This window comes from Cygnus olor (assembly GCF_009769625.2).
Source record: "Cygnus olor isolate bCygOlo1 chromosome 31 unlocalized genomic scaffold, bCygOlo1.pri.v2 SUPER_31A, whole genome shotgun sequence".
In the NCBI taxonomy this organism is placed as follows: domain Eukaryota; kingdom Metazoa; phylum Chordata; class Aves; order Anseriformes; family Anatidae; genus Cygnus; species Cygnus olor.
Genome location: NW_024429052.1, coordinates 165,057 through 234,642, shown reverse-complemented (window position 1 = coordinate 234,642; position 69,586 = coordinate 165,057). Strand labels below are relative to the sequence as shown.

The window sequence follows — 69,586 nt, the reverse complement described above, 5'->3', positions numbered from 1 at the left end:
AAAGGGCAGAGAGGTGGGGAGAGGTGGGCAGGGGCTGGACTGGGCTGGGCAGTGCCCAGCAGAGGGCAACAGCAACGTAAGGGAGCGGTGGGTGCATGCAGGGGAGGACTCCCAGCAGGGCTTGGTGCTGCAGAGCCAGGGCTGCGCGAAGGGAGCCCAGAGCTGCAGGGGCAGGGGAGAGGAGGCCACTCTGGGCCCTTGCTGGCCTGGGCAGAGCAGGAAGGGGGCCCAGGGCATTCGTACCCTCACTGCAGCCTGCCAGGACCTGCAAGGCGGTCATGGAGTGTCCAGGGCCAGGCTCTGACCCGTGGCCACAAGGCTTGCCTGCCCTCCTCCTGCCACGCTCCATGCGGTGGCTGCAGCAGAGGGGACCTCCAGCCAGCCCCTGCATGGGGCTCTGCCAACCACCTAACCCCAGCCCTCTCCAGCGCCCTCCTTGCTGCTCTCTGATGCACACCAGGACCTCCCAGTGCGTGCTGGCCAGCACATCTGCTGAGGCCCAGTGCAGCTGCTGCAGGGGCAGGGAGCACAGCATGGTCCTTGCAGCCCCCTGCCCTGCGCCTGCCTCTCCCTTTGCCCTCGGACCCAGCCTTGTCTCTGCTGGCAGGAGCGCTCTTGGCATGCGCTTCCTGGCCTCCCCTTGTCTCTGGACTGCTGCTGCCCACTCAGGCTGCTGGCACAAACGTGTGCTCACAAGCAGCACCACCCCTTGGGCTGCTTCTCCTGGCCTCCCCCACCCACTGCCTTGACTCCTTGTCTCTGCTGGGCCCCACCTTCCACACCCACGTGTCCCTTGGCTGTCAGCTCCCTCTCCCCTGCCCCACAGGATGACAATGATGGAGTGGGATCTATTACCGTTATGTGTGGAAGTGTTTTTGTAATCTGCATTGGTGATGGCACAAAAAGACAGTTCCTTCACCAGTGATCTACATCCTTCTTCAGGTGAATTTTCAGGATCTATATTCATCACAGGAGGAGAAATACTGATGTTCACCTGTACTTGCATTGTCATCGCTTTGGCCATCATGGTGTACTCCCTCATCTTCCAGGTACTTCCACCCATCTCGAATAAACAATCCCTGTTGAATGTCCCCTTTCCAGCTGCCTGTCTGGACCTATGCACTTCCCATGGTTCTCCTGGTTTGCCCTCCCCTTACTCTTTGATCATTCAGACCGCTCTGACTGACCCAGTTGCTGCTTTGAGCTTCATTGAGTTCAGGCTTGCCCATCTATTATCAGTCTGCCTAATTGTTTCTGTAGCAATCTCCTCATCATTTATCATTGAGTTAAGATCATATGGAATAATACTAATCTTAATACTTAAAATTTCCTATCAATCCGTATAAAATACTTAATTTACAGTCATCCTTTTGGGAAGGGTAACCTCATTGGAGACATACAAGATGAGGAGATTGCTTTGCTGTTTGGAAAATTGCTGCATGTTTTCCTGTTGTTTCTTGTAAAATAAGGAAAAATGCTTTTGTGCCTGTGTGCAGCCAGGTCTCTAAGGAAAGCAGGTGGGAGCAGGTGTAAAGGGGCTGTAACATCCAGCTGCAGATTTCAGTGCAGAAGGCTGGTGTAAGGGAAAGTGATGCAAGTACCAGGTGGCCAATGAGAGAAATGTCAGGGTTGGGGTGGTGAGGAGCAAGGTTGTCCATGCACTGTCAGACCTCAAGAGTCTGCTTTTCCTCCCTGTGGACGTCTCCATAGGAGAAGCCCTGGATTAATATCAATTGAAGAAAGATGCTCAAAACTGAAATGCAACAAAATCCACACTTTAAAATGAGAAAAGATATTTATTAGGTGCTTTTTGCAATCTTCCTCCTTAACTACACCATGAAAGCTCTCCAATTAGCTGTCCAAGTCTTGAAGACCTGAATAAAACTATGGAAGACATATGGTTCCTTAGTTGTTTCTGCATTTTAATGAATTCCATGGTGGATTTTGGTGCTCAGTCTGTGAACCTCAGGTACTGAGAGGAGAATGATGCAATTGCTTGAGAAAGTAAAGTCAGAAGGAAAAGTTGAAGTGACTTGGGGTATTAATGGGCCCCACTGAGGGCCGTTACCAAGAGATTCTCCTCAGGGACTTGTTAGGGCAGATAATTGGAGGCCATGATTACAGATAGGCAAAGCACTGTGCTGAGAAATCTCTGGGTTTGTTGTGGTGAAGTAGAAGGGCCAAGGCCTGACCCCAGCCTGGAGGAGAGATCCTGCACCTCCTTATCTCACTCAGGGCTCTTGCCTGGGGCTGTGGGGTAGGAGTTGACTCCCATAGTATCATGTGAAGGACAATGGTATGACACCTCCCAGCATGTGCACACAATTGAACGGAGAATACATGGTCCCAGGGCCATGAGTATAATTTGTCTCCTCATAAGCCATGGCTGCGGGGACAAAGATGTCAGTGCTGCTGCGGCCTTCCATTCTTGTCAGAGCCCTCTGCCTTCTCCTCTGCAGGCTTTCCTATGCTGTCCCACACTTCTCTGAAGGCTGCAGACAGCCACTTCTCTTCCCCACCTTGCTCTCATGCTGCTATTCCCATGATTTCACTGATGCCTCTCCATTCTCGCCAGTTGTTCCTTCAAACACAAGGACATGGGCTGATCCAAACTCCCTGTGGGTGACCTCTGGACCCACAACACCAGTTCCAGTGCCTCACCTCCAAGTCAAGAACTTCATCTGAATATCTAATCTAAATCTACCCTCTTTAAGTTTAAAAGCATTCCCCTTCTCCTATCACTGCACACTCTGAGAAAAAGTCTCTCCCCAGCTTTCCTGTTGGCCCCCTTTAAGTACTGGGTGGATTCTATAAGGTCTCCTCAGAGCATTCTGTTCTCCAGGCTGAACAACCCCAACTCCCTCAGCCTGTTTTAATAAGTGAGGTGCTCTAGCCTCTTGATCATCTTTGCAGTCCTCGTATAGACTCACTCTAATAGCTTCATGTCATTCTTATATTGGAAGCCCCAGAGCTGAACGCAGTACTCCAGATGGGGTCTTGGGAGAGCAGAATAGAGGGGGAGAATCACCTCACCCATTCTCCTTCCAGCCTGTATTTGTGCTTGGGATTGCCCTGACCCAGGTGCAGGACCAGATGATGGTTGGACCAGATGATCACAGAATCATCTGAGTTGGAAGAGACCTCCAAGATCACCTAGTCCAACCTATGTCCTAGCACTAACAAGTCCTCCACTAAACCATATCACTAAGCTCAACATCTAAACATCTCTTGAAGACCTCCAGGGATGGTGACTCAACCACTTCCCTGGGCAGCCTATTCCAATGCCTAACAACCCTTTCAGTAAAAAAGTTCTTCCTAATATCCAACCTAAACCTCTCCTGGCAAAACTTTCGCTCATTTCCCCTCATCCTGTCACCAGGCACGTGGGAGAATAGACCAACCACCACCTCACTACAGCCTCCTTTAAGGTACCTGTAGAGAGCAATAAGGTCGCCCCTGAGCCTCCTCTTCTCCAGACTGAACAACCCCAGCTCCCTCAGCCGCTCCTCATAACACTTGTTCTCCAGAACCCTCAACAGCTTCGTTGCCCTTCTCTGGACTCGCTCGAGCAGCTCCATGTCCTTCCTGTAGCGAGGGGCCCAAAACTGAACACAGTACTCGAGGTGCAGCCTCACCAGAGCCGAGTACAGGGGGACAATCACTTCCCTAGCCCTGCTGGCCACGCTGCTTCTTATACAAGCCAGGATGCTGTTGGCCTTCTTGGCCACCTGAGCACACTGCTGGCTCATATTCAGCCAACTATCAACCAGTACCCCCAGGTCCTTCTCTGCCAGGCAGCTTTCCAACCACCCATCTCCCAGCCTGTAGCTCTGCTGGGGTTGTTGTGCCCCAAGTGCAGGACCCGGCACTTGGCCTTGTTGAACTTCTCAAGTCTGTCTGGGTCCTTCTGTCCAAGAAGGAACATGACAAACTTTAGCCAGGCCTTCTTCCTGTAAGGGTCCTACTGGGTATGTAGGCAGAGGGGATCTCACAGTCAGAATGCCAACCAGGTGTCTGCTTGTACTGGGTCTGTCTGGGATGGAGTTAACTTTCCCTGCAGCAGCCCTTATAGTGTTGTGCTCTGCACAAGGTGAAGTTGCTCAAGGACTCAACCTAGCTTAGCATCAGCCACAAATGAGTTGAAAATGTGCTCCATGTCATAATAAAGGGAGATAGCAAAGAGGGTCAACAGTGTTGGCCCAAGTGCCCATCACTGAGGGATGCTCCTGGTAACTGGCTGGCAGGAAGACTTTGTAGCACTAATGTCCAGCCACCTTCCCCCAACCCCCCCACCCTCCAACATCACCCACTTCTTCAGTCTAAATATAACCAATCTGGCTAAAGGGAGACTCCAGGAGACCATGGCAAAGGACTTGCAAAAGTCCAGATTCACCACATTGCCTTCTTTCACCTCCTCTACTGCGTCAGCAATTTCTTTGTTTTCCTCCAAGTACCTGAAGATGGCTGTGGCAGGACTTTCCCCATCATGTCACCAGGAGCAGAGATGACAATTGCAAATCTCCCCGTCCTTTTTCTTGTCCCTCCTGAAGATGCATTTGTTGCCTTCCTTTTCCAAGTAACCAGAAATCTCGCTGATCCAAACCTTTGATGGCCCAGTCCAGAAAGGCAGGGTAGTGTGACATAGCAGAGAGGGGCATCTGCAATGAGCCTGTGCAAGGGGCATGACAGAAATCTCACAGGGACACTGGGGGTTGTTTCTGGAGTCACACAGGGCAGTGTCAGGGTCTGTGAGGTGTCTATGTCTGAGCTGGCCTCCTGCACTCCTCATACATGCAGGGCTGTTGAGAGACACAAGTCCCTGTCTTGCACACCCACAGGCAGTGCACTGCAGCACTTGCAGGGTCCCTCTGGCTCCTACAGGTGCCAGATGGGAGGCACCTCAGCCCTGCAATGCCTCACCCTGCTCTGCCATCCTCTGAGATGCCCCAAGACATGAGGAATGGGCACAGGGATCTTGTTTCAAGGAAGCACATCCCAGAGCTGCATTCAGGTGGCTTCCCAGACACACAGACACAGACACAGGGGACATTACTTGGCCTCGTGACACTATCTGCGCCACTGGCCTTCATGAGGCTTGTAGGCTGATGGCCTTTGTGCTCACTCATGTTCATTTCTCCACGTGCATACGATGTGCCTGCTGGCACCAGCAGCAAACAGTTTCTCTTCGCATATCTGCCCTGCACACAAACAGGGAGTTGCTCTTGTCCTGAGACATACGATCTCCCAGGGAGCAATTCCCAGGTGAACACGTCTATACTGGCCTGGACAGCCACAGCTGCACCCCTTCCCCATGCAACTCTCATTCCATACAGCCCCGAGCTGGTGCTGCTGCCCTGCAGAGTATTAAAAATGTCCCAAATCCTGCCAGAACAGACCTTGTGCCTGAAATGTATTACATTATAAGTCATATCTGGAAGATGAAGGGCATTTTCTTGATTTTGAAACATATTAATGCATCAGTTTCCTTAAGACATCCTTGAGCTCCTGGTTCCTCATGCTGTAGATGATTGGGTTCACTGTTGGAGGCACCACTGAGTACAGAAATGAAATCACCAGGTCCAGGGATGGGGAAGTGATCGAGGGGGGCTTAAGATGGGCAAACATGACAGTGCTGAGAAACAGAGAGACCACGGCCAGGTGAGGGAGGCACGTGGAAAAGGCTTTGTGCCTTCCTTGCTCCGAGGGCATCCTCAGCACTGCCCTGAAGATTTGCACATAGGACACCACAATGAAAACAAAACAACCAATGGTTAAACAGGCACTAAACATGATAAGACGACCTTCCCTGAGGTAGGCATCTGAGCAGGAGAGCTTGAGGATCTGGGGAATTTCACAGAAGAACTGGTCCAGGGTATTGCCTTGGCAGAGGGGGAGGGAAAAGGTATTGGCCGTGTGCAGCACAGCATTGAGAAAACCACTGCCCCAGGCAGCTTCTGCCATCTGGGCACAAGCTCTGCTGCCCAGGAGGCTCCCGTAGTGCAGGGGTTTGCAGATGGCAATATAGCGGTCATAGGCCATGATGGTGAGGAGGGAATACTCAGCTACAACCAAGAAAGCAAAGAGAAAGAGTTGGGCAGCACATCCTTGATAGGAAATGGCCCTGGTGTCCCAGAGGGAATTGGCCATGGCTTTGGGGAGAGTGGTGGAGATGGAGCCCAGGTTGAGGAGGGCGAGGTTGAGGAGGAAGAAGTACATGGGGGTGTGGAGGCGGTGGTCGCAGGCTACGGCTGTGAGGATGAGGCCGTTGCCCAGGAGGGCAGCCAGGTAGATGCCCAGGAAGAGCCCGAAGAGCAGGAGCTGCAGCTTGCGTGTATCTGCGAATGGCAGCAGGCGGAACTCGGTGGGGAAGCTGCTGTTGAACATTTGCTGCCTCATGGCATGGTTGGCTGTCCGTGGGGGAATAGACAGTGACAAGTTAGAGAGACTTTTCTGAGCAAAACCTAAACCATATTTCACAGAAACCTCCTCACCAAGACTGCATCCTCACTGCATCTTCATCTCAAGAAGACTTGCTCCTGCCTGGAGCTCTGGGTTTCTCTTCCTAAGGGTGCCACAGAGACCATACAGACTCTCTGTAGGCTCAGCAGGATTCAATACAGCCGTATTGTATATGGTAAAGAGCACCAGGGATGGATCTCAGGCGTCCACTGGCCAGAGGCATCTCCCTACTTAAAGGTGCTGAGAAAAAGTTCCAACAATCCCACAAGAAACAATGAAGGTGGTGTTGGTGCTGTCTGTAGGCTAAAGACTGTGGAGCGAAATTGTGAGGTTCCTCAAAGACCTACAGATCTCTTTCATTGTAATACCCTGTGAGTTTCAGTCCCTTCTACAAACCTGACCACCATTATCATCCCGACTGCCCTCCAAAAGCAGGAAGATTAAAGCAGAGACCTCAGAGAGTGCCTTCCCTTCAGGTACAAGAGGTGTTGTTCTTGCCTTTCAAGAATCTCCCACAAAGATGCCCTGGGGGTGCTGTGGAGCTGTGAGCAGCCTGCCCCAGGCAGTAGCATCTGGGCACCAGCAGGACCCTGCCCTGCCCTGCCCTGTTGGGGGGCTCCTTCCACCCGCAGCTTCTCCCCGCATCTCCCTAGGCAGCTCCCCGGGCAGGCTGAGTGCTGAGCCTGGCAGGCGGCAGAGGCCCTGTCCCGGCACACAGCCCCTGGGGCACAGCAGGGACCCTGCTCTGCACCACAGCCCTGGCCGCCCATGCCTGCACCCCAGCTGCACAGCCCGCAGCCAGCCTCATGAGAAGGAACAATCATGTTCTGTCCCTCTGACAGCTTTCGCAGTTAATCCCTGCTCTGGAGGTTTTCACTCCCCTCTTATACATAGAAACTCTGAGGATTCTTCTGAAAAATCCCATAGGCTGTGGGATTTGCCAGCAAATCTGGAGATGGCACCAGGAACAACAGCTGCACTGCCCTGCAGCCAGACACTTACCCTGTTCAGGGCTGGGAAGATTTCTCCCGCAGTGAGCTCTCAGCATCCCCCCTCCACACTGCCTTTAACATCTCCCTCCCTTCTCTCAGCTGCCCTTGTCCCCTGCAGGCAGTGCCCCCAGCCCTGCTGCGCTGTGCAGAGGAGCTGCTCGTGGGCAGAGCTGTCTCTCTGCAGCGCTGCCTGCTTGCCAGAAGGTCCCCTTGGGCCCAGGAGCCCGGCCCAGCTCAGGATCACAGGGAGCTCTTGACAAGTCCCTGGGCCTCCAGGGGAATCGACTTTGAAACTTTCTGAAGCAATCACTGATGCTCCTTCCCTCTACTTGGGAAGGAAACTCTTTTTCGGCACTGGCATTCCTAATACAGATAAAGTAAGAGGTCCAAGAATCACCCTTCTGTGCCCTGGTTTTAGGCAGGACACCCAGGCAAGGACAGGGATCTCCCTTCCCCCCGCTGAGGGAAGGGTTTCAGCTGAATCAGCCAAGGCATCTCCTTGTATGTTTGCAGTCCAGAGGCTAGAAGTAGGCTTTGCTCCCTCCCATACCTCACAGAAGCCCACAGGATTTGGGATTCCTCTTGCCTTGGTTCAGGTGGGCACAAACCAGGCTTCTACATGACAGCTGCTTGTCTCAGCTCCCAGCACACTGAATGAAGACTGAGGCCAGGAGGGAGCTGTTCAGATATGCACAGCTGGTGACATTGGAGGTTCCAGAGTGACATTTGAGAGACATCTGAGGTGCCAGATTTTTCTGGGTCATAAACAGGGATTATATGAGAAAATTGATAACATCTCTATCCGTTGCTTCACAGCAAAGAAATAAAAAGAAATAAAAGCAGGATCTATCCAAAGAAATAAAAGTAGGATCTATCCAAACTCTCAAGACTTTATTGCTCCCAGTTCCATTTAGATATCAAATTTAGATGTGAAATATAAAGATGTCTTTGGAACGCATTTTCTGTCTTCCAAGTGCCAGGAGGACATGCATTTTTGGAAATGTCTGCATGAACTTATATTTTCATAGAGGGAAAGTGTCATCATCTAGCTGATCCATGTCCCAAACCTATGAAAAAAAATCATGAGAATTTGTAGAAAAACTTCAAAATTGTGAAAATGAAGACTTTTTACACTCAGATCACACCACTGTATTTTTTTTTGTTTAGTTTACCATACATTTCAACTTTTTCCTATTGTCTTCATGCATGAGTTGATTCAGTTTTCCACACAGAGGTGGCCACTGCCTCCAAGATACCCTGTTGTTTAACAGATATCTTTTTGGCATACCTTTCAACCTTTGCCCAACATCTTCATACAGAGCTTGATTCCATTGCCCACCCAGAGAGAGACACTGCCCTCCTCGGGCAGCTGAAGCCCTCCAATTGAGCTGGGGAATGTGACCTGTGTTGTACAGGCTCCTTTTTGGAGCAGGAAGTGGTGCAGAAGCAGGGTGGGACAAGGCATCTCAGTTGAGATAACCAATGTCTCTCCTTTGACTAGAAAGAGAAGTCTAGACATTTGAATGAAAGGTGTAGGATTGTTCATGCTGATCCTTGATGGCATTGGAGTCAAATATAATGTGCTGTGCAGGAAAAGAAAACTGTGTGGGTCTAGGTGCTGCAGAGTCTTGCTGAAGACTTTCCTGTAACCCATGTACATGCTGGGATTAGTGCAGACTTGGCTATTGCAAAAAAGGTATCTAATTCACTTTCTCTAATTTCTTCATTCCCTGAATCGAGGGAGCTCACATCTTTAGCATGTGACTTGCTATGTGCCAAGAGTGAATATCAACATAGAGAGTCCAGGGCAGTGGGTGTTTTGGTGAACAGAGAAGGACTGGTGGGAGATGTGGTGGTCGGAAACCATCTTGGACAGAGTGACCACGAAATGGTAGAGTTCTCTATTGTTGGCGAGGCCAGGAAGGGGACCAGTAAAACTGCTGTATTGGACTTCTGGAGGGCTGACTTTGAGCTGCTCAGGACGCTGGTTGGCCGAGTCCCTTGGGAGGCGGTTCTGAAGGGCAGAGGAGTCCAGGAAGGCTGGGCGCTCCTCAAGAAGGAAATCTTAACGGCACAGGAGCGGTCCGTCCCCACGTGCCCAAAGACGAGCCGGCGTGGAAGAAGACCGGCCTGGCTCAACAGAGAGTTGCGGCTTGTGCTTAGCAGGAAAAAGAGGGTTTATAATCTTTGGAAAAAAGGGCAGGCCACTGAGGAGGACTACAAGGATGTAGCGAGGCTGTGCAGGGAGAAAATTAGAAAGGCCAAAGCTCATCTGGAGCTCAACCTGGCTACTGCCATTAAAGACAACAAAAAATCCTTTTACAAATATATCAATGCGAAACGGAGGACTAAGGAGAATCTCCATCCTTTACTGGATGCGAGGGGAAACCTGGTTACTAAGGATGAGGAAAAGGCTGAGGTGCTTAATGCCGCCTTTGCCTTAGTCTTTAGCGGCAATACCGGTTGTTCTCTGGATACCCAGTGCCCTGAGCTGGCGGAAGGGGATGGGGAGCAGGATGTGGCCTTCGCTATTCATGAGGAAATGGTTGGCGACCTGCTAAGGAGCTTGGATGTGCGCAAGTCGATGGGGCCCAATGGGATGCACCCGAGGGTACTGAAAGAACTGGCAGAGGAGCTGGCCGAGCCGCTTTCCATCATTTATCATCATTCCTGGCTATCAGGGGAGGTCCCAGTTGACTGGCGGCTAGCCAATGTGACACCCATCTATAAGAAGGGCCGGAGGGCAGACCCGGGGAACTATAGGCCTGTCAGTTTGACCTCAGTGCCAGGAAAGCTCATGGAGCAGATTATCTTGAGGGTCATCACGCGGCACTTGCAGGGCAAGCAGGCGATCAGGCCCAGTCAGCATGGGTTTATGAAAGGCAGGTCCTGCTTGACGAACCTGATCTCCTTCTATGACAAAGTGACGCGCTTGGTGGATGAGGGAAGGGCTGTGGATGTGGTTTACCTTGACCTCAGTAAGGCTTTTGACACCGTTCCCCACAACATTCTCCTCAAGAAACTGGCTGCGCGGGGCTTGGACTGGCGTACGCTTCGCTGGGTTAGAAACTGGCTGGATAGCCGGGCCCAGAGAGTTGTGGTGAATGGAGTCAAATCTGGTTGGAGGCTGGTCACAAGTGGTGTCCCCCAGGGCTCGGTACTGGGGCCGGTTCCTCTTTAATATCTTTATCGATGATCTGGATGAGGGCGTCCAGTGCACCCTCAGTAAGTTTGCAGATGACACCAAGCTAAGTGCGTGTGTCGATCTGCTTGAGGGCAGGAAGGCTCTGCAGGAGGATCTGGATAGGCTGGAGTGATGGGCTGAGGTCAACTGTATGAAGTTCAACAAGGCCAAGTGCCGGGTCCTGCACCTGGGGCGCAACAACCCCAAGCAGAGTTACAGGCAGTTAGATGAGTGGTTGGAAAGCTGCCTGGCAGAGAAGGACCTGGGAGTATTGGTTGATAGTCGGCTGAATATGAGCCAGCAGTGTGCTCAGGTGGCCAAGAAGGCCAACAGCATCCTGGCCTGTATAAGAAGCAGTGTGGCCAGCAGGTCTAGGGAAGTGATTGTGCCCCTGTACTCGGCTCTGGTGAGGCCGCACCTCGAGTACTGTGTTCAGTTTTGGGCCCCTCGCTACAAGAAGGACATGGACGTGCTCGAGCGAGTCCAGAGAAGGGCGACCGAGCTGGTGAGGGGTCTGGAGAACAAGTCTTACGAGGAACGGCTGAGGGAGCTGGGCTTGTTCAGCCTGGAGAAGAGGAGGCTCAGGGGCGACCTTATCGCTCTCTACAGTTACCTTAAAGGAGGCTGTAGTGAGGTGGGGATTGGTCTATTCTCCCACGTGCCTGGTGACAGGACGAGGGGGAATGGGCGAAAGTTGCGACAGGGGAGTTTTAGGTTGGATGTTAGGAAGTACTTCTTTACCGAAAGGGTTATTAAGCATTGGAACGGGCTGCCCAGGGAGGTGGTGGAGTCACCATCCCTGGAGGTCTTTAAAAGACGTTTAGATGTAGAGCTTAGCGATATGGTTTAGTGGAGTGCTTAGTGTTAGGTCGGAGGTTGGACTCGATGATCTTGAGGTCTCTTCCAACCTAGAAATCTGTGTCTGTGTCTGTGTCTGTGTTCTTGGGGTCTGTGCTTGAAACAGAAAGATCTTTTCCATTGCTTGAATGTTTTCTACTTTGGAAAGTGGCCTTCAGTGGAGGTAGTGTGACCTTCATGTACTGTAAGCTAAAGCATGCTCCCCTCTCCCCAGCACCCTGCCCTCCTTACTGAGCTGTGTGAGAAACTCTGCCAACCAGTTCTGGGCTCACAGGCATGTCAGGGAACTTGTGTCACACTGCAGCCAGTGCTGTCCTGCCAGCTCAGGGTTGGAGCCTCCACTTGAGTCCAGATCATCTCAATTCACTCTACCTCCAGCTTCCCTCGGACACTGGCTATTGTGTGACACAACTGTCCTGGCTCTCCAGGCAGCATGGGCAACAGTTTGATGCTTGAACTGGAACTTTTCCCCTTGCTGGGAATGTGAATGCAGCAAGCTCAAGCCAGGAGGTCCAAAAAAAAAAAAAAAAAAAAAAAAAAAAAAAAAAAAACCAAAACCAAAAACAAAACACCATACAAACAAACAAAAAGCCCAGCTTCACATGTGGCCACTTAACAAATACATCCCATAGGCTGTGGGACTTTCTTTTACTAACAGAGAAGTTGTGACTCCAGACAATAGTGGTTTACCTATTTCTCCCCCTCTCTTTTTCTTCTTGATGATGTGGAATTAAACCTCTTTAATTTCCTCCCTGACATTAATACTTAAAGCACAACAAGGAATTCATTCACTACTTCCAATTTGCAGGCAGATTTTCAGCCATTTCCAGGAAAGCAGCACCCATCACATGTAATGACTTCTTGGGAAGACAAACACCATTACTCTGAACATGCGCCCCCCCTCCTTCTTTCCCCACAGCTTTAATTGCTGAGCATGACATCCTAGGGCACGGAATATCCCTGTGGTCAGTTCAGGTCAGCTGTCCTCGTTGGGTCCTCTCCCAGCTCCATGTGCACCCTCAGCCTCCTCTCTGGCAGGGCAGCATGTGAAACGTTCCGCTTGAAATCTCTCACGGGGAAAGGATGTATCACATTGGAGACCAAGAACAGCGTGGCAAAGGAATCTGAGTTTGACTAGGAGTCAACCTCTTTCTCTTAAAGATAGAGCAGGTGGAAAAAAAGGTTCTGGAGTAGCTTTTCCCCAGCTGAGCTATGGTTCAGAATTACCTCCTGTCACATCAGTCCTCCATTAAGCAACAGTTATAATAGGTGAGTGTGAACAGGCACTACCTGATCGCATCTCGGACCCTGCAGCCCAGGCTCTGGGGAGTACCAGAAGTGTACATTCTGGGAGGTACCAGAAGAGCAGGCGTGGTGGAAAATACCAAAATTGCCTTATCAGAACCATGGCCAGGATGGAAAAATACTAATGAACAGTCAATCATCTTGCTGTCCTAAAAACAGTAGTCCTCAGTGAAGAGCCCCTTGAGCTCTCCAGGGACTGCAGTGGGCTGCACCCTCGATCTGCCCCCGAGCTGGGGGAACTGCATCTCAGGGCTGACACCTCAAGGAACAAGCTCATCTGTGGACAAATGCCGATGAGGAAGTAAGGTGAATAATTCACTCTAGGGGGTAATGTGTATGCATGCAACTGGATTTGGAGACCCCCAGGACCCGTCAGTAAGTCTCAGGTGAACCTTGCCATTCTCAAACCTTTAACTAAGTCACTGTTTCTATTGTCACAGATTCTGTTGGAATCATTCTGTTACATTGGTTGATGATTAAATGTTGATTCAGTGCAGTTAAAAACTTTACAGTCTAACCTTGCTATTTACCCTCAAGGTATAAAATAAATCCTAAACATCTGCTGCATTCAAGTTATGTAAACTCGAATTTGTGACACCTGCCCAGGAGCTAGAGACACCCCGTTGGGCGCAGGCCTGGGGTGCTCCTTCTGTAAGGAACACTCCATTCCCTGGCGGTTTGGCTGATCAGAGGAAGTCACCCAAAGACTTGACTTTAGGAGGCCTTGCGGTCCTCTCCTGCTCAGCACATCTCTTTCCAACAGGTTGGCAGCTGGTCCCAAGACATCAGGAAACAGCCTTTCCTGCCTTGGTCCTTTGCAGAGCCAGCTTCCCCAGCAATGGTGATGGCCTGTGCTCCCACAGGAGGGGGCAGCTTGTGACTTTTGCACATGGAAGGCTTCTCCATTTTAGTGCAGCTCTCCACTCCATGGACCCCAGAGCATCAGACTGCTTCGAGGCTTCGTTCTGTGGGCCCAGCTGAGCCATAGATGCTTGGAAAAGACAGCATAAGACACGCCTTTGCTGACTGCCCCCTGGCATGCAGCAGCCAAGATGACATCAGACTCATCTTCTTGGCAGCTCCCCACTGTCCCCATTGCACCAACACCCTCTGGATTGCTCCAGAACCTGTGGGGAAGTGGTGGCAAGGCCTACTTCTTCCTGGTGGTGTCTTTGGCTCTTCTCAGCTCACCAAGGGCTTGTGTCCATTCCCCAGAGATGGAAGCAGGCTTCCAGTTCTGGTGGGAGCCCATCTTCTAGTCCCAGTGTGGTTCTGAGCAGGAGGAAGGCCCTGGAGGCTCTTTACCCCAACAGGGCAAGAGAGGCTGCAGAGCAGCCCCATTCAAAGGCACCTGGGGCTTTTGCTCCACCACAAGTTGCACCAGAGTCGACTGTTCTGAACCCTGCCATCAGAGTGGTTCCAAAGAAAGTATATCAATATGGTAATAGGCACTTGTATATATGTATATATATGTATATACACATCTATAAATATTTGTTGTGTTTTTTTATGACGTTCTCTGCCCTTGTTCTCTGGACACCCTGGCAGATACTGCCCCAGGGCAGTGGTCCCAGAGCAGCCCCTTGCAACGACCATTCCCAGCACTGGGTGGTGCGGTTGACATGCTGGAGGGAAGGGATATTATCTAGAGGGATCTTGACAAGCTTGAGAGGTGGGCCCGTGCAAACCTCATGAAGTTCAACAAGACTAACTGCAAGGTCTTGCACCTGGCTCAGGGCAATCCCATACATTAGTACTGAGTAGGCAATGAGTGGACTGACAGCAGCCCTATGGAGAAGTGCTTGGGAGTACTAGTAGGTGAAAAGCTTGACAGGAGCTGGCAATGTGCACTTACAGCCCAGAAAGCCAGCCATATCCTGGGCTGCATCAAAAGCAGCGTAACCAGCAGGTTGAGGGATGTGAATCTCTCCCTCTACTCTGCTCTCAGGAGACCCCACCTGGAGTACTGCATCCAGCTGTGGCTCAAGCACAACAGACTCATTAGACTTAGGACCTAGGACTTCAACTGGGTCCAGAGGACAGCCACAGAAATGATCAGAGAGCTGGAACAATGCTCCCATGAAGAGAGGCTGAGAGAATCGGGCTTGTCTGGCCTAGAGTAGAGAGTCATAGAAGTCATCACAGAGTCACCAAGGTTGGAAAAGACCTCCAAGATCATCTGGTCCAGCCATCTCCCTACCACCAATATTACCCACTAAACTATGTCCCTAAGTACCGCATCCAACACCTTCTTAAACGCCCCCAGGGATGGTGATTCCACCACCTCCCTGGGCAACCAGTTCCAATGCCTAACCACTCTGTCTGAGAAGAAATGTTTCCTAATTTCCATCTTGAACCTCTCATGGCGCAACTTGAGGCCATTCCCTCTTGTCCTATTGCTAGCTATCTGCAAGAAGAGACTGACCCCCAGCTCCCTACAACTTCCTTTCAGGTAGTGGTTGAGAGCAGTAAGGTCTCCCCTGAGCTTCCTCTTCTCCAGACTAAACACCCCCAGTTCCCTCAGCTGCTCCTCATAGCACTTGTGTTCCAGGCCCTTCACCAGCTTTGTAGCCCAAGATTCTGCAGGAAACCATACTCTGGTTTTCCAATAAGGGGGCTTACAAGAAACATGGGGAGAGGATTTCGAACTCCAACTAATTTGTGATTCAGTCATTCTGGAATGTCTTACAGTGTTTCTGAGAACTTTTCTGTAGTATTCCCTGCCCCTGCTGTACTACAGCTTCCCATGGGGAAGAGTCTCATTTTGAGAATTACCCTGCTTACCAGGTAACCTTGGTGACCAGGGATTGCAAAGACCAGGCTCAAAGGCCTCAAAACACAGGATTGTCTCACACTCTGACTGCGCAGTCCAGCCCCTTTTTTCTTGACTCAGAAGGGACCTCTGGAGGTGTCCACTACCATCATCTTCTATGAGCAGTAACAGCTTTAAAGGTAGATCACATTACTCAGCGCTTTCTCCAGCTGGGTTTTGAAAATCTCTGAGACCATGACCCAGTGCTGATCCACTGTCTTGGTGGCTGTTCCCCCATTATAGACACCGATGCCAGCAGAAGGATGGAGCTGGTCAAACTTCAAAGATCAGCTCCCCTTGGGCAGTGGGGAATGGCCATCCCCGTGTTCCGCACATGTGGTCCCCAAGCTGGTGCTGCTGCTTTGCAGAGCAAATGAGCTGCAGTGCTGTGGGGTGAATCTGCATGGCCGTGCTGGTCAGGGTGGGAAGCAGACTCAGCCAGGTCCGGATCACTGGGCTTGGACCAGGCAGAGATACTTCACGAAGGGGGAAATGGATCACTCCCCAGCTTCCCTTCCCTCTGCCTGCTGGCTGCCACTCTCTTCTCTGAGACTGCAGAGTCACAGGTTCCCTGTGAATACCTGGCTTTAGTTCTTTCCCTGTGGCTGAGCCCGCAGTGGGAGATCTCTCACTTTCAGAGGGGCTTTTCTGAGTAATTTTTTTGAGTAATTTTTTGGGCCTCTTCTTCGCACTGGTTTGGGAAAGAAATCCCAGCCTTCAGGTATTGCACTGGGGTGATGTCATTTTATTACAGAGATGCTATGAGAGAGTCTTCACTGACTCACTGGCAGTGTTAGATGCAGATTTATATAGCCTCCATATGGGACAGAGCACGTTTATTCATTCATAGCAGTAGGGGGAATACAAATATTTATGTAGGAATGCAAGTACCACAAGCTGTCATAATGTTAATAAGAAAATAATAATAATTATAACGAAAACAACCAAAACACAAGCTTGGAAGGGGATGTACTGGGATTCATTATTGGAGAGTAAAGGGATCCTTACGAGTACTGAGAAATATTCCCCAAATCAGTTTCCACACTGCATCCTTGAGCTCCTTGTTCCTCATGCTGTAGATGAAGGGGTTCATTGCTGGAGGTACCACTGAGTACAGAATTGCCAGCAAAAGATTCAGGGAGGAGGAGAACATGGAGGGGGGCTTTAAGTAAGCTAAAAAGGCAGTGCTGATAAACAGGGAGACCACGGCCAGGTGAGGGAGGCATGTGGAAAAGGCTTTGTGCCGTCCAGGCTCAGCTGAGATCCTCAGCACAGCCCTGAAGATCTGCACATAGGACAGCATAAGGAAAACAAAACAAGCAAAGAGGAAACATGCAGTAACCACAAGAAACCCAACTTCCCTGAGGTAGGCATCTGAGCAAGACAGCTTGACATTCAGGGGAACTTCACAGAAGTACTGGTCCAGGGCATTGCCTTTGCAGAGAGGGAGGGAAAAGGTATTGGCAGCGTGTACCATGGCATTGAGAGCACCACTGCCCAAGGCAGCTGCTGCCATTTTGACACAATTTATAAGGGTCCCATAGTGCAGGGGTTTGCAGATGGCAACACAGCGGTCATAGGCCATGACAATGAGAAGTAAATACTCTCCTCCAATCAAAAAAACAAGTAGGAAGACCTGTGCAGCACATCCCAAGTAGGAGATGGTCCTGGTGTCCCAGAGGGAATTGGCCATGGCTTTGGGAACAGTGGTGGAGACTGAGCCCAGGTCGAGGAGGGCGAGGTTGAGGAGGAAGAAGTACATGGGGGTGTGGAGGCGGTGGCCGCAGGCTACGGCTGTGAGGATGAGGCCGTTGCCCAGGAGAGCAGCCAGGTAGATGCCCAGGAAGAGCCCGAAGTGCAGGAGCTGCAGCTTGGGTGTGTCTGCGAATGGCAGGAGGAGGAACTCATTGGGGAAGCTGCTGTTGGCCATTTTCTGCCGGTGGGCCCTGATGACTGTCCCAGGAGGAAAAGACAGGGAAAAGTTAGAACAGACTTCTCTGCAGAAAAAGTCATAGCCATTCTTCATAGACTCCCCCTCACAACACTCTGATCCTTAGTCCTTTTTGGCAGGACCTTGATGCAGCTCCCTCCCTGGATTTCTGCTTTCTGAAGACTGAGTGTGCCAAGAGGAGCAGGGCCTCTGCCCATAGACTCTCCAGGTGTTGGTCATGCTCTAATTCTGCAGTACCTGGGAGCAGGGGGGATGCAGAGGTCAGATCTGATATTCAGAGTCTCCCAGGTGAAATCCCTCTGAACACAGAAGGGTTTGTCAGCATCTGCACCCCCAATTCTAAGACACTTGGATGCAGAAGGAGGGGGATTACAGACCTGTGTCTCCCTAAGAAGAAACCAAACACCTCTGACATCCACAGGCATCCACTGCAGATGACTGAGTGCCTCACCCTGCCTCCAGGTACCTGAGCAAGGTCTCAGCACCCCACTGCTAGCCAAGGAGTTCCTTTCACCACCCCAACAGCCTTTCCCTGTCCATAGCATTTCGGCACTTCTCCATCAGATAAAGCAGAGCTGCTATGGGAGGGATTGCAGTCTGGAGGGCAGCTCACAACTTGGAAGGACATCTCAAGGACTCAGTCAGGTGTCCTAATGAGGGTATATCTGGTGAAGGGAGAGTCAGATCTTTTCCCACCCGCATTAACTGCATTGCCAAAGTCCTACAGGTTGGAGGAATGCTGGGATACCACAGCCCCATGGACACATCCATGGGGTGGAGCCACAAGGTTAGTGTCTGACTCTGCAGCTGAAACTGCCATCCCCAGAGGGTCAGACAACAATGCCAAGAGCAGCACAGGCAGGTGGAGAAACAAGAAGAAATACAATGATGATGTAGGGGAGAGAGGTAAAGAGATGATAGCTGGGCACTCGGCCAACGCTTCCCCTTTCCTAGCTGGATTGGGGAGGAGAGGTGAGGGGGGTTGCTCAGAGGAAGGGATCTGCACTGCACGACGTGGCAGGAGGTGCCCATATTGCCCTGACACGGGTTTCTGGTTAAATATTTCCTCTTAGTGCCTGCCCCTGTCTCTGCTGCTTGTAGCTGTCCCTGCAGGGAGCTGCTTCTCTGTCCCCAAGTCTGTGCCCTGCCATGGCTCACAGACCCCGTGCCCTGTGCTGTGTGCTCACCTCTGCCCTGCAGACACCTCCAGGCAGCCCAGGGGCATCGCCACCTGTTGTGGTTTAGCCCTGCAGGCAGCTCAGCACCATGCAGCCATTCCCGCACTTCCCTACAGTCAGATGGGGGAAGGAATCACAGAAAAAAAAAAAGAAAAGAAAAGAAAAAAAACAACTGTTTTTAGTGCTGATCATGATGTGATACGGTATGCAATATCCCTTTGTCCAGTTTGCGTCAGCTGTCCTGCTTCTGTCCCCTCACAGCTTCTTGGGCACCCCTGGCCTGCTCACTAGCAGGGCAGCAGGAGAAGTTGAAAAGTCCTTGTGTTTGTGTAAACACTGCTCAGCACAGTGTGTTATCAGCATTCTTCTCATCCTAAATCCAAAGCACAGCACCATAACAGATCCTAGGAAGGAAATTAACTCTATCGAGCTAAGACCAGAACATTATGCTTGCAGTCATCTCACTCATACCACGATGAAACAAGGAAGGTAACATTGGTCTTACCTGCAGGCTGATGGGTGCCGAGGTTCCTCCAAAACTTCAGTGTGATGCTTTGGGAATCTGAGCCCTTTCTCTAAACCTGAAATCTGTATTATCATTCCTATCAGCATGACCAAACAAAAAATCAGAAAAGAAAGCTCCAGAAAAATACAGACTTGAGCTGGAAACATCTGACTTGGTCATATACATGAACAGTCCTCTCCAGAGATACTGGGGCTGTGTTGTGGAGCTGTGAGAAGCCTGCCCCAGGCAAAAGCCTCTGGGCACCAGCAGAACACTGCCCTTCTGTGGGGGCTCCTTCCACGCGCAGCTTCTCCCTGCAGTACCCTGGGCAGCTCCCTGGGCAGGCTGAGTGCTGAGCCTGGCAGTCGACAGAGGCTCTGCCCCGGCACACAGCCCCTGGGGCACAGCAGGGATCCTGCTCTGCACCACAGCCCTGGCCACTCCTGCCTGCACCCCGCCTGCACAGCCTGCAGCCAGCCCTGTGAGAAGAAACCCTCATGTCTTGTCCCTCTTCTGTTTATGGAAGAGAATCTCTGCTTTGGACCTTGTTGTTCCCCTCTTATCCAAAGAAACTCTGAGAGTCCTCCTGAAAGATCCCAGAGGCTGGGGGATTTGCCAGCAAATCTGGAGATGGCACCAGGAACAACAGCTGCGTTGCCCTGCAGCCAGAGACTTACCCTGTTCAGGGCTGTGAATATTTCTCCCGCAATGAGCTCTCAGCATCCCCCCTCCACACTGCCTTTAACATCTCCCTCCCTTCTCCCAGCCGCCCTTGTCCCCTGCAGGCAGTGCCCCCAGCCCTGCTGCGCTGTGCAGAGGAGCTGCTCGTGGGCAGAGCTGTCTCTCTGCAGCGCTGCCCACTTGCCAGGAGCTCCCCTTGGGCCCAGGAGCCTGGCCCAGCTCAGGATCACAGGGAGCTCTTGACAAGTCCCTGGGCCTCCAGGGGAATCAGCTTTGAAACAGACTGAAGCAATCACTGTTTCTTCTTCTCTCAGCTGGGGATGGACACTTACTTCCAGTGCTCTCTTTTTGCCTAATTCAAAAGAAGAGTTTGGCGTGATAATTATCTTTTCTTGTCCCATTGTGAGACTGGATACCCACAAAGTGACAGGCAGGCTGCATCTCATCTCTTCCAAGCACTTGTTGTTTTTCAGGGGGAGGAAACATTTTCACAGAAATTGAAATCCCTCTGTCTACACAAGCTACACAACCAATTTGGGGCCTGCAGTATCATAGAACTATAGAATGGCATGAGTTGGAGGGGACCTTAAAGACCATTTTGTTCCAGCCCCACTGCCATGGTCAGAGGCACCTTCCACAAAACCAGGTTGCTCAAGGTCCCATCCACCCTGGCCTTGTACACTACTAGGGAGCGGGGTACTACTTCTCCGAAGAACCTTTCCCCATGCCTCACCAACCTCATAGTGAAGATTTTCTTCTTTAGATTTCATGTTAATTTTCTCTATTTTATTTTAAAAAGGTTGCATCTTGGAAGGGTATGGGATCTCCTGCAGATGGCAGCAGCGGAGACACTGCCTCTGACTTCCACTTCTCCATTTGCTGCCTTGGGGCCGGCCCAGCCTGGGCTGCTCTGCTGGGCTGGACTGGGCTGGGCTGGGCTTGGCTGGGCTGGGCTGGGCTGGGCTGGGCTGGGTGGAGGAGAGGGAGGTGTGGAGAACTGGGGAGGGTCTGGGCTGGGCTGGCCTCCTGGGAGAGAGAGGGAGGACTGTCAGAGCAGGGGCTGGGCTGGGCCCTTGTTCTCTAAAGGCTGCATGAGGAAACGTGAGTCCAGATATGTAGGAGACCTTCTGAAGCATGAGCTGGTTGGCAGGCAGAGTACCTGAGGGATTGTGCAGGGCATCCCCTGTACTCACTGCTCCTGGGGGGGCTGGGAAAAGGCCTCCTGAGCAAAACAGCTCCCTGTAGCCCTGTGCTGGCTGTGAGGTCACTTCTGTCCCAGCCCCTGATTGAGCCCCCCCCTAATTGATGCTGGACAATTAAAACATCAGCATGTTATCAGCGCTCTTCTCATTCTAATCCAAAACATAGCACCCTGCCAGCTACTAGGAGGAAAATTAACTCTGTCCTACCTGAAACCAGGACATCTATGTATATATGTATATATATACATAAATATATATATGCATATATATATATATACATATGTATATATGTATATATATATGACATCTATGAGAATCTATGACTGTATGAGCCTGCAGGCCAACAACTGGTGATGCAGTTGGTGTAGACAGAAGGATTTCAGTTGCTGTGAAAATCTTTCTTCCCCGTGCATAACAAGTGCTTGGAAGAGATGGGATGCAGCCTGCCTGGCAATTTGTGGGGGTCCTCTCTAACAGCACAGGAAAAGATGATTCTCATAACAAACTCTTTCTTTGAACTAGGAGGAAAGATAGCACTGGAAGTAGGTGTCTCTCTCTAGCTGACAAAAGGACAATTTTAGTCTGTTTCAGTCGATTCCCTTGGAGGCCCAGGGACTTGTCAAGAGCTCCCTGTGATCCTGAGCTGGGCCAGGCTCCTGGGCCCAAGGGGAGCCCCTGACAAGCAGGAAGTGCTGCAGAGAGACAGCTCTGCCCACGAGCAGCTCCTCTGCACAGCGCAGCAGGGCTGGGGGCACTGCCTGCAGGGGACAAGGGCGGCTGAGAGAAGGGAGGGAGATGTTAAAGGCAGTGTGGAGGGGGGATGCTGAGAGCTCACTGCGGGAGAAATCTTCCCAGCCCTGAACAGGGTAAGTCTCTGGCTGCAGGGCAGCACAGCTGTTGTTCCTGGTGCCATCTCCAGATTTGCTGGCAAATCCCACAGCCTCTGGGATCTTTCAGGAGGACTCTCAGAGTTTCTTTGGATAAGAGGAGAATGACAAGGTTCAGAGCAAGGATTACCTGCCAAAGCTCTCTTTGTCTCTCAAAGGAGAGACAAAGCTCTCCCAAAGCTCTCAAAGTCTCTCGAAGGACTCTGCTTTCTCTACTGTAGAGAAGAATGAAAACCTCCAGAGCAGGGATTATCTGCTAAAGTTGTCAGAGGGACAGGACATGAGGGTTCCTTCTCATGGGGCCAGCTGCAGACTGTGCAGCTGGGGTGCATGCAGGGGTGGCCAAGGCTGTGGTGCAGAGCAGGGTCCCTGCTGTGCCCCACGGGCTGTGTACCAGGGCAGAGCCTCTGTCGACTGCCAGGCTCAGCACTCAGCCTGCCCGGGGAGCCGCCCAGGTCACTGTGGGGAGAAGCTGTGGGTGGAAGGATCCCCCCCATCAGGGCAGGGCAGGGCAGGGTCCTGCTGATGCCCAGAGGCTGCTGCCTGGTGTAGGCAGCTCACAGCTCCACAGCACCCACAAGATAAGTCTGGGTGTGATTCTTTACAGATAAGGCCAACTCCTGCATTACCTGCAGGGAAGGCACCATCTGGGGTCTCTGCTTTCACTTTCCTGCCCTGAAGAGCGGTCAGGGGAATGCTAATGGAGTTGTCAGGTTGTGTCAGTCACTGAGGCTGTTAGACCATTACACTCAACGGGATCTGTAGGTCTGTGAGGAACCTCACATTTTTACTCTACGCTCTTTAGCCTGCATACAACACCAACAACACCTTCATTGTTTCCTGAAGGTTTGTTGGATGTCCTGCTCAGCACCTAAAATAGGCAGATGCCTCTGGCCAGTGAGCACCTGAGATCTATCCCCAGTGGCATTTAGCAGCTGGTCTAAGGCAGTACTGACTCTGGATGAGCCCAGAGAAGACCTGTCTGGTCCCTATGTACCCTTAGGAAGTAAAACTGAAAACTCGAGGCAAAAGAACGTCTTCCTCAAAGGGAAGTAGCAGTCTGTCTTGCTGAGGAGGTTTTGATAAAACAGAATATATATTGGTTTAGCTCAGAGATGTCTCTCTAACTTTTCCCTGTCTTTTCCACCATTGACAGCCAACCATGCCCTGAGGAAGCAAATGTCCAACAGCACCTTCCCCAGTGAGTTCCTCCTCCTGCCATTCGCAGACACACCCAAGCTGCAGCTCCTGCACTTCAGGCTCTTCCTGGGCATCTACCTGGCTGCCCTCCTGGGCAACGGCCTCATCCTCACAGCCGTAGCCTGCGACCACCGCCTCCACACCCCCATGTACTTCTTCCTCCTCAACCTCGCCCTCCTCGACCTGGGCTCAGTCTCCACCACTGTCCCCAAAGCCATGGCCAATTCCTTCTGGGACACCACAGCCATCTCCTATGCAGGTTGCACTACCCAGGTCTTCTTCTTTGTTATGTTTGTAGCAGCAGAGTTTTATATTCTCACCATCATGGCCTATGACCGCTACATTGCCATCTGCAAACCCCTGCACTATGGGACAATAATGGCCAGCAGAACTTGCGTCAACATGGCAGCATCTGCTTGGGGTAGTGGGTTTCTCCATGCTGTGCTGCACACTGCCAATACCTTTTCCCTCCCACTCTGCCAAGGCAATGCCCTGGACCAGTTCTTCTGTGAAATTCCACAGATCCTCAAGCTCTCCTGCTCAGATGCCTACCTCAGAGAAGTTGGGCTTCTTGTGGTTAGTGCTGTTTTAGCATCTGGGTGTTTTGTTTTCCTTGTGCTCTCCTATGTGCAGATCTTCAGGACCGTGCTGAGGATCCCCTCCCAGCATGGCCGGCACAAAACCTTTTCCACATGCCTCCCTCACCCGGCCGTGGTCTCTCTGTTCATCATCACTGACATATTTTCCCACCTGAAGCCTCCCTCCATGTCCTCCTCATCCCTGAATATTTTGCTGGCAGTTATGTACTCAGTGATACCTCCAGCAGTGAACCCCCTCATCTACAGCATGAGGAATCAGGAGCTAAAAGATTCAGTGTGGAAATTGATGACTGGATGATTTTCAGAACAAATAGATTGCGTATTATCTTCTGCATATTAATCATAATGTAACTCATTATAGATCCACATTTTTATTTTTTTATTTTTGGGGTGTGTGTGTATTTCTTCTTTATTTTCTTTACTTCCAGTAGTGTTTTCTCCAAAGTATGTTTTTTCTTCATCCCCTTCTATTTAAATATTTTCCTGTTTTGTTTGACTCAGAGGCTTGGTGTAAATGAAGAACCAGGCTCTCTTTGTATTTAAATATAAGAAAGACCCCTGCAGTGACTTGCTTCCCTGAGATTCTTCCTCAGAGACCTGTGGTAGAGCTGCAGGGGCTCTTGCCTGTGTGCAGAGGTGGAGGGAAAAAGAATCCTGGCACAGCAGCAATGCCAGGGAGCCCCAGGGCTTGGTCTTTCCCGAGCTGCTCTCCGTTTCACTTCCCATGTTCTCCTTCAGAGCCCTTGTGTTGCTGTGAGGACTGATTGCTCTTGTCACTTGCTCACCGTGCTGCTGTGGGGCAGTCCTGTGTCCACAGGCAGGGACAGGCCAGGGGCACTTCTCTAACACAGCTCGCTATGTACCAGCATCTGCAGCATAAAAGGGGATGTGCTGAGGGCAGTGCCTGAAGGCTCAGCTCTTCTCCCAAAGCTGCTCTCACAGATATTGCAAAGGGATGGGCTCAAAGGAGGCTCCTTGCTTTGTTTGTTTCTCTGTGGGCTCATGGGGATGAGATCAGAGTCCCAGGATCAGGATTTAGTCAGGGAGGGTTGATTCTGGAATTGCCTGCTGTTGCCCTGCACCCATGGATATCGCAACTTCACCAGCCTGTGTCCACAGCATGCAACTGGGCTGATGGCAGACGGGCTTCTTTCTGGAAGGAAGCAGGAGCTGTCAGGAGAGCCCAGGGGATTGGCAGGGACAGCGTGTGCCAGACAGTCAGCAGGGCATGGAGCACACCCACAGTGCACGAGCATGTCCAAGGTGGAGCAACCTGGAGATCAAGTACTAAATCTGGCTGGGAAAAGGCAAAGGAGAGCTCTACAACTCCAAGAAAAACACAAGGCATCGGGAAAGCAGTCTTCTGAAGCAGTTATTACACCTCTGGTGAAATTTCATAAACTCTCGAGTGAATCACCCCAAAACATCTCCTGACATTGGAAATAAATTTGACTCAATGAGCCCTGGGTGTCCCTTCCACAAGGAGCAGGTGCAGAGGTGAGGCAATTTGCAGATGGCAGCAGCAGAGACACTGCCACTGACCTCCACTCCTTCACTTCTCCATTTGCTGCTTTGGGGCCATCCCAGCCTGGGCTGCTCTGCTGGGCTGGGCTGGGTTGGTGAGAAGACAGGGAGATGTGGAGAGCTGGGGAGGGTCTGGGCTGGGCTGGCCTCCTGGGAGAGGCTGGGGAGAACCACAGAGCAGTCTGGGCTGGGCTCTTGTTCACTGGATATGGATATGACCAATGCTAGTCATCATGACTTTCACAGCAACTCCTTCTCTGCAGAGTTCTCAATATTTTCCTAAAATATATATTCGGTTCTTAATTCACTTTTCCACAGAGCAGTGGGCATTTCCTTCAGGATGCCCTGGAGTTGATAAAGGCTGCATGGGGAACATGAGTCAGGACGTGTGGGAGACCTTCTGAAGCATGAGCTGGTTGACAGGTAGAGTACCTGAGGGATTGTGCAGGGCATCCCCTGCACCCACTGCTCCTGGGGGGGCTGGGAAGAGGCCTTCTGAGTACAACAGCTCCTTGTAGCCCTGTGGATGCTGGCTGTGAGGTCACTTCTGTCCCAGCAGCTGGCCGGCCAACAGCAGGGAGGCAGAACCTCTGAGGTCATAAAGGCCATCAGAAAGCTGCCCCCAACGTGGTGACACATTAGGGGAGGCCAGGGGGAAGCTGGGTGAACAACGGTGAGAGATTTGGGACAGAGAAGAGGGGCTTTGCTAAGAGAAAGAAAAGATTAGGAGGAGGTGAGAGAGGTTCAGGTAAGGCTGATGCTTCTTCAACGCTCACTGGGAAAATATTCATGTTATGTCCTGGTAATATTTCTAACCAATAACCTTAAAACCTACAGCTACTCTAAATACTATCCCTCACCCTGCAAGGAATCCATTGCTCTAATCCCCATCCTCAAATCCTACCTTGAAGTCAAACCCCAGACATGTTACCTGTAACCGTTAGTCTTAACCCTCACTAATCCCTAGCCTTTAATCACTAACATTAGATTGCCAGCCTTAACACCAGCCCTTACCCAGTAAAACACCATAAAAACAAATAAACAAAAAAAAGGTAACCAAAAATCTAGCCCTTACACTAAACACTGACTGGCCACCCAAAGCAGAACACGAAAGCCTCCCTCCAATACTCTGTCTGATCTCTAAACATGGAATGCAAAAGGAACTCCTAATCCTCAAATCCCTCATTCCTGCACTCTTATCACAAAACTGAAGTGGCTTGACCCCATGAGGCTGAGAAGGGCTTGAGAGGTCCTGCGGCAGTCACTTGCTCTTGGAGGAGGCAGGTGAGGTGAAATGGATCTGGTCAGGTCATAAGGCTCAAGGAGGAGATGGGTGGGGATGCTTTGCTGAGGTCAGCTGTGCCTCAGGATCTCAGGAGGCAGCAGGAGGCCCATGGCTGTGCAGGTGGGTGTCAGGGCACTTCTGCCTGAGGGCCTGATAGGCCCCCTTCAGGCACATGGCTGGTATATGCGTGTGTCATTTTAGTAGTGCAGAAGGAACTGATAGCGCACTGACATGAAGATGGCATGATTATTTATTTTGAGGTCATTTCTGCTCTACTACCAAACAGAGGTTGCAGAACGCTCTCTCCTGCCCATCAGAGAAGCTGAAAGGCCATCAGGAGGTGCATGGCCTTGTAGGATGACAACAATTAAAAAAACAAAACAAAAAAACCAACAACAAAAAAAAAACAACTGCTTTTATCTGGTGGGTGTTGGGCGTCAAGGAGGCTGCCCGGTAGGTACGTTCCTATAAGGTGTCGATTGTGCATAAGAAACTGTGAATCGAGTAGGAAAGATATGGTTTTGGTGGGGACTGTGAGGTAACTTCTGCCTCTGGAGCTGAGAGGCCAGCAGCAGGAGCATGGCTGGGCAAGGCACTGGGAGGTCCCATCTTTTGGAAGTAGCTGCCAGGTCATCCCTCACCTGCTGGCTGGCAGATGGGCTTTTAGGCTCACATCTCCCAGCATCTCTCACAGGCCAGCAGAAGGCACCTGTCTGGCATGGTGCTTGTGTGATGCCCTCTGCCTAAGTACCTGAAAGGCCCATGCAGTAGCAGCCTTGGCTGTGGGTTGTCAAGTGTCTTGTGCCTGAGTACATGAGTGGGGAACAGCAGGCGTGTGGCTTAGTTGTGTCTTTCTGAAGAGCTGAAAGGCCAGCAGGAAGGCCACATGGCTTGGAAGATCATGGTGAAGTTCCTTCTGTCTAGTCAGATGACAGGAAACAAGAAGGATGATTTAGCATGCCTCTGTGAAGGGTAGTTTGAAAGATGATGGAGCTTTTCTTGTTAGTTGGAAACAGCATGTGAGAGAAACACTAGCAATGGTAGAGATATCAATGAAGCTATGGAAACACCAAGCTTAGAGCAAGGTAGGAAAGCAAAATGGATGTTTGCAGCCTGCAGGGAAACAGGGACAGGTGTGGGACAGCATAGGACAGCCAGCAGTGGAGATGGACAAGGGCACTGGCAAGGAGAGAGTTAGCCAAGAAAACAAAGGTCTTGTCCCTTTGGCTACAGCAGCTCTCTGCCACCAAGGCCGGTGAGGAGACGTTGTACTGTAACAAGACAGTACAACTGGGGCCTCATCTCCTCTTTGCACCTCGTGACCGAGGCCAGATATCAAACCATTGTCTTTCAGTTGGCACTGCATACCCCACATCCCACTGCCCGAGGAAGAGCCCAGAGCCCCATATGAGGACAGGAGCTCTCTGCCCAGGCCTGGCAGCAGGACTTCACCTTTCTGCTTGATGAAAGAAACCCAAGATTTTCTTAGCCTCAGAACCACCTGCACAGGGCCTTGGCCTACCTGTAATCATGGCCTCCAATTACCTGCTCTAAGGAGTCCATGGGGCTTTGTCAGTAATACCCTCAGTAGGACCAATCAGTGCTTTAAAGAACTTTGGACTTTGGCTTCTGACTTGGCTTTTCTGAGAGATTTCATCGGTCTGCTCTCAGGAGCTGAAGGTGATAAACTTGTCACCAACTACACCTTGGGGCTTATTAAGACACAGAAAGCCCTAAGAGTCTCTCAAGGAGGTCTGGACAGGTAGGAGAAGTTTGACACTGTACAGACAACCTTGCTCCTCACTTCCCAACCTCACACCATTTCTCTCATTGATCCCCTAGGACTTGCATCATTTCTCCTGACACCAGACTTCTCCAAACTTGTCCTGTCACTATGGGCCCTCATTAAAAAAAAAACAAAACAAAACAAAAAACAAACAAACAAAAAAACTGTCATTCTCATAAGCTCCCTTGAAATACTGAAAGGAATCAATAAGTCTGTCTGAAGCCTTCTCTTCTCCAGATTGAACAATTGCATCACTCACAGCCTTTTTTTGTAGGAGAGCTATTTCTTCCCTCTGATCATTGCCCTCCACTGTAGCCACCCTAAAGGTCTATGTCTTTCTTGCACTGGGGGCCCCAGAACAGGATGCAGCAAGGCAGGTGGGGTCTCACAAGAGCAGAGTTGAGGGGGGATCACCTGCCTCGACCTGCTGTTCCCTCTTCTTTTCTTGCAGCCCAAGATATGTTTGGCTTTCTGGGCTGCAAGCGCACCCTGCCAGCTCATGTCCAAGTGTTCAAACACCAATACACCCATGTCCTTCTCAGCACGGCTGTTCTCAGTCCATTCATCCCCCAAACCATAATGATAGTTTTTATTTCCCTGACCCAGGTGCAGCGCCTTGCACTCCTCCTTGTTGAACTTTGGGAGGTTGACACAGGCCCACCTCTCCAGTCTTTCCAGGTTCTTCTGAATGACATCCCCTCCCACTGGCATACCAACTGCACCACTCAGCTTGGTGTCATCAGCAAGCTAGCTTAGGGTGTACTTACACTTACTCTCCACTTTGTTAATGAAGATATTAATGTATAGGTCTCAACACAGACACTCCTTACTGATTTCCACTTGCACCATAAGCTGTTGACTGCAACTCGTTGGATGTTTCCATCTTTTGTCCAAATAACAGTAAATCCTTCAAAACCACGTTCCTCAGGGAAGTGGTAGGAATGTTGCAGGAAACCACATCAAAGGCTTTACAGAAGCCCAGGTAGATGACATTAGTAGCTCTTCCCTTGTGTGATGAGGAATATCAAAGAACAGAACATGACAAATGAAGTCCGTTATGTGTATAAAAAGAACAACAACAACTAAAATTATAGTTATAAAAGTCTATTAAAAGGTTTGTAGTTATATATATATTGCATGCTATCATGTCAAGGCCTCTAAAGAATATATATAACAAATTTCTCTATATTTCTAGTATATTGAAGAGTATCATATACCCTTGGTGTAACCTATCAAACAACATTCTCACATTGAAGGAATAAATTGGCACCATGAATGAGTACCTTAATCAAAGCAATTAAGTGAAATGAAATCTCCAGGGGTGATTAAATAAAGCTTTTAATCCTTTTTGTACCCCAGGTTTCTGAGGCTTCCTTACAAAGATTCTGGTTTGCTCAGTGCCAGCTGGCGACATCCCTCCTCAACACAGGAGAGGAGAATTGAAACACAGGGCAGCTTTAGTTCACCAGGGATCACACTTATGGGACTGTCTGCTTCCCAAATTCCAGCAAACACAACCTATGCAGATCTTTGCTGCATGAAATTTTTGACTGATGGGGATACTTCTCTGAAGGTTTCTGGAGAGTCAAATTTTTCTGAAGGCGCTAGCTCATCAGCTGATATTTTCTCCAGATGAGACAGCCTTGTGGGAGGCAAGAAGAGGGAAGGAACTTCTGTCCATCCTCACTCACCATGGACACGGCCCAGGTGCAATGTTGTAGCGGGTTTACGTAGCAAGGTTTTGGTAGCAGTGGGCCATAGGGGTGGCTTCTGTGAGAAGGATCTAGAAGCTGCCCCATGTTTGGTAAGGTCCCCACTGCTGACCAGAGCTGAGCCAATAAGTGATGTTGTTTTGTGCCTCTGTGAGAGCATATTTAAGACAGCGGAAAAAAAAAAAAAAAACACTGTGCCACACAGCAGCTGGGAGAGTGAGAGGAGTGAGGAACAGCCTTGCAGGTGCCAAGGTCAGTGAAGAAGGAGGGGGAGAGGTGCTCCAGGCGCCGGAGCAGAAGTCCCCTGTGGCCTGTGGTGAGGACCATGGTGAAGCAGGCTGTCCCCCTGCAGTCCATGGACTACCACGGTGGAGCAAGGTTCCACCCTGCAGCCCGTGGAGGAGACCAAGGTGGAGCAGGTGGACCTGCACCGATGGAGACTGCAGCCTGTGGAAGACCCCTGCCGGAGCAGATTCCAGGCCGGACCTGCTGCCTGTGGAGAGGAGACCACGCAGGAGCAGGTGACCTGGCAGGAGCTGCTGCCCGTGGGGGATCCAGGTTGGAGCAGTTTGCTCCTGATGAATGGACCCCGTGGTACAGACCCATACCTGGAGCAGTTCTTGAAGAGCTGCTGCCTGTGGGCAGCCCACGCCGGATCAGTTCAGCAAGGACTGCATCCCATGGAAGAGACCCCACAGCACAGGGGACGAGAGTGACCGAGAAGGAACAGCGGAGAAGAAGCGCTATAGACTGACCATAACCCCCATTCCCCTGTTCCCCTTCGCTGCTCGGGGGGAGGAGGTGGAAGAAGGTGGATGGGGGGGGGGAAGGTGCTTTTGGTTTCTTTCCTTTGCTTCTCGCTTCTCTAGCTTGTTAGTAATAGGCAATTAATCTTACTATCTCCCTATGCTGAGTCTGTTTTGCCCGTCACAATAATTACTGCGTGATCGCCCTGTCCTTATCTCAACCCTTGAGCCTTTTTCATCATATTTTCTTTCCGTTCCTCTTTGAGGATGGGGAGTGAGTGAGCGGTTGTGGTGGAGCTCGGCCGCTCACCCGAGTAAAACCACCACAAACATGTACAATCAAGTTGCCAAAGTACTGAGCTGATGCAGCCCGCTGTACAGGGAGGTCCTTGGCAAAACAATGATGTGGGAAGGGTGAACTCCAGCTGGAGGAGAAATACGATGTGGATGACAGTCTGTGAATAAAAACAGATGGGTTAACCTGGATATTGGTTTCTGGGGCTATTTCCGATACTTCTGGGTATCTGAAACCTCTGCATGGATCAGAAGAGCATGACATAGTCCTTCAAGGTGACTGTCCTCCATTGGCAGTGGCTACAGGAGGTAGAAAAGACATGGACTGGGACAGCTGCTGTGCACTGCCTTGCAGGGTACAGACAAAAGAGTGCTCCTCTTCCTTGAATGTCACCACCAGGATGAGGAGTCCATGTATCAGGCTTGGACATAGACCCCTTGCACCTACGTTTCAGTGTGAGGCTCCTAAGGTAGACTGGGATGCATATCTCTTGTCCTTAGCAGCAGCAGCACAAACAGCTGTGTCCACCGGGTTGCCCTCTTCTGCATTTCCAGCTAGGGCAGAGGCAGAAGAAATGCTTCTCCTGCATTGGGAGTCCAACATGCGGGAGGAGTCATGGACACTTGCTGCCCTTGGCTACCAGAAGAGGCCCCTGTGCACCTCCCATGCTGGAACGAGGAATCCTGTCTGGAAGGACATGTGGATTTCTCTGCTCCCTTCAGCCTCCAACAAGACAGGCCCCACTGTCTCAAATGAGCTGAGGCTTTCTAAGTCCCAGCTCCAGTTGTGCTCCTCTGGCTGCATCTCAAGATTTTACCCAGTATACTTGGTCTGGCTGGGCCCGGCTCATTTGGAGTTCATTTTGATAGATTTCATTTACTCTGAAGTATCCAGTGCTATGCTGGACCTCATTCTCAGCAGCAATGAGAAGCTGGTGGGGAATGTGAAGCTGAAGGGCAGCCTTGGCTGCAGTGACCATGAACTGGTGGTGTCCAGCATCTGTCAGGCAGGTCAGAGGGCACAGAATAAGCTCCCAACCCTGGACAGATTATGGCCTCTTCATTGTTCTGTTTTGTGGAGTATCATGGGAGAAAGCCCTGGAGAGAAAAGGGCTCCAGGAATGCTGGCTATTCTTCAAGGATCACCTCCTCCAAGCTCAGGAGTGATGCATGCCAGCAAAGAGGAAGTCAGGCAAAAATGACAGGTGATCTGCATGGATGATCAAGGAGAAGCTGGCCAAAGTCAAACACAAAAAAGAAGGTGTAGTGGGTTTACATGGCAAGGTTGGTTTTATTTAGTGGGGGGCTTCAGGAGGGGCTTCTGTGAGAAGAATCCAGAAGCTGTCCCACGTTAGATAAGGGGCTTGCCACTGTCCAGAGCCAAGACAATAAGTGATGTTGTTTGCGCCTTTCTGAGATCATACTTAAGAAAGGGAAAAACAAACAAACTAACTAACTAAAACAAAACAAAACAAAACAAAAAAAACTGCTGCTCAACAGCAGCTGGGAGAGAGAGGAGTGAGAAACAGCCTTGCAGAGGCCAAGGTCAGCAAAGAAGGAGGGGGAGGATGTTCTCCCCCTTCCGCAGAAGTTCTCTTGCAGCCTGTGTTGAGGACCATAGTGGGGCAGGTTGTCCCCCTGCAGCCCCATGTGTACCACGATGGAGCAGATCTCCATGCTGCAGCCTATGGAGGAGACCACGGTGGAGCAGGTGGACCTGCACTGAAGGAGGCTGCAGCCTGTGGAGGACCCCCACCAGAGCAGATTCCAGGCCGGAGCTGTAGCCTGTGGAGAGGAGCCCATGCAGGAGCAGGTGAACTGGCAGGAGCTGCTGCCTGTGGGGGACCCAGGTTGGAGCAATTTGCTCCTGATGAATGGACCCTGTGGTATGGACCCATATCTGGAGCAGTTCTTGACGAGCTGCTGCCTGTGGGAAGCCCACTCAGGATCAATTCAGCAAGGACAGCATCCCGTGGCAGGGACCCAACTTTAGAGCAAGGGAAGAGAGTGACTGAGAAGAAGCGGTGGAGAGGAAGTGCTATAGACTGACCATAGGCCGCATTCCTCCATTCCTCTGCACCGCTTAAGCAGAGGAGATAAAAGAGGGTGGATGGGGGGAAGATGTTTTGTGTTTCTTTCCTTTGTTTCTCATTTTTCTAGCTTGTTAGTAATAGACAGTAAATTTTAATATCTTCCTACTCTGAGTCTGTTTTGCCCATGATGATAATTATTGAGCGATCTCCCTGTCCTTATGTCAGCCTTTGCGCCGGTTTCATCATATTGTCTCCCCCTTTGCCTTTGAGGAGGGGGAGTGATAGAGCATCTGTGCTGGAGCTCAGATGCCCACCTGAGTAAAACCACCACAGAAGGCTGCAGAAAGTGGAAGCAAGGACAGGTAACCTGAGAGGAATACAGGGACATTGTCTGAGCTGCCAGGGATCAAGTCAGGAAAGCTAAGGCCCTGGTAGAATTGAATCTAGACAGGAAGTTCCAGGGCAACAAGAAGGGTTTCTATAAGTATGCCAGTGATAAAAGGAAGACTAGGGAAATCATGGACCCTCTCCAGAAGGAAACAGGAGACCTGGTTACCCAGGATATGGAGAAGGCTGAGGTACGCAATGACTTCTTTGCCTCAGTCTTCACTGGAAGAGCTCTAGCCACACCATCCAAATCCCAGAAAGCAAAGGCAGGGACTGGGAGAGAGAAGAACCACCTATTGCAGAAGATCAGGTTCGGGAGTATCTAAGGAATCTGAAGGTGCACAAGTCCATGGGACCAGGTGAGATGAATCCCAGGGTCTTGAGGCAACTGGCAGATGAAGTTGCAAAGACACTACCTATAATATTTGAAAAGTGGTGGCTGTCCAGTGAAGTTCCTACTGACTGTAAAACAGAGAACATAACGCCCACTTTTTAAAAGGGAATAAAAGCAGGCCCAGGGAACTCTAGCCCAGTCAGACCCACCTCTGAGCCCATCAAGATCATGGAACAAATCCTTCTGGAAACTCTGCTAAGGCACATGACAAATAAAGAGGTGATTGGTGACAGCCAGCATGTCTTCACTAAGGGTAGATTGTGCCTGACAAATCTGTTGGCCTACTGCAATGGGGTTACAGTGTTTGTGGGTAAGAGAAGAGTAACTGACGTCATCTACCTGATTTGTGCAAAGTATTTGACACATCCTATGTGGCATTCCTGTCTCTAAACTGGAGAGACATGGATCTGACAGTTGTCCACGCAGTGGATATAAGAAATTGTCTGGATGGTCACACTCAAAGGGTTGTGGTCAACAGTTCAATGTCCAAGCGGAGATCAGTTACAAAAGGTGTTCTTCAGGGGTTGGTACTGGGACCGGCACTATTTCACATCTTTGTTGGTGACATGGGCAGTGGGATCAAGTGCACCCTCAGCAAATTTGCTGATGACAGCAAGCAGTGTGGTGAGGTTGACATGCTGGAGGGAAGGGGTGTCATCTAGAGGGGCCATGACAGGCTTGAGAGGTGGGCCTGTGTGAAACTCATGAACTTCAACAAGGCTGAGTGTGAAGTCCCACACATGGGTTGAAGCAGTCCTGTGCATAAATACAAGCTGGGTGGAGAATGGAGTGAGAGCAGCCTCGTGGAGAGGATCCTGGGGGTGTTGGTGCTTGAAAAACTCAACACGAACTGGCAACATGCACTTGTAGCCCTGAAAGCAAAATCCTCGGCTGCATCAGAATAAGTATAGCCAGCAGGTCAGGGGAGGTGATCCTCACTCTCTCTTCTGCTCTTGTGAGACCCTACTTAAAATACTGTGTTCAACTCTGGGGCCCCAACATGAAAAAGACATGAACCTGTTGGAGCAAGTCCAGAGGAGGGCCACAAAAATGATAAGCGGGCTGGAGCATCTCTCCTATGAAGAGGGAGGAGTGGGGAATTAAGAACAGAAGGCCCTGGGAAGAACTTAGAGCAACCTTCCAGTAGCTACAGGGGGCCTAAAGGAAAGCTGGAGAAAGACAATTTATTAGAGGATGTAGTAATAGGACAAGGGGTAATAGATTTAAACTCAAAGAAGGTAGACTAAGATTAGATATTCAGAAATCATTTACTCTGAGGATGGTGAGGCATTGGAGCAGGTTGCCCAGAAAGGTTCTCAGACGGTGCCTCATTCCTAGAAGTATTCAAGGCCAGGCCGGATGGGGCTTTGAGCAACCTGATTTTGAGGAAGGTGTCCCTGACGTAGCCAGGACAGCTGACCCAAAGGGTTTAAACCGATGTTCCAGACCATCCAGCACCCCCCTGCAGCCCACCACCCCACTACCAAAAGCATCTCTCAGCCTGCAGCAGAGGAGTCTGCTGGGGAAGAGCTGGGGAGGACCTACCAGCAGGATCAGGGAGGGCAGTTTGGGTGCCAAGTCCTGCCCAGGGGTCCAACCCTTCTCTCCACTCAGATCCTGCAGGAGAAGTTACTCTGTCTGCGGGCTCTGGGCAGGCATCCTTGGGCTCCATGGGGGCCCAAGGCTGTAGAAGATGGGCGCTACCAGCGAGTGCATCATGGGGCGTCACACAGAGCCACTTTTGCTGGAAATTGCCTGTGGCTGGCGGGATGGAAATGTCTCTGTCAGCAGGAATATTGTTCAGGGACTGGGGGTACGGGGAGCCCCCCAGCCTGACCCCAATCCTGTAGGTCCCAAGACATGCCCGTTCCCCACTATTACATCTTTGAGCTCTACTCCAAGTGTTTAGCTTCAGAGAGACGCCCCGACACGTGGGCAGGGAAGCACTGGATCTGGGGCAAAGCCCCAGAGGGTTTTAATATGAGGAAATACCAACACACAGCATAAAAACAGGGGAATACCAAGAGGGGAAATACCCATGTGTGTCTGCTGCCTGCTGGAAAAGGGAGACCGTTCCCTGGTGCTCACAGCTGTCCCAGTGGCACTGAGCTCTCCTCCCTCCTGGCTGCACCCAGCTGCTCGGCAGGGCTGGGCTCTGCTGGCCTGGGGCTCTGGGACCCTTGTGCAAGGGGCTCCAGTGTCACATCCTGGGTGTCCTCATGGGGACATGCCAGGGACACCTCTTCAGCATCGTCATAGCCCATGCGTCCCAGAAAAGGGGACGAAGTGTCTCCCTCAGCTCCAGGGTCCCCAGTACTTCCCCGGAAGCGCAGGTGTCCCCCTGTAAGGATCAAGGCAGGCTGTTGTGGTTGGGCCTGTGGAGTGCTCCTCAGGGCTGTACATCACCTTCCTCCTGCTCTCCAGCTCTGAGACATTCAGCCCATTTTCCAGCCCCCCGGAAATCTCCCACAGCAGGTTCTCCATGTCGGGAGATCAGGCTCTCGATACAGCATGGACCTGTCTGGCCCTGGGGATGGCACCAAGGAAGCGGCAGTGCTGCATTGCCCTCTCACCTGTGGCTGCATCCCTGGGCCCATCTCCCTCTTCTGGAATCCCGGGCACATCCCAGTCCCCCTGCCCAGGGACAGGATCCTCCCCAGGGTCAGAAACCACCCCGGCATCATCGTAGCCATCCGCTGGGTCACCTCCAGGCAGGACAGGGTCATCTGAAAGGAGAGAGTAGGTGGTGGCAGTGAGAAGGGATGTCGTGCAGAGCAGAGGTTGGGAGGGTGCGCAGGGTCACAGGGCTGACACGCTGCTGGTGTCAGGGCCAAAGCAGAGCCTTCACTCTTCCAGCTCCGATGATGGCACTCAGTGGCACTGCTGTCTGTCGGTCTGCAGGGAGGAGAGATGGAGCCCTTCCCTCCCCTTCCCCTCCAATCCCTGGGGCTGGCCCTAGACCATCCTCCTCCTCGCTGTGCCTGGGGTAGGACTGCAGCTGGGTCAGGGACCCCTCTGAAAAGGAGTCTGTAGAGAGCTGCAGCGGGTGCTCTGGGATGAGCCCTGCTGACCTGACTTGGGGTCAGCACTGCTGGGGATGGGCACCAACACAGCTGGGGGTGCATGGGGAGGAGACCAGTTCCCTTGGGACAAGGTATTTCTCAGAGGGGCTCCCAGAGCTGCCCTGGGACAGCCCCTTCGCTCAGACCTTGGATGTTGCCAGGGTGCAGGGCCAGGCAGAGAGGGGCTGTCCCCTCTGGGATGGGCAGAGCTGGTGGGGAGGAAGCTCCTCTGTGGGAACCACCTGGATGCTCTCCCACAGACCCCACAGCCCAACGATTTCGGGGACAATGGGGAGGAGCTGCAGGGCACAGCCCTGGTCTGGGGCAAGGAGAAGGGGCCCTGCAGATGTGCCCACGCAGGGACATGCACCCACCTGAGAGACTGAACCTTGGCTGCTTCTCCCACGCCAGGCTGTAAGCAATCTCCTCGTACACGGCCTCAGGGAAGGGCTCCCCAGCTCTCCTGGAGCCTGGAGACAGAGGCAGGGCTGGTCTGGGGATGGGCAGAGAGGGACAGGAACCCACTGGGCTCCCCCAGCCCCATTCCTTGGCCCAGCACAGGGCTGTCCCCACAGCACAGCCCCCCTGTGTTTTGTTGTCACTGCGGCCACAGCCCTGGGGAGGGCAGCATCCCCATGGAGATGGTCTGGGGCAGCATCAGCCTCACACCATCCCTTTGGAGACAGCCCTTGTGCTCCTTTGGTCCCTGGGTCACGTCCCAGTGCAGACCCTGCACCAACTCCTGCATTTCCCCTCCCCATGGAGCTGCTCCATCTCTGCCCCACGTGTCAATAGCACAGCCTGTGCCCTGTTGGGGGGTGGCTGATACCACAGTGATGGACCCTGCTGCCCCACGCTCCTCCTGCCAGTGCTGCCCAGAGCACTGCCAGCAGTGCATCCTACCCGTCTCACCCAGCCCAGCTCTCACATTTCTTTTCTCACCCCAGGACTGATGAACCAGGGTCTGAGCTCTCTCCCCCCTTTGATGTTGGTGCCCCATGGTCTGTCAGTCAGTGGGGCAGCACATGGGGCAGGAGGCAGCACACAGCTCTGTTTCTGTGCCCCAGGACACCAACAACCCCAGCACACCCAACCCTTCCAGGAGGTATCTCCCCACCAGGAACACTGGGGAAGGACCCACCTCTGCGCCGAGCCCTGGCGCTTCGCACCTGCCCAGCCAGGAGGGCCAGGAGCAGGCAGAGGAGGGCCCCCAGGATGATGCAGATGATGACAGGCACCGAGAGTCTCTCACTGCTGGTGGTCAGAGGGCCCCGGGGGGGAACTGCATGGGCAGGAACATGGCAGGGGCAGCATCAGGCAAGGGAGAGGTTGGGGGTGAGACATGCCACTACTGACCACACAAGGCAGCAGGGGCTGCAGGTGCTGGGGGGGACAGGGCTGGGTGAAGGGGCAGCTCCCACGCTGCTGGGTACGTCACAGACTTCCCCCAGCTCCCTCGATTTCCTGGGAGTCTCACAGCCCAGCAGGGAGCCCCTTCCCCTGGCTGTGGGTCACAGCCTGGCCATGGGCAGACCCAGCCCCAGGGGAACAACAACTTACCTGCTTGTGGGGAGGATGTTGCTGTCCTGGGTGGAGCTGCAGGGGAGCAGAAGGAGAGCCAGGCTGAGAGGCTGGGGCTGCAGTACCAGGCAGCCTCCCTGGCAGATGGCCCCAACATGTGCCACCTGAATTGTCCCTCCTGCGGGGCTGGGCAGGGTGGCAGGGACAGGGCCCTGCTCTGGGCTTCTCACAGGACAGTGCAGGCAGTCCAGGGGTTGTGCGGGGACGTCCAGCCCCACAGAGGCTGCTCCCTACCCACCACCAGCTTCCCACTCTGCAGGGACACTCTTGATTGTGAACACTCTGGGGCCATGCCGGGATCCAGCAGGGCAGACGCCCAAGCCAGCTCTTTGCCAAGCCCCCAGCGATGTCTCCCAGCCCCACTGCTCACCTGAGCAATGCACAGCCGCATCTTTCTTATGCTGGCAGGCACCGCTGTCCCCTGGCTGGGCCCAGCAGTCCTGCAGAGACAGCTCCGTCCCCCTGCACTCCATCAGCCAGATGGGGCCCGTCCCCTCTCCAAAGGCAGCCTGGCCCAGGGCATAGACCGCGGGGCCACAGCCCAGCTGCCTGCACGCCACCTCGGCATCCTGCATGTCCCAGGCATTGTCACACAGCGTCCCCCAGGCGCCGCGGTGCCAGACCTCCACTCTGCCCGAGCAGCCGTCCTTGCCTCCCACAGTGCGGATCTTCTCCCTGTCTGGGGAAGCAGCGACCTCCCATCGCACCGGGACAGCTGGGAAAGCCCTGCCAGGTGAGGGGGCACGCGCAGGGGCAGCTCCCTACCTGTGCACCTTGTGGAGTTGGGGCATGCAGCCACCTGCGGCCTTTCTGTCCATGTCCCAAAGGAAAGAGAAGTTGGGCTGAAGGGACTGCTTTGGGGGTTGTGCAGAAGAGAGCAGGACTGACCTCTGCTCACACGTCCCCATGCTGCCTGGGTCAGGGCAGCAGCAGAACCCCATTCATTCAGGGGACACTCACGGCACTGTGGGGGGCACCTGAGTGTGCATCCCCACAGGGTCCCTTGTTCACAGAGCAGCAGGAGGCTGTCCCTGGATGCAGGACTCCTGCAAGCCCTGCATGGTCTCCTCTGAGACCTTGCCTGGAGATGCCTCTGCCTCCCCCAGGGGCTGCTGGCAGCCCACCTGTTGATTGCTGCTGGTGGACATGGGTGGCTCTGAGAGCTGAAGTCACCTTTGTGCCTCCAGCAGCAACAGGGTCTAATGCAGAAAGTCTAAGCCCCTCTGGGTTCCTTCTCTGCATTTCATCATACCCAGTGGGGAAGAGGACCTGGTGCCTTGATGAATCAGATTTACCATTGCAGGTGATGTGGGTCTCTTCTCGGAGGTCATCACACGACTGCGGATGCCAGGGATCAGAGGGACACTGCCAGAAGGAGCTGTTGCTCTTCCCACACTCCACATGATCCAGCCACGCGGTGCCAGGCAGCTTGGCATAGATTGAGGTTGTTTCCTGGTTCCCTTCATTCCCACAGCCCAGCTCCTTGCACACCAGTGATACTGTCTTGGGAGTCATCGAGTTGGAGCAGACGCTGCCCCACGTCCCGTTGTAGAAAACCTGCAGGCGCCCGGAGCAGCCGTCACTGTTCTCCAGCCTCAGGGCCATGAACTCTGGAAGGAGGGAAGGCCCCAGGGGAAACAGGCTGGTCTGGGACTGGGGGAGCAGAGGCTCCTCTGCACCCCAGGCACTCAGGTATTTGGAGGCACAGCCAGCGAATGCCCCTTCCATCTGGGGGCAGAGAGGTCTCTGACATACACCGCTGCCCTCCCCGCTCACTGTCAGGGTGGATGGGCTCCCCAGGGACCCTAGGGTCGGTGTGACGGTTTCCCCAGGATGGGCTTTGGCAGGGGATCCAATACAGCCAGGGATGGCATCAGCCCTGCCCAGCTCTACCCTCACCCCTACCTCACCCCAGCCCTACTACCAGCCCTGCTCCCAGCACAGACCTGAGCAGACGACTCCCACGTCCTCCTTGTGCCCGCAGTCGTGCTGCCCCCAGGCCTCGGCAGGGCAGTCCCAGAGAGCAGCTTCGGCCCCGGAGCAGTTGACGCCGTCCAGCCAGATCTGCCCGGAGCCCTCCCCAAACCGAGCGGAGCCGGCTGCCTCCACAGCTCCTCCGCAGCTCAGCTGGCGGCAAACAACAGCGGCGTCGGCCAGGTCCCAGGCGTCGTCGCAGACGGTGCCCCAGCGCCCCTGGTAGTAGATCTCCACTCTCCCGGCACAGCGCCCGGCCCCGTCTGCCAGCCGGACCCGCCGGCTCCCTGCAGTGGGGAGAAGCCCCGGCCGTCAGGGGCTGGCTGCCCACCCGGCCCCACACCTGGGGGACGTGCAGCACCACTCACCCCGGCACACGGCCCCAACGTCCTCCATGATCCCTGCTGCCATTACACTCTCAGGCAGGGAGGTGTTGCAGAGGCTCAGGTCAGTCTCGTGCCCTGTGCACTGCACCCTGTGCAGCCCCACGGGGCCCAGCCCTCGCTCGGCTCTCACAGGGGTGTAGGCTGCCTCTGCCTCTCCGCACTGCAGCTGCCGGCACACCACGCTGGCCTCCTGCATGTCCCACTGCTCATCCAGGACTCTGCCCCACATCCCGTGCTGGAAGACCTCCACGCGCCCGTCGCAGCGGCTCCCTCCGCCCACCAGCCGCAGGGACATGGGGCGAGCTAGCCCTGGTGAGAGCAGAAATTCAGCCAGGCGCTGCCATGGGGTCCCCAGCTTAGGGTGGCCGTGTCACGCACCAGGGGCAAATGGACTTTGCAGCACTGCCCAGCACTCACCTGAGCAAATGACAGCAGCAGCGTTCTCGTGGGAGCACGGCGAGGCCCCCAGGGCAGTCACCAGGCACTGCCCCAGGTGGGCTTCAGTCCCGTCACAGTGGAACGAGTCTCTCCAGACGGGGCCGGCTGCTCTCCCAAAATGCCCTCCTCCAGGAATGGACTCAGCAAAGCCACAGCCGAGGTGCCGACAGAGAACGTGGGCGTCCGAGAGGTCCCAGCGGGAGGCACAGAGGGTCCCCCACGTCCCCAGCACCTCGACCTCCACCCTGCCCGCACACGCTGTGCTGCCGTTCACCAGCCTGAACCCTGTGTACTCTGGGGACAAAGGACGGTGAGAGAGGTTGCATTTGTGCTCTTGCTCCCACAGGGGCTGCAGGAGCGGCCAAAGGGACAACGCGCCTTTCTCCTCCTGCAGCACTCTTTCAGGGCTGCAGACCAACACCTCACCCCACATGTCCCCCACCCACCACAGACCAGTGCCCACCCTGCTCTCCTGCCCCCACCACAGACCTCGTGGGCACCATCCCACCCCGAGTCCTTACGTGTGCAGGTGACATGAGTGCCATTGCCGTGGGTGCAGGGCTGGTCCTTGGCAGGCTCCATGGGACAGAAGAGGATGGTGGATTCATTTCCCACACACTGCAGCTCTCTGTCCCAGACAGAACCGGCCCCTTCTCCCAGGTGAGCTGCCCCATGGACGGACAGGGCTGTGCCGCACTGCAGCTCCCTGCAGACCACCTCAGCAGCTTTGGCACCAAAGTGGGAGTCACAGACAGCTTTCCACTGGTCCCTATCGTAGACCTCCACACTTCCTGAGCAGGGGCTGTCCCCTCCAACCAGCTGGACAAATCCTGGAGCAACCAAGGAGACCTGTGAGTTCCCAGAGCCCTCTGGCACTTCCATGCCCACCTCCCACCTCGTCCCTAAGGTGGCCACATGCAGAGCCCCATGGCCAGCCCAGCAGCTCTCAGTGGGTGACGATGGCACAGACAGGTCAGGGCCCCCCTGCTGCTCCTCAGAAACCAGCCCAGGACCCGTGGGCTGCCCTCTCTCCCAAGCCCCCAGCCACAGGCACCGCTCAGACAAACTGCTGCTGCCCGGAGCACCTGGGCTGCCCGGCCCAAGACCCAGCACTGCAGCACCCGCAGCACGTGGGCCCAGGGAAATGGGCCCAGGCACTGGGGGCTGCTGCAGCCTGCACTGCCCCACCGGGCTCAGGCCAGGCTGAGGAACCCCTTGGAGCTAGCAGAAAAGCCCCCTGTTCCCAGGGGTTGCTGGGGCTCTTGGGGAGCTGCTGTTAGATGGGGCACATCTGTGGAGCAGGTAAAGGGGAGTCCTCAGGCAGGGACAGAGTGTGGTGCTGGGCATGCTCGTCCCCAGCCACCAGTCGGGCAGAGCGCAGGAGAGCAGGCAGAGAGCAGCCCTGGGCTGACACGAGCTCCCGGTGCGAGGGCAGGCACCAAGGAGAGCCAGGAGGTGCTGGCACAGCCCCTGGGGCACAGGGCAGGCAGAGGAGGATGGACAGTAGGTCAGTACTGTCTGGAGGGGCCGTGTCCCTTGGAGCTGCCTCTCATGGTGTGACCCTGGGACAGGAACAAGGTGCCACTTGCCACCCTGCCCCTCTGCACAAGCCCAGTGCTCTTGCCCTCTGAGCAGCCCCCCTGCTTTGGCCGAGCTTCTCGTCTGCTGGGGGTACAACCCAAAAGGCCTGGGCCATTGCACGCCCTTCCCTGAGGCTGCTGGTGGCTGGGGGAGTTGCTCTAGATTCCCCTGGCATAGGGACCAGCCTGCCAGACAGGGCCTGGGTGAATGGGAGGAGAAAGATGGGAACCAGCCAGCACAATGGGGAAGGGTGAGGGCTTTCCTCTCCCAGCCCCGGGCACCTCCCCAGGGTTGGTTGCTCCAGCTTCAGGGCCAGGCTGGGTGCGCTCCCACTGGGCTTTCCCCAGGGACAAGGGACAGCAGCAGTGACAGACCCAGCTCAGAGTGCAACTTGACACACAGAGCCATATTCCGGTGTCCACTTGTTGCTTCCTGACCTCACAGCCAGGTCCCTTACAACTGTCCTGGTCCCAGAGGTAGGGAACAAGTTCAGTCCTTACCTGAACATGTCACTCCAGCATCCCAGCTGTGATCGCAGTCTGTTTGACCCCATCCATTGTGTGTGCAGTCAGACAGGGCAGACTCAGTGCCATTACAGTGAATATCATCCATCCAAATGGAACCAGATCCTTGCCCAAAGTGTGCTTTCGGAAGAGCTTCAAGAGCAACCCCACAGCCCAGCTGCCTGCAAACCACTGCAGCATCGTCCTTGTCCCAGGAGTCACTGCACACAGTCCCCCACTGACCCTGGTGTTTCACCTCCACTCTCCCAGCACAGCGCCTGCCACCATCCACCAGCCTCACCTCCGCAGCCCCTTCAAACACCAACACAGGAAGGGTCAGGAGAGTTGCAATCCCCACACTGCAGGTCTGTGAGTGCCCCTTAACCAGGCAGACTCACAGTTCCCAGGGTGGGAGCCCTGTCCCCACGGACTGTCACTGGGGTGTTGGGAGGGTCCTTCCTCTGCCCATGGGCTGCACTATTCTGGGGGTGCCCAGCTCTATCCCTCCTGGGCCATTTGCTGCCCCACAGCCCTCATAACCCTCTCTTTCCCTCCCAGTGGCCCCCTGCCCCTGCCCATGCCCATCCACACACCACCCCCAGCCCTGCACAGGGCTCCCACTCCTCCCCTGACTACCACCCCAGAAAAGCCCCATGAAGCTAGGCCCCTACTTCCTCCTGTCCATCACCTGCCCCAGGCACCTCTCAAATGCACCAAAACCCAAGGGGCTGCTTGCAGCCCACCTGTTGACTGCTGCTGGTGGACATGGGTGGCTCTGAGAGCTGAAGTCACCTTTGTGCCACCAGCAGCAACAGGGTCTAATGCAGAAAGTCAAAGCCCCTCTGGGTTCCTTTTCTGCATTTCACCATACCCAGTGGGGAGCAGGACCTGGTGCCTTGATGGCTCAGATTTACCATTGCAGGTGATGTGGGTCTCTTCTCGGAGGTCATCACACGACTGCGGATGCCAGGGATCAGAGGGACACTGCCAGAAGGAGCTGTTGCTCTTCCCACACTCCACATGATCCAGCCACGCGGTGCCAGGCAGCTTGGCATAGATTGAGGTTGTTTCCAGTTCCCCTTCATTCCCACAGCCCAGCTCCTTGCACACCAGTGACACCGACTTGGGAGTCATCGAGTTGGAGCAGACGCTGCCCCACGTCCCGTTGTAGAAAACCTGCAGGCGCCCGGAGCAGCCGTCACTGTTCTCCAGCCTCAAGGCCATGAACTCTGGAAGGAGGAAAGGCCCCAGCGACGTCCTTGGACATCAGCCCCTGATGGCCTTGACCCTAAGTAGCTCTGCCCTCACCCCAGTCTCCCAGGCCCCTGCTCCCAGCCCCACTCCCAGCACAGACCTGAGCAGACAACTCCCACGTCCTCCTTGTGCCCGCAGTCGTGCTGCCCCCAGGACTCGGCAGGGCAGTCCCAGAGAGCAGCTTCGGCCCCGGAGCAGTTGACGCCGTCCAGCCAGATCTGCCCGGAGCCCTCCCCAAACCGAGCGGAGCCGGCTGCCTCCAGGGCCTCTCCACAGCCCAGCTGACGGCAAACAACATCAGCGTCGGCCAGGTCCCAGGCGTCGTCGCAGACAGTGCCCCAGCGCCCCTGGTAGTAGATCTCCACTCTCCCAGCACAGCGCCCAGCCCCGTCCACCAGCCGAACCCGCCGGCTCCCTGCAGCGGGGAGAAGCCCTGACCGTCAGGGGCTGGCTGCCTGCTCAGCCCCACACCTGGGGGACGTGCAGCACCACTCACCTCGGCACACAGCCCCCACGTCCTCCACGAGTCCTGATGATGGTGGGCTCTCGGACAGGGAGGTGTTGCAGAGGCTCAAGTTATTCTCATGCCCTGTGCACCGCACCCCGTGCAGCCCCATGGGGCCCAGACCTCGTACGGCCCTCACAGGGGTGTAGGCTGCCTCTGCCTCTCCGCACTGCAGCTGCCGGCACACCACGCTGGCCTCCTGCATGTCCCACTGCTCATCCAGGACTCTGCCCCACATCCCGTGCTGGAAGACCTCCACGCGCCCGTCACACCGGCTCCCTCCGCCCACCAGCCGCAGGGACATGGGGCGAGCCAGCCCTGGTGAGAGCAGAAATTCAGCCAGGCGCTGCCATGGGGTCCCCAGCTTAGGGTGGCCGTGTCACACACCAGGGGCAAATGGACTTTGCAGCACTGCCCAGCACTCACCTGAGCAAATGACAGCAGCAGCGTTCTCGTGGGAGCACGGCAAGGCCCCCAGGGCAGTCACCGGGCACTGCCCCAGGTGGGCTTCAGTCCCGTCACAGTGGAACGAGTCTCTCCAGACGGGGCCGGCTGCTCTCCCAAAATGCCCTCCTCTAGGAATGGACTCAGCAAAGCCACAGCCGAGGTGCCGACAGAGAACGTGGGCGTCCGAGAGGTCCCAGCGGGAGGCACAGAGGGTCCCCCACGTCCCCAGCACCTCGACCTCCACCCTGCCCGCACACGCTGTGCTGCCGTTCACCAGCCTGAACCCTGTGTACTCTGGGGACAAAGGACGGTGAGAGAGGTTGCATTTGTGCTCTTGCTCCCACAGGGGCTGCAGGAGCGGCCAAAGGGACAACGTGCCTTTCTCCTCCTGCAGCACTCTTTCAGGGCTGCAGACCAACACCTCACCCCACATGTCCCCCACCCACCACAGACCAGTGCCCACCCTGCTCTCCTGCCCCCACCGCAGACCTCGTGGGCACCATCCCACCCCGAGTCCTTACGTGTGCAGGTGACATGAGTGCCATTGCCGTGCGTGCAGGGCTGTTCCTTGGGGGCCCCCCAGGGGCAGAAGAGGATGGTGGATTCATTCCCCACACACTGCAGCTCTCTGTCCCAGACAGAACCGGCCCCTTCTCCCAGGTGAGCTGCCCCATGGACAGACAGGGCTGTGCCGCACTGCAGCTCCCTGCAGACCACCTCAGCAGCTTTGGCACCAAAGTGGGAGTCACAGACAGCTTTCCACTGGTCCCTATCGTAGACCTCCACACTTCCTGAGCAGGGGCTGTCCCCTCCAACCAGCTGGACAAATCCTGGAGCAACCAAGGAGACCTGTGAGTTCCCAGAGCCCTCTGGCACTTCCATGCCCACCTCCCACCTCGTCCCTAAGGTGGCCACATGCAGAGCCCCATGGCCAGCCCAGCAGCTCTCAGTGGGTGACGATGGCACAGACAGGTCAGGGCCCCCCTGCTGCTCCTCAGAAACCAGCCCAGGACCCATGGGCTGCCCTCTCTCCCAAGCCCCCAGCCACAGGCACCGCTCAGACAAACTGCTGCTGCCCGGAGCACCTGGGCTGCCCGGCCCAAGACCCAGCACTGCAGCACCCGCAGCACGTGGGCCCAGGGAAATGGGCCCAGGCACTGGGGGCTGCTGCAGCCTGCACTGCCCCACCGGGCTCAGGCCAGGCTGAGGAACCCCTTGGAGCTAGCAGAAAAGCCCCCTGTTCCCAGGGGTTGCTGGGGCTCTTGGGGAGCTGCTGTTAGATGGGGCACATCTGGGGAGCAGGTAAAGGGGGGTCCTCAGGCAGGGACAGAGTGTGGTGCCAGGCATGCACGTCCCCAGCCACCAGCTGGGCAGAGGGCAGGAGAGCAGGCAGAGAGCAGCCCTGGGCTGACATGAGGTTCCGGTGCGAGGGCAGGCACCAAGGAGGGCCAGGAGGTGCTGGCACAGCCCCTGGGGCACAGGGCAGGCGAGAAAGGACAGTGCCAGCACTGCCTGGAGGGGCCGTGTCTCCGGGGACTGGCTCTCATGGTGTGACCCTGGGACAGGAACAAGGTGCCACTTGCCAGCCTGCTCCTCTGCACAAGCCCAGTGCTCCTGCCCTCTGAGCAGCCCCCCTGCTTTGGCCGAGCTTCTCTTGTCTGCTGGGGATACAACCCAAAAGGCCTGAGCCACTGCACGCCCTTCCCTGAGGCTGCTGGTGGCTGGGGGAGTTGCTCTAGATTCCCCTGGCATAGGGACCAGCCTGCCAGACAGGGCCTGGGTGAATGGGAGGAGAAAGATGGGAACCAGCCAGCACAATGGGGAAGGGTGGGGGCTTTCCTCTCCCAGCCCCGGGCACCTCCCCAGGGTTGGCCGCTCCAGCTCAAGGACAAGGCTTGGTTTGGGTGTCTGGGTGTCTGGGTTTGGGTGTTTGGTTTGGCTGGGCTCCACTGGGCTTTTCCCAGGGACGTGGGACAACAGCAGTGACAGACCAAGCTCATCAGTGCCCTGACCCATGAGCTGTTACCCTTTTCCCCTGTCCCATCCCCAAAATGTGGGGAAGGGGCTGAGCCCTTACCTGAACATATCACTCCAGCATCCAAATTGTGAGAACAGTAGGATTCACCACGTCCTGCGTGACTACAGTCAGACAGGGCAGACTCGGTGCCATGACATTCAACAGCAACCATCCAAATGGGGCCAGATCCTGGCCCAAAGTGTGCTTTCTGAAGAGCTTCAAGAGCAACCCCACAGCCCAGCTGCCTACAAACCACCGCAGCATCGGACATGTCCCAGTTGTAATGGCACACGGTCCCCCACTGGCCCTCATGTTTCACCTCCACTCTCCCAGCACAGCGCCTGCCGCCATCCGCCAGCTTCACCTCTGCAGCCCCTTCAAACACCAACATAGGAAGGGTCAGAAGAGCTTCGAGCCCCACACTGAGAGTCTGAGACTGTCCCTGGATCAGGCACAGTCACAGACCCCAGGGTGGGAGCCCTGCTGCTATGGGCTGTCCCTGGGGCAGTGGGGTGTCCCCATGGGCTGCGCAGGGCTGGGGGTGCCCAGCTCCAGTCCTCCTCTGCCATTCACTTCTCCACAGCCCTCAGCACCTCCTCCCACACCACTGGCTCCCTGCCCATTCCCACCTGCATACCACCCCCAGCCCTGCACAGGGCTCCCACTCCTCCCCAGCCCAGTACCCCCTGAACAGTCCCATGTTCCTTGACTGATACTTCCCCCCCTCCCACCTGCCCCAGGCACCTCCAAAATGCACCAAAACCCCTGGGGCTTCCTGTCTGTCCAGGGGGCACCAAGTCAATCACAAGGTTCTCCCACAACCTGCGTCCCCTCCTCATCTCTGCTGTCAGCCCAGCCTCTAAGCTTGGCCAGAACCCCCAGGAAGGACACCTCTCTGACACCTTTGGTGCAGAAGCCCCAGTCACCTTCTGTCTGGGGGGCACAACCTGCCCTCCTGGGGTCACTGTTTACCCAGATCCCAGGGGCAGGGAGCAGCACACAACCCCTCTGGGGCACCCCAGACATAGGCTGTGCCCTGGAGATCACTGAGGACTGCTGTTACTGTCTGGGCATTCTCCATCTGCAGAGGGACAGTGCTGGGGAACAAGGGGTCCCAAAAGGGTACACGAGGACAAGGTGTCTAGAATTGCAGACAGGCATGGGCTGCCATAATCATGGGAGCTGTGGAAATGGATTACCCTCTCCCACCCAGACAGGCACAGATTAAAGCACAGGGCTGAGGGACTGAGAACCTTATGCCTCTCATTTCTGTGGTGCCTGGAAAGCAACCCCACTCCCAGGGGGATCCTGATGACCCCAGTTCTGCTGAGGGGGTCCCAGTGACTCTGCTCCTGCCCGCTGGCCCCAGGCTGTGGAACACAGCACTTACCTCTGCAAGGATGCACCCAGAGGAGCAGCCACAGCACCCAAGGGGACAGGAGTCCCTCTGTCCCCATCCTGAGGCTTGTGTCCTCACAGCACGGCCCTGCTGCTGGAGCTCCTTGGACCTACGAGGCAATGGAGGTGATGAGAGAGCAATATATCTGTGCAGATGCTGTCCCAGCTGCAGGAGGAGCCAATCGAAGCAGCAGGCACCTTTTTAGACGTTATCGACACTTATCTCCCCTCCGACGCAGCCCAGCTCTCCAATGAACTTCTCCAGTGCTCTTCATGACCATATATGAGGGACGGCTCCGCTGCAGGTCTCACGTCACTGCGGTGGGAGATCATCGTGGGGTAGGGCTGGGAGTGGGGGCAGAAGGGTCTGACAGCCCTTGCAGCCCGCTGTGGGGACTGGGAGCACGGAGCATCTCCTAAGCTGTAGCATCCAAGAGCCCAAGGCGCGATTGTCCGGCTGTCCCTGCGCCATGGGATCCACGGGGCTGGGCCTGCAGTGGGGCTGTGTCAGGCTGGGAAGGGACCAGCCTCTGCCCCTGCTACAGCCCCCGCTGTGCTGGCAGCAGCAGCTGGGAAAGGCCCTTGGGCAGGGCCAGAGCCCCATGCCGGGAGCGCTGGCTGGCCCGTCCCTCCCCAGGGAGCCTCCTGTGGGGTCCTGGCAGCAGCCAGAGCTGGTCCAGGGCCTGCCCTGGCAGCAGACCTGCAGCCCAGAGCCTCAGGCGTCTCCCTGGCTCTCAGCGTGTCACCCAGGGGCCGTTATTCCCCGCGGCGGGTCGGGAGCTGGAGCCTGCCTGCCACTGCAGGTGCACAAACCGCAGCCCACGTGACATGGCGCCCGGGCAGGAAGGCGGTGGTTTCCTCCTGGCCCTGTGCCCAGGCATGGCCCTGCAGTGCCTCCCAGCCTCCTCACAGCACCAAGCCTGGCAGGGGTCAAGAACTGCTTGGACAAATTTCTCAGACGTATAGTGTATTTTATATATATACACATATAATTTTTAAATATATGTACATGTAATAAATATATGAAAATATTATATATATTATTATATTATATTGTTTATATTACATTACATTACATGATATTATTATTGTATATTATAGATTTAATATTTATAATATATTTTTAAATTACATTTTATATATACTATATTATTATACATTATATATCAGATTAGATTATATATTATTTTATATTATATGTATTATTATATATTGCATATTGTATTAAATATATTACATTATTATATAACATTACAATATATTTTTATATATTATAGTTTATATTATGTTATGTTATGTTATGTTATGTTATGTTATGTCATGTTATGTTATATTATTATATATATAATTTTTTTAAATATGTGTTTTATATTTTTTATTATTTTTAATATTTTTAATATATATATATACTCTTTATAGTTTTTTAGATACAAATAGTTTATTTTTTAGTCTGGAGGTTGGAGTTGGACTCACTGATCTTCAGTTCTTTCCAGCGCGCGATATTTCATGATTCTGTCCAATCCAGCTCCAGGTGATGTCATAGCATCCTCACCTGCCATGGGCCTGCTCCTGGCCTGTATTCAGACAGCAATGACCTCACCAACACCTACACAAGTTCTTGGCCTGTTCCAGGCCTGCCAGCTCCTCAGGCACCAGTGACCTCACAGGTACCTGTACAATCCATGGGCCTTGCCCTGACCTATCAGCTAATTGATCACCAATGAGCTCCCCACAGACCCACACAAGCCATGTGCTTATTCCTGGCCTACTGGCTTCTCAGGCACCAGGGTCCTCACAGCATCTAGCACAGGCCATGTTTGCTCTCAGCCACTTAGTTACACAGGCACCACTGGCATCCAAATGGCATTCACAGGCCAGGGGCCTGTTCCTGGCCTATCAACTCCTCAGCTGACCATGACCTCATAAGCACGTTGCCTAATGGAAGGTGTCCCTGCCTGTAGCAAGGGGGTTGGGACTAGACTGTCACTAGGGTTCTTACAACCCAAACCATTCTATGATTCTGTGATTCTCTGATACCCGTGCAGCTGATGCATACTCGCCATGGAGGTAGTCAGGCTTCAGTGACCTCCCAAGAACTTACAAAGCCATTCACCTGCTCCTGGCCTATCGGCTACTCAGCCAAGAGTGGCATCACAAGTACATTCCCCAGGCATGGGTCTCCTTCCTGCCTGTCATCTTCTCAGGCACCAGTGACCTCACAAGCTCCTACAAGAGCTGTGGGCCTGCTACTGGTCTGTCAGCTCCACAGGCACCACTGACCTGATCACCACATAGACACCTATTTGCTTTCTGCTCACCTATGAACAAGTGTGATGCACCAGTAGACAGGTGCCTGGGGTTTCTGTTGGATTGCAGGAGTAATCAAGCATGGGGTGCCATCGCTGACATGACATCATAAGCTCCCACAGACCCACACAAGCCATGTGCTTATTCCTGGCCTACAAGCTTCTCAGGCACCAGGGTCCTCACAGCATCTAGCACAGGCCATGTTTGCTCTTGGCCTGCCAGCTACTCAGGCACCACTGGCATCACAGGAACATTCACCTGCCATGGGCCTGCTCCTGGCCTATCAGATCTTCAGCTGACAGTGACCTCGTAAGCACAGACGATCTATTGGAAGATGTCAGTGTCCCTGCCCTTGACAGGGGGTGGGTGCTCATGTTCAGCCGGCTGTTGACCAACATCCCCAGGTGCTTTTCTGCTGGGCAGCTTTCCAGCCACTCTTCCCCAAGCCTATGCTGCTGCATGGGGTTGTTATGACTCAAGGGCAGAACCCAACACTAACCATTCTTGAATGTCATACGATTGGACTCAGTCCATCAGTCTAGCCTTTCCAGATCCCTCTGCAAACCTTTCCTACCCTCAAGAAGACCAGCTGTCCCAGCTAACTTGTTATCATCTGCAAAGGTACCGAGGGTGTACTTGATCCTCTCATTCAGATAATCCATCAAAATAGTAAACAAAACTGGACCCAGTACTGAGGCCTGGGGAATGCCACCGGTGACTGTCCACCAACTGGACTGATCTCTCTTCACTCAGACTCTTTGAGCATGGCCTTCCAGATAGTTCTTCAAGCAGCAAGCTGTACACTTGTCCAAGCCATGAGCGGACAGATGGGTTGTCATTCTGCAGGGCTGCTGCTGCTGAGTCCACACGGAGAAGATGCAGCTCCTTCTTCTATGTTTTTTCTAATGCCCTGTGCTCAGTCCTTTCAAACCAACTAAGCATGAATCTGGTGCTTGCGATGAGCTGGTGCTCAGCTCGTGTTCCAGTTACTTGCTAGCATGTATCATTGTCGTTGAGTTTGTACAGCATGGGCATTCTTGCATTCCTTTTTGTCTCTGTTTGCTTGAATCTGCATTGTCAATGGTAGTTCAGGAAGACTAGAGGGAGTGGCTGCTAGGGAAGCACAAGTTTGCATCTGTCATGGTGGAACTTTGGTCAGCATTCACAGTGCAGTGACTCAAGCTGTGACACAGCCAGAAGTTCCACCCTTTGAAGGAATCCCAAAGGTAATTCCTTCTTGAAGGGCAATGTCATCCTGAGCCCTCTCCTTGCCTGTGCAGCATCTGTGAAAGGGTCGATATAAGCTTCTCCTCAGAAGAAAGGCCCCACCATGAGGGGCTGCCTAGAGCTGGGCTCCTCTCCACAGTTCTGACGCAGTCTTCTCCTGCAGGGGCTCTCCCTGGACTGCAGCCTCCTTCAGGCCACATCCACCTGCTCCCACATGGGGTTCTCCACATCAGCTGCAGTGTGGAGATCTGCTCCAACATGGTGCACCACAGGCTGCAGGGGAACTTCTTCTCCAGCACCTGGAGCACCACCTCACCCTCTTTCTTCACTGACCTTGGTGTCTGCACGGTTGTTTTCTCTCACATTTTCTCAATCTTCTCTCCGCTATTCTTGCATGTCATTTTTACCCCTTTCTTTGAAATGCTCTCACAGATGTACAAACAGCATCACTCATTGGCTGAGTTTGGCCAGCAGCATGTCCCTTTTGGAGCCAGCTGGAAGTGGCTCTTCTCTAACAAGGGACAGCTTCTTCTGGACTCTCCTCACAGACACCAGCCCTGCAGCCCCCCCGCTACAAAACCCTTTCCATGTAAGCCCAATACAACCTCCCACCTGCAAACTAAAAACAGAGCCCAGACAAGCAGCAGCAGACCCATGAGCAGGCAATGGCAAGGCACTGCTGCTGCTTTGGGGCTGCTAGCAGATGAAAACCCTGGGAGAACTGCTCAGAACTTTTTTTTTTGGCTCTGCCCTCCATGGATGAGATAAAACAAGGAGGGTTTTGGCAGGGGGTGAGCTATTCCACACTTGTGCTTAGGTGGGAGGTTAGAAACCAGCCCAGGTGTTTGCACCACACCCAACACACACACACACACCCCAGAGCAACAGGGACTGCACTACCACAGGCCACCTCTGCACACCCATGCATTTCCCTACAGGACAAGATGGGTGACACACACCCTGGCCATTCCAGGACCAAGGGGACATCTCAGAGATATTACAGCTTGTCTCAGGGCATGTGGTAACTCTGGTCTGGGCTGGAAAGCTCCTCAAAGTGCTCACTGCAGTATTTCCAGCTTTGGAGTTCAAGTAATTGTCAGACAAGCTGTGAGAAGTGCCCCGACACCCATCTGCACAGCCATGGGCCTCCTGCTGCCTCCTGATATCGTGAGGCACATCTGACTTCAGCAGGGCATCCCCACCCATCACCTCTTTGAGTCCTGTGACCTGACCAGATCCATGTCACCTCACCGGCCTCCTCCAAGACCAAGTGATTGCTGCAGAACCTCTCATGCCCTGCCCAGCTTCATGACGCCACACTGCTTCAGCTAGGTGACTAGATCACAGGAATGCAGGATTTGGGGATTAGGTGTTCAGGTTAGGGTTTAGGGATTAGATCTTGCCTTCCAGGGTTAGTGGTTGGGCAGAGTATTTGAGGGAGGCCTGTGTCTTCTGCTTTTTGGGTTCTAGTCTGTGTGTAGTGTAGAGACTATGTTATTTGTTGGGATTTTCATAAGGGCTCTGTTGAGGAATCATGTTAAGGCTGGAAATCAGTGCTAGGGACAAAAGGCTAAGGAATAGGGTGAGAACTGAGCAAAGACTATGTGGTAAGGCCTTATGGATTTGGGACTTAGAGTCATAGAATCATAGAATATCCTGCGTTGGAAGGGACCCATAAGGATCATCAAGTCCAAATCCTGGCACTGCACAGGTCTGCCCAAAAGTTTAGACCATGTGACTAAGTGCACAGTCCAATCGCTTCTTAAATTCAGACAGGCTTGGTGCAGTGACTACTTCACTGGGGAGCCTGTTCCAGTGTGTGACCACCCTCTCGGTGAAGAACCTCTTCCTGCTGTCTAGCCTAAACTTCCCCTGCCTCAGCTTCACACCATTCCCGCGGGTCCTATCACCGGTAATAACGGAGACCTGGTTAACCCATGCCAGGTGAGGTTTGAGGTTAGGGGTAAGAGTAGTGGATTCCTTGCAGAGAAAGGGATAGCATTTAGATGCAGGGGTAGGGTTTACGGTTGCTGCTTAGAAATATTACTAGGGCCTGATGTGAATGTTTTCCTAGTAAGTGTTGCAGCAGCAGCAGTCTTACCTGAACCTCTCTCACCTCTTCAAAATCTTTCCTTTCTGTTAGACAAGACCCTCTTCTCTCCCCCAGGTCTCCCATGTTTATTCTTCTGGTTTTCCCCTGACCTCCCCAAATGTGTCACCCTGCTGGGGGCAGCTTTCTGATGGCCTTTATGACCTCAGAGGCTCTGCCTCCCTGCTGTTGGCCAGCCAGGGGTTGGGACAGAAGTGACCTCACAGCCAACATCCACAGGGCTACAAGGAGCTGTTGTGCTCAGGAGGCCTCTTCCCAGCCCACCCAGGAGCAGTGGGTGCAGGGGATGCCCTGCACAATCCCTCAGGTACTCTACCTGCCAACCAGCTCATGCTTCAGAAGGCCTCCCACACATCCATACTCATGTTTCCCTATGTAGCCTTTGGCAACTCCAGCGCATCCTGAAGAATGCAGCCACTTCTGTGTGGAAAAGTGATTCAAGAACTGAATATATATTTCAGTAAAATGTTGAGACCTCTGCAGAGAAGGAGTTGGTGTGAAAGTCATGATGACTAGCGTTGCTTTATTCAGCTGGTTTCCCAGGGGACCATACCTCCAAAGAGAAGACGCCTTCAGACACTCTGTCCCACTGGACAAGATGGCAAATTTAGGGAATAGTTTATGGCACTTGGGCTCGCTCAGGCTCATCTCACCACACCCAAAACATGTGCAGTCTCACATGGACAAGGGAGCCATGGACTCTTGACGTTGTTATTCAGTGTCCCTGCCTGTAAGAAGAAACCACCTGTGTGAGCTGGAGCAAGAGCCCAGTGCTGGGAATGGTGGTTGTGAGGGGCTGCTCTGGGACCATTGCCCTGGGGCAGCATCTGCCAGGGTGTCCAGAGAAGAAGGGCCCAGCCCAGCCCCTGCTCTGCTGGTCCTCCCTGCCTCTCCCAGGAGGCCAGCTCAGCCCAGACCCTCCCCAGCTCTCCACACCTCCCTGTCCTCTCCCCAGCCCAGCCCAGCCCAGCAGTGCAGCCCAGGTTGGGCTGGCCCCAAAGCATCAGATGGAGAAGTGGAGGTCAGTGGCAGTGTCCCCGGTGCTGCAGTCTACAGGAGATTCCCCTCCCACAGGCAGCCTGCAGCCCCCAGGCCAGCCCTGCTCCCCAGCACAGCACAGCACCACACTGCTGGCCCTGGGGCTCCTCAGGCAGCACCACTGCACACACACAGCGCCCTGCTCTGCTCCCGGGACACCCCATGACCCACACAGCCTTGCCCCAGGCCAGCACGTCTGGGCTGGCCTGAGCAGCCATTCCTGCAGCCCCTGCCCATGCTGCCCACAGCCCCTGAGCTGGCGGTGCTGCTCTGCAGAGTGAGGGGGCTGTGGTGCGTGGGGCCATGGGGGCACTCTGCAGGGCCGTGCTGGTCAGGCTGGGAAGGCAGAGCCAGCTGACTGCCTCCCACACAAGTGGTTCTTTGGCCATGGAGGCTGCGCACAGATAGCCGGCCTTCCTCAGAGTCAGAGAGACTCATGCAATAACCCAAGCTGGAAGGGACCCACAAGGGTCATCATGTCCAACTGATTTCCAATATCAGGAGATATTTTGGGGTTATCCACTCAATCCAGTCTATGAAATTTCACCAGAGGTACTAATCAATATAGTCATCAACAACTTGGATGAGGGATTAGAGTGTTCTGTCAGCAAGTTTGGTGATGACACAAAAGTGGGAGGAGCGGTTGGCATGCCAGAAGGTTGTGCTGCCATCCAGAGAGACCTAGACAGGCTGGAGAGTTGGGCAGGGGAAACTTAATGAAATATAATGAGGGCAAGTGTAGAGTCCTGCATCTGGGCAAGAAAAACCCTGGACACCAGTGGCTTGTGGTTCGTAGGTCAAGAGAGGTTTTTTTCCCCCCCCCCCACCTCCATCTGCCCTGGTGAGACCACATCTGGAATATTCTGTCTAGTTCTGGGCCCCTCAGTTCAAGGACAGGGAACTGCTCAAGAAAGTCCGGCTCAGAGCCACAAGGACGATTAAGGGAGTGGAGCATCTCCCTTACAAAGAGAGGCTGAGTGAGGGGGGTCTCTTTAGCATGGAGAAGAGGAGACTGAGGGGTGACCTTATTAACATTTATAAATATGTAAAGAGTGAGTGTCAGGAAGATGGAGCCAAGCTCTTCTCAGTGACATCTAATGATAGGATAAGGAGCAATGGGTGCACGCTGGAACATAGGAGGTTCCGCTTAAATATGAGACGAAACTTTTTTACGGTAAGGGTGACAGAGCACCGGCACAAGCTGCCCAGGGGGGTTGTGGAGTCTCCTTCTCTGAAGACATTTAAAACCCACCAGGACATATTCCTGTGTGACCTGATCAAGGTGTTCCTGCTTCGGCAGGGGGATTGGGCTAGATGATCTTTCAAGGTCCCTTCCATCTCCTAACATTCTGTGACTCTGCAATTCTGTGAACTTATTCAGCAGACTGTTTCCCCTATGTTTGCTGTGTTCCCTGGAGTTGCAGAGCTCTAATTTGCCTGTTCCTACCCAGATTTAGCAATTTATCGCTGGGTGGCTCCACCTTGGACACGCTCGTACTGTGTGGGCTCCATGCACTGCTGAGTCCCAGGAGCACACGGTCCTTCCCAGTTCCCGTGGCTCTCCTGGCAGCTCCTGCTTCACTCCAGGGAGACACCTGCCTGCCATCAGCCCTCTTGCATGCTGTGGGCACAGGCAGGTGAATTCACCATCTCCATGAATGCTGGGCACCAACAGGCAGGAGTGCAATCAGCCCTCCCTGCCTAAAAGATGATGCTGGGACTCTGATCTCACGCCCTGGAATCCACAGAGAAACAAGCAAAGCAAGGAGCCTCCTTCAAGTCCGTTCCTTTGCAATATCCATGAGAGAAACTCTGGGAGAAAAGCTGAGCCTTCAGACAATGCCCTGAGCAGATCCACTTTATGCTGGAGATGCTGGTACGGAGCCAGCTGTGTTAGAGAAGTGCCCCTGGCCTGTCCCTGCCCGACACTGCTGCTGTGCCAGCACTATTTTTCCCTCCACCTCTGTGCACAGCCAAGTGACCCTGCAGCTCCACAACATCCTGTGGAAGGATCCCAGGACAGCAAGTCACTGAAGGTTCCTTTCTTTAATTTAAATACACAGAGAGCTTGAATAATCACACATATATATACCAAACATATAAAGAGGTATCAAATGGGCCAGTAATAAGTTACATTATGTGTGTTACACAAAAGACAGGCATTTTATTGCTTCTGAAAAACATCCAATCATCATTTTCCACACTGAATTCTTCAGCTGCTTGTTCCTCACACTGTAGATGAGAGGGTTCAGTGTGGGACGCACCACCGAGTACAGAACTGCCAGCAAAAGGTTCAGGGAGGAGGAGGACATGGATGGAGGTTTTAGGTAGGCAAATGTGCCGGTGCTAATGAACAGGGAGGCCACGGCCAGGTGAGGGAGGCATGTGGAAAAGGCTTTGTGCCGTCCCTGCATCGAGGGGATCCTCAGCACTGCCCTGAAAATCTGCACATAGGACAGCACAAGGAAAACAAAACACCCAGATGCTAAACAGGCACTAATCACAAGAAGTCCAACTTCTCTGAGGTAGGCATCTGAGCAGGAGAGCTTGAGGATCTGGGGAATTTCACAGAAGAACTGGTCCAGAGCATTGCCCTTGCAGAATGGTAGTGAAAATGTATTGGAAGTATGAAGGAGGGCATTGACAAAGCCACTGCTCCAGGCAGCTGCTGCCATGTTGACACAAGTTCTGCTGGCCATTATTGTCCTGTAGTGCAGGGGTTTGCAGATGGCAATGTAGCGGTCATAAACCATGATGATTAGGAGGTAGAACTCCGCTGTGACAAGGACAACGAAGATAAAAAAACTCTATAGCACAACCTGAGTAGGAAATGGCCCTGGTGTCCCAGAGGAAATTGGCCATGGCTTTAGGGAGAGTGGTGGAGATGGAGCCCAGGTCGAGGAGGGCGAGGTTGAGGAGGAAGAAGTACATGGGGGTGTGGAGGCGGTGGTCGCAGGCTATGGCTGTGAGGATGAGGCCGTTGCCCAGGAGGGCAGCCAGGTAGATGGCCAGGAAGAGCCCAAAGTGCAGGAGCTGCAGCTTGCGTGTATCTGCAAATGGCAGGAGGAGGAACTCAGTGGGGAAGCTCCTGTTGGACATTTGCAGCCCCAGGGCATGGTTGGCTGTCCATGGAGGAAAACACACAGGCAGTCAGGACAGGGTCTCTGAGCAGAACCCACTCCATTTCTCACTGACCCTTTGCACACTCACTTCCATTTTCAAATGATCAGGATGGCATACTTCCAGCTCCCCAGCTAGCACTCTGCCCTGTGCTGGGTGAGTGCACTCTAAGGAAGAAAACTCCCTGCCTTGGGGCTCCTTCACAGGATGCTGAGTGTCAACATCTGATCCTCAGCTGAACCCAATCTTGCTGCCCCAGAGAACTGAAATACCCAAGAGCCGCAGTGTAAGAGAAAGAGGAGCACAGAGAGGTGGAGGGAAAAGGACAAGCAGCATGACTGAGAGAGGGGAGGGACAGATGAGCAAGCAGAAAGGGGTCACCCTGCCCAGCTGTGCCTGCCGCCTGCCAGGCAGCACCATGGCAGAGCAGTGGCTCTCAGTCCTTTGCCAGGCAGTGGGACAGGGCACATAACTGGAGAGGCAGACCTTCCTTCTTCTGGGGCTCTGGCTACCCAGGAGGCAGCTCCTGCCTGGGTCCCTGCAAGCTAGGAGGGCAAAGGCTCTGCAGGGTGGGAGAGGAGAGCTGAGTGGAGTAGCTCAGGCGGTTGCACCGCTGCAGCAGGGTTTCCCTTTGCAGTTCCCTTTCTCCCTGCCCATTTCTGCTGCCTGCAGCTGTTCCTGCAAGGAGGTGCTTCTCTGTCTCCATGTCTGTGCCCTGCCAGTGCTTCCAGACCCCATCCCATCTGCTGTGTGCTCAGTTCTGCCCTGCACCCTCTCAGTGTGTGCAGGTGCTGAAGAGCAGGTTACACAAGCCCTGATGAAACTGGGAAGGTGATGCTGCTGCCTTCTGAAGGCTTGCAGCTGCTGAAGGCACTTTCTGAGGTTCCTCATAAAATTCGAGGTGACAGAAACTCAAAATTTTCTCTACTCTGTACAGCTCTGTTTCCATTCCCATCCTGATAAATCAAAGAGAGGTGAAAGTGCAGATTCAGGAAAGCCCAGACCACAGCAGGCAGCCTTAGCCTTGACCTTCCTTCTGAAGAGTCCCCTCTGACATGGTCTGGGAGTGCTGTGGAGCTGTGAGCAGCCTGCCCCACTTAGCAGCCCCCTGTCAGCAGCAGGACACTGCCCTTCTTGGGGGGGTTCTTTCCTCTCACAGCGTCTCCCTGCAGTGCCCTGGGCAGCTCCCCGGGCAGGCTGAGTGCTGAGCCTGGCAGGCGGCAGAGGCCCTGTCCCAGCACATAGCCCCTGGGGCACAGCAGGGACCCTGCTCTGCACCACAGCCCTGGGCACCCCTGCCTGCACCCCGGCTGCACAGCCTACAGCCAGACCTGCAAGAAGAAACCCTCATCTCCTGTAACTCTGACAGTTTTGGCTGATAATCCCTACTCTGGAACTTGTATTCGCCTCTTATTCAAAAAAAAACTCTAAGAGTTCTCCTGAAAGCTCCCATAGGCTGTGGGATTTGCCAGAAAATCTGGAGATGGCACCAGGAACAACAGCTGCGTTGCCCTGCAGCCAGAGACTTACCCTGTTCGGGGCTGGGAAGATTTCTCCAACACTGAGCTCTCAGCAGCCCCCCTCCACCCTGCCTTTAACATCTCCCTCCCTTCTCTCAGCCGCCCTTGTCCCCTGCAGGCAGTGCCCCCAGCCCTGCTGCGCTGTGCAGAGGAGCTGCTCGTGGGCAGAGCTGTCTCTCTGCAGTGCTGCCCGCTTGCCAGGAGCTCCCCTTGGGCCCAGGATCCCAGCACAGCTCAGCAGCACAGCTCCAGCTCAGCGCCTCTCTGTCTCTCCCCTCTCCTTTGTCCCCTGAGATGTCCCTGGGCCTCCAGGGGAACCAACTTTGAAACACGCTGAAGTAATCACTGATGTTCCTTCCCTCAACTGCTGAAGGAATCTCATTTCCAGCACCGTCCTTCCTCATTTCAGAAAATGGATGAGGTCCAAGGATCACCTTTCCATGCCGTTTTTAGGCAGGACACTCATGCAAGGACAGGAAGGGATCTTCCTTCCCCCTGCTGAACAAAGGGTTTCAGCTGAGTCAACTAAGGCATCTCCTTCTTTGTTTGCTGTCCAGAGGCTAGAAGCGGGCTCAGCTCTCTCCCATGCCTTCCACAACCCACAGGAGTTGGGATTCCTCTTGCTTTGGCTCAGGTTGGCACAAACCAGGCTTCGGCATGTCAGCTGTTTGTGTCATCTCCCAAAACCTTGAATGGAGACAGGGGCCAGGAGAGAGCTGCTCAGATGCAGACACCTCTTGCCACTGGAGGTACAAGACTTGTTCAAAGACATTTCAGGTATCTGCACACTCTGTTGGATTAATTGTGGGAGTCAAGGAATATCTGGGGGCATCATTTTTAAGTGTAGGGAGATTTTATCTCAGAAACGGAAATGACAGCAGATGCCTACATTTAGGACCGCTGAATCTTTTTACTGGCCATTAGTATTTTCTGAGCAGCCTACACTGCTTGCACTGGAAAAAAAAAAATGTGGAGTCACGTACCATAAGGACAGTTCTCTTCTCCGTCAACTGTGTTTACAATATCTCCATTACTGCTTAATGGCAGTGGCCTCTTGGATATCTCCACATTGCCTAATCCAATTCAGGGCAGGTTCTGGGTTTTGTTATGGCCAAATACAGGCCTGGAGTGCTACATCAGATGCCAAGACTCTCACACAGAACTACCTGTGGCTGGTAGGGCCGCACTGGTCCTGGGCAGGAAAACCATCCCCATCCAGAGTGAATGTGTGGCAGAAACCCAATACAGGAATTGCAGGCAGAGTCAAAGACTTTGTGCAAATGAGCGAGTGCTGTCCCTGCGGTGTGGCAAGGTCTGTTCCTCTCTACCCAGTAGATGCAGGCAGCCCATGAAGAGGAAGCACATCACTCTGGAGTCCCCACTTATGTGCCTACATTCTCAGCTGCTGTTTGTTCCCTCCCCCCAACTTTTACTCAACCCCTTGATGTCAAGGAACAAGCCAACAATTTTCACAGAGTGCCTGTCAGCAGCACCTGGGTGTTCCTGGAGGTCAGCTTCACCTCTGCCAGAGGCCTTCAGGGGCTGCAGAGACACACCTGGCAGCAAACCTTTTTCCTTCCAGGGCTGCCCAGGCCATCCCAGCTCTGATTCTCTCTGTCCTTGGGGACAGCAGGGTTTGCTCTCTCTGTTGTCATCTCGTTTCTTCCATGTATTTCCATCTGCTGTCCATTCTACCAAGTCTTTGGCTTCAAACAAAGCCTTGGCACATGCAGGATCTGGGACATTTGTTACCAGGTTTCCCTAAAGAAAAGTCACAGCTTGCCCTGGTGCCACAACTGAGGTACTACAACGCAAAGGTGCACCGATGCCCTCAACCAGTACAGACCAGAAGGAGCTGGAGCCTGTGATTTTCGACATCCATGGAGTCACTGCCAAGGCATAGTGGGACAAGTCACACAGCTTATGGTACAGCAGTGGATGGCAGCTCTTCCTAGCATGGGTGAAAGATGGCCAACAAGGATAATGCAAACCTGAGAGTATTGTCCAAATGCTTGTTCAACACTGACAGCCCTGGGGCATCAACCAGCTCTCTAGGAAGCCTGTTCCAGTGTTTGACCAACCTCACAGTACAGAAATGTTTCCCATTGTCCAGTGTGAACTTCCCCTGGTGCACCTATATGCCATTCCCACACATCCTGTCAATTACCAGGGAGAAAAGATCGTCACCTCCCTCTCCACTTCCCATCCTCATGAGTTCGAACTCAAGCTATGAGGTCATCCCTCAGCCTTCTTTTCTCCAGACTAGAAAACCCATGTCCTCACGGGACATGCCTTCCAGCCCACTGACCAGCTTTGTTGTCCTCCTCCGGATGCTTTCAACTCCACATCTTTCTTCTATTTTGGAGCCCAGAACTGTATAAATGATTTAAGAGGAGGCTGCACCAATGCTCAACATAGCAGAAGACTCACCTCTTTTGACCATCTGGCTGTGCTGTGCTTAATGCATCCCAAGATATGGTTTGCCTTTTTGGCTGCCAGGGCACCCTGCTGGATGATGTTTGAGACTGCTGTCAAGCTTCCCAGAGCCCTTTCTTCTAAGCTGCTCTCTAGCCACTTGCCTCCTAGTTTGTTCTGGACCTGTGTCCAGCATTACTCTGTCCCAGGTGCAGAATCTGGAATTGTCTAGGTGACCCCACTTGGCAGGGGGATTGGACTAGATGATCTTCAGAGGTCCCTTCCAACTTTTACCACTCCTGTATTCTACCATCATGGCTAAAAATGCTGCAGCTGGTTTGCAACTCTGCAGAAAAACCCCAGGTGGGCCTTAGTTTACATTGGACAAAAAGAGCAGCCACCAGCAAAGCAATTCACTGATGTTCTGGGCTGTATGAGCAGTGGAAGTGATGATCCCCCTCTGCAGAGGACACTTTCTGCCTGAGGCAGTTGCAGCTCACAGCTGTGAGCTGTGTGGTGGCAGTGATCTACTTTGAGCCGCACCAGGCCTCTATGTATGATCTGGGGTCTGCTTTTTGAAAAGCTATGGTGTTATGCCATTGGACACCCCATAAAATTTGTCTGTGTCATAAACAGGGACGATATGAGAGAACTGCTAGCAGCTGTAGCCATTGCTTCAGAGCAAAGAAGTAAACGCAGGATCTATCCAACCTCTCAAGACTTTATTACTCCTAGATCCACTTAGATATGAAATGTAGGTGTGAAATATGCCGATACAAACATGTCATTGGAATTGCTTCTCCAGAGTGCTGGGAGGAAATGGAGTTTTGGAAATGTCAGTGTAAATTTATATTTGCATAGAGGGAAAGTGTCTCATCTTCTGGTGCATGTCCACAGCCTATGAAAGAAGTCATGAGAATGATTTTGTAGACAGCCTTCAAAATTATGAAAATGAGGACTTCTTACACACCAATCACAACAAAATGTCTTTTCTTATTCCATATTATTCCATATGGTTCAACTTTTCCCTAGCTTCTTCACACATGGGTTGATTCAGTTGTCCACACAGAGAGGGCCACAGCTTCACAGATGTGCTGTTACTGAACAGCCAACTTTCTGAAACACATTTCAACTTTTGCCCAACATCTTCATTCAGGGCTTGATTCAGTTGCCCACCCAGAGAGAGACACTACCCTCCTGGGGCAGCTGAAGCCCTCCAATGGGGCTGCAGAATGTGACCTGGCACCTATGCGGACCTTTCTGGAGGAAGAAGGTGGAGCAGAAGCAGGGTAGGCCAAGGCATCTCAGTTGAGACAACTGATTTCTCTTCTTTGACTAGAAAGAGAAATCTGGGCAATGGAATGAAAGTTGTGGCATGTTAGAGGAGATCATGCTCATCCCTGCTGGCATCAGGGGGTGTTTTGGGGGTTTTGGGATCTGCTTTGGAATGAAAAAGATATACAAATATATTTTCCATTGGTTGAAATGTTTCCACTTTTTAAAGTAGACTTCAGTGGAGGTAGTATGACCTTCATGTTCTGCAGAGGAATGTCATGTATTTTATACTGAATTATGCCTACCTTTGCTTTTGGTTGTTGGTGTGTGTGTTTTGGCTGGGATAGAGTTACTTTACTTCACAGAGGCTCCCACAATGCTATGTTTTGGATTTGTGATGGAAATAGTAGTGATAACACAGCAACATTTTGGTTATTGCTGGGTGGTTCTTACATTTAATCAAGGGGTTTTCTGCTTCTCAGGCTTCCCTGTGGTGTGGCTACACCTGGCAGGCAGATAAGCACCACACAGCTGTTCATTTACCTCCTCACCTCCTGTGGGACAGAGGAGACAACTGTAAATATAAATATATGTATATATGCAGATATATATATATGCAAAGACTTGTGAGTTGAGATAAGGAAAATGTAATAAGAAAGGAAGTGGGAGAGAAAATTAATGAATAAATAAATATGGCGGTTTTACCCAACCGGACATCTGAGGTCCACCACAACGGCTCTTTCACCCCCTGTCCTCAAAGGAGAAGGGGGAGAAAATACAATGAAAATAGCTCAAAGGTTGAGATAAGGAGAAGGAGATCGCTCAACAATCATCATCATGACAGACTCAGTATAGGAAGATCAATAAAATTTATTGCCTATTACTAACAAGCTAGAGCAGTGAGAAAACAAACAAACAAACAAACAAACAGAAAACACTAGTTCTAGTGTTGTCTAAATAGCTCAATAAAAGCATATCTTTTTATTTATGTCTCAGATCAGCCTCAACTTTGTTTTCCAAACATAGTCTTTTGTAGCCTCTTCTGTCTTCCAAGATTTGGTCCTATGTTAAAGGCAAGCTGAAAGCAAATCAAACTCTCTTGTAGACAGCTGTTGCACAGGGGTTCCCAGGGCAGAGGTGTTTTAATGCAGAGGGAAACCAGCTTTGAGAGGGTTTAGGAACAGTCCCAGTGTGTCCAGCTTTCCTGAGGTGTGAGAGGGGATCTTCACTTCTCTCTTGGTCTTGATGTTTCCACACCGGTGGCCTCATCAAACACCAGTCAGCTCCTGCCGTCCCTTCCTGGTGTTACAAGAGCAGTCACAGCCTGCATCTATCTGTGCATTCATTTGTCCCTCCCTGTCTTCAGGACACTGTGCTGCACAGTTCCCCCCACGACTCAGCATCCTCATGGGAGTGGCAGCACCAACACTACTGCCAGCAGGTTGAAAGAGGTGATTGTGCACAATAGACACATGGACATAGTTGAGCAGGTCTACAGGAGGGCCACAAAAATGATTAGAGGACTGGAGCATGTCTGCTATGAAGAGAGAGGCTGGGAGAATTGTTTTTTTTTTTTTTAATTATTTTTTTAAATCAGGCTGGAAAAGGGAAGGGAGACCTTACAGCAACCTTCCAGTACCTAAAGGGGGGCTACAGGAAAGCTGAGGTGGGACACTTTATCAGGAAATGTAGTGATAGTACAAGGGGTAATTGTTTTAAACTAGAAGAGGGTAGATTTAGTTTAGATACAAGGAAGAAATTGTTTACTCTGACGGTGTTGAGACCCTGGAACAGGTTGCCCATAGAATTGTGGGTTGGTGCCCCATCTCTGGAAGTGTTCAAAACCAGGTTGGATGGGGGCGTTGAGCATCCTGGTTTAGTGGAAGGTGCCCCTGCCCATGGTGGGCAGATGGGGTTGATCTTTAATGGTCCTTTCCAATCCAAAACATTTCATGATTCTATGATTCTACTTCAGAGCAGCTCATATGGAGCTGTGTTTTGAATTTAAGACCCAAAGAGTGTTGATAACAGACCAGTGCTTCAGTTATTTCTGAACCATGTCTGCACAGGATCAAGCGCTTCTGTTTCTCATACTGCCCCCCAAAAATGTTTATGCTGGGGGTGAGCAAGACATTGTGATGGGGCACAGCCAGGACTGATGACCCAAAGTGATCAAATAGATGTTCCACACCATCCAGCAATCCCTGCAGCCCACCACCCCACTATCAAAAACATGCCATGCACACCAAAAGCACCGCCTGTGAAGAGAGGCTGAGAGAGTTGGGATTGCTTAGCCTGAAGAAGAGAAGACTCCAGAAGGCATTGTTGTGGCCTTCCAATACACAGGCCCACCCACGCCTGTAGTGACTAGACTAAACTAGACTAGACTAGACTAGAGTAGATTGGAATAGTTCAGTTGGAAGGGACCTTCAAAGATCATCTGGTCCAACTGCCTGACCTCTTGAGGGCTAAACAAAATTTACAGCATAGTAATGAGGGCAATTTCCAATGGTCTCTTGAACACTGACAGGCCTGGGGCATCAACCAGGTCTCTAGGAATCCTGTTCCAGTGTTTGACCACTCACACGGTACAGATTTGTTTCCTAATGCCCCACCAGCATAGTGGTGAGTATCCCCGCCTGTCATGCGGGAGACCAGGGTTCGATTCCAATATCTTTAACAGCTTGTTCTGGATGCCATCTCCAAGCAATTGGAAGAGAAGAATGTTATGAGAAGTAGTCAGCATGGATTCACCAAGGGGAAGTCGTGCTCAACCAACCTCGTTGCCTTCTATGACGGCACCACCAGCTGGGTAGATGGGGGGAGAGCAGTGGATGTCATCTACCTTGACTTTAGCGAGGCTTTTGATACTGTCTCCCATGACATCCTGATAACAAAGCTGAGAAAGCGTGGGATAGAGGAATGGACAGTAAGGAGGGTTGAGAACTGGCTGACTGGCTGAGCTCAGAGGGTGGTGATCGACGGCGCAGAGTCCGGCTGGAGACCTGTGACTAGCGGCGTTCCCCAGGGGTCAGTGCAGGGTCCGGTCTTGTTCAACATCTTCATCGACGACCTTGATGAGGGAATAGTGTCTGCCCTCAGCAAGTATGCCGATGACACAAAGCTGGGAGGAGTGGCCGACATGCCAGAAGGCTGTGCTGCCATTCAGCGAGACCTGGACCGGCTGGAGAGATGGGCAAGAAGAAACCAAATGAGGTTTAATAAGAGCAAGTGTAGAGTCCTGCACCTGGGAAGGAACAACCGCATGTATCAGTACAGGCTGGGGGACGACCTGCTGGACAGGAGCTCTGAGGAGAAGGACCTGCGGGTCCTGGTGGACTACAGGTTGACCATGAGCCAGCAGTGTGCCCTCGTGGCCAAGAGGGCCAAAGGGATCCTGGCATGCATTAAAAGGAGCATGGCCAGCAGGTCAAGGGACGTAATCCTCCCCCTCTACTCTGCCCTGGTCAGGCCTCACCTGGAGTACTGTGTCCAGTTCTGGGCTCCCTGGTACAAAAAAGACAGGGATCTCCCGGAAAGAGTCCAGCGGAGGGCCACAAAGATGATACGGGGCCTGGAGCATCTTCCCTATGAGGAAAGGCTGGGAGACCTGGGTCTGTTCAGCCTGGAGAAAAGAAGACTGAGAGGGGATCTCATCAATGTGTATAAATACCTGAGGTGTGGGAGACAGAGGGATTTGGCCAACCTCTTTTCAGTGGTTTGTGGGGATAGGACAAGGGGTAATGGCCACAAGATGGAGCACAGGAAGTTCTGCACCAACATGCGAAAGAACTTCTTCACGGTAAGGGTGACAGAGCACTGGAACAGGCTTCCCAGGGATGTTGTGGAATCTCCTTCTCTGGAGATATTCAAGGCCCGTCTGGTCGCCTACCTGGGCAGCCTGCTCTAAGAAACCTGCTTTGGCAGAGCAGTTGGACCCGATGATCTTTCAAGGTCCCTTCCAACCCCTTCAGTTCTGTGATTCTGTGATTCTGTGATTCTGTGATCTGAACCTCCCCCGGTGCTGCTATGTGCCATTCTCACGAGTTCTGTCATCGGTTACCAGGCAGAAGAGACCAGCACCTCCCTCTCCTCTTCCCTTCCTCAGGAATTTGTTGAGAGCAATGAGGTCACCCCTCAGCCTTCTTTTCTCCAGACTCGACAACCCAAGTGTCCACAAGCTGTCCTCATAGGACATGCCCTTATACTGGTGGCATTGCCCCCTTTCCCTTGGTTTCACAGCTGACAATGTCCCTGATCAGATAACCTCACCAGAAGAAACATTTTCTCCATCTTTCATGCTATCATAAATCAGTTTGACTGACCAGGTCTGGTTCCTCCTGCCTGCCTTCTTAATAGGAAAACAGGAGAAAGATAAGGAGAATCTATGACTGTATGAGCCTGCAGGCCAACAATTGGTGATGCAGTTGGTGTAGACAGAAAGATTTCAGTTGCTGTGAAAATGTTTCCTTCCCCTGCATATCAAGAAGTGCTTGAAAGTGATGGGAAGGACCTGTCTGTCTATTTGTGTGGGTCCTCTCTAATAAGAGGACAAGAAAAGAAAATTCCCAGAACAAACTCTACCTTTGAATTAGGATAAAAGATAACACTGGAAATAGGTGTCTCTCACTAGCTGACAGAAGGAAGAACAGTGATAACTTCAGACTGTTTCAAACTTGATTCCCCCGGAGGCCCAGGGACTTCTCAAGAGCTCCCTGTGATCCTGAGCTGGGCCGGGATCCTGGGCCCAAGGGGAGCTCCTGGCAAGCAGGAAGTGCTGCAGAGAGACAGCTCTGCCCACGAGCAGCTCCTCTGCACAGCGCAGCAGGGCTGGGGGCACTGCCTGCAGGGGACAAGGGCAGCTGGGAGAAGTCAGGGAGATGTTAAAGGCAGTGTGGAGGGGGGATGCTGAGAGCTCACTGTGGAAGAAATCTTCCCAGCCCTGAACAGGGTAAGTCTCTGGCTGCAGGGCAACGCAGCTGTTGATCCTGGTGCCATCTCCAGAATTGCTGGCAAGTCCCGCAGCATATGGGAGCTTTCAGGAGGACTCTCAGAGGTTCTTTGGATAAGAGGGGAACAACAAACTCCAGAGCAGTGATTATCAGTGAAAGCTGTCAGAGGGACAGGACATGAGGTTTCCTTCTAGAGGGGCCGGCTGCAGGCTGTGCAGCTGGGGTGCAGGCAGGGGTGCCCAGGGCTGTGGTGCAGAGCAGGGTTCCTGCTGGGCCCCAGGGGCTGTGTGCCGGGGCAGGGCCTCTGCCGCCTGCCAGGCTCAGCACTCAGCCTGCCCGGGGTGCTGCCCAGGGCACTGCAGGGAGAAGCTGCGAATGGATGGAGCCCCCCGGCAGGACAGGGCAGGGCAGGATCCTGCTGCTGCCCAGATGCTACTGCCTGTGTCAGGCTGCTCACAGCTCCACAGCAACCCCAGGGCATCTCTGGCGTAGGATCCTCATA

General features: G+C 53.2%; 4 protein-coding genes across 4 annotated transcripts; 1 reads left to right on the top strand and 3 right to left on the bottom strand.

Annotated features, from left to right (window-relative positions):
• Nucleotides 1–5,469: 5,469 nt before the first annotated feature.
• LOC121062826 (olfactory receptor 14C36-like) lies at nt 5,470–6,039 on the bottom strand. Its single transcript, XM_040543091.1, has one exon. It carries the CDS (start codon nt 6,037–6,039, stop codon nt 5,470–5,472), a length of 570 nt encoding a protein of 189 aa, XP_040399025.1.
• Nucleotides 6,040–23,430: 17,391 nt separating this feature from the next.
• On the top strand, nt 23,431–24,111 carry LOC121062825 (olfactory receptor 14C36-like). The gene has a single exon (XM_040543090.1). The coding sequence runs from the start codon at nt 23,431–23,433 to the stop codon at nt 24,109–24,111; it is 681 nt and encodes a 226-aa protein (XP_040399024.1).
• Nucleotides 24,112–31,966: 7,855 nt separating this feature from the next.
• Nucleotides 31,967–46,157, bottom strand: LOC121062824 (scavenger receptor cysteine-rich type 1 protein M130-like). The gene is made up of 17 exons (XM_040543088.1): nt 45,685–46,157; nt 45,250–45,342; nt 44,854–45,168; nt 44,414–44,728; nt 43,497–43,811; nt 41,937–42,245; nt 41,395–41,709; nt 40,960–41,286; nt 40,564–40,878; nt 39,913–40,227; nt 39,383–39,427; nt 38,988–39,296; nt 38,597–38,632; nt 38,178–38,318; nt 37,411–37,506; nt 36,548–36,700; nt 31,967–32,160 (listed from the first exon to the last, which is right to left on the bottom strand). The coding sequence occupies exons 1-17, from the start codon at nt 46,136–46,138 to the stop codon at nt 31,967–31,969; spliced, it is 4,047 nt and encodes a 1,348-aa protein (XP_040399022.1). The 5' UTR covers nt 46,139–46,157.
• Nucleotides 46,158–57,946: 11,789 nt separating this feature from the next.
• LOC121062823 (olfactory receptor 14C36-like) lies at nt 57,947–58,555 on the bottom strand. The gene has a single exon (XM_040543087.1). The coding sequence runs from the start codon at nt 58,553–58,555 to the stop codon at nt 57,947–57,949; it is 609 nt and encodes a 202-aa protein (XP_040399021.1).
• Nucleotides 58,556–69,586: the final 11,031 nt, after the last annotated feature.

What these genes read in the sequence shown, in the direction of transcription:
- LOC121062826 (XM_040543091.1), bottom strand. Translation starts at nt 6,039, where the DNA reads ATGGCCTATGACCGCTATATTGCCATCTGCAAACCCCTGCACTACGGG.
- LOC121062825 (XM_040543090.1), top strand. Translation starts at nt 23,431, where the DNA reads ATGGCCAATTCCTTCTGGGACACCACAGCCATCTCCTATGCAGGTTGC.
- LOC121062824 (XM_040543088.1), bottom strand. Translation starts at nt 46,138, where the DNA reads ATGTGGGGTGAGGTGTTGGTCTGCAGCCCTGAAAGAGTGCTGCAGGAG. An exon ending in GACCCACATCACCTGCAATG is followed by an intron (nt 39,428 to 39,912) that starts GTAAATCTGATT and finishes GGACATGGACAG; the next exon opens with AAAGGCCGCAGGTGGCTGCA. An exon ending in TGCGGCTGTGCATTGCTCAG is followed by an intron (nt 38,633 to 38,987) that starts GTGAGCAGTGGG and finishes GCTCCCCTGCAG; the next exon opens with CTCCACCCAGGACAGCAACA.
- LOC121062823 (XM_040543087.1), bottom strand. Translation starts at nt 58,555, where the DNA reads ATGGTTTATGACCGCTACATTGCCATCTGCAAACCCCTGCACTACAGG.